Source organism: Mytilus edulis, chromosome 8 (genome assembly GCF_963676685.1).
Source record: "Mytilus edulis chromosome 8, xbMytEdul2.2, whole genome shotgun sequence".
Lineage (NCBI taxonomy): Eukaryota > Metazoa > Mollusca > Bivalvia > Mytilida > Mytilidae > Mytilus > Mytilus edulis.
Genome location: NC_092351.1, coordinates 21,748,057 through 21,820,145, shown reverse-complemented (window position 1 = coordinate 21,820,145; position 72,089 = coordinate 21,748,057). Strand labels below are relative to the sequence as shown.

At 32.3% G+C, this 72,089-nt stretch overlaps 3 protein-coding genes across 3 annotated transcripts; all 3 read right to left on the bottom strand.

The window, feature by feature from the left end:
• Nucleotides 1–9,918: 9,918 nt before the first annotated feature.
• On the bottom strand, nt 9,919–22,164 carry LOC139485068 (uncharacterized). The gene is made up of 5 exons (XM_071269185.1): nt 22,102–22,164; nt 16,051–16,248; nt 12,912–13,594; nt 11,657–12,012; nt 9,919–10,324 (listed from the first exon to the last, which is right to left on the bottom strand). Exons 1-5 carry the CDS (start codon nt 22,111–22,113, stop codon nt 9,999–10,001), a joined length of 1,575 nt encoding a protein of 524 aa, XP_071125286.1. The 5' UTR covers nt 22,114–22,164; the 3' UTR covers nt 9,919–9,998.
• Nucleotides 22,165–25,477: 3,313 nt separating this feature from the next.
• Nucleotides 25,478–34,803, bottom strand: LOC139485067 (uncharacterized). Its single transcript, XM_071269184.1, has 9 exons — nt 33,882–34,803; nt 32,989–33,039; nt 32,272–32,424; nt 31,568–31,747; nt 28,584–28,664; nt 28,086–28,296; nt 27,350–27,436; nt 26,456–26,533; nt 25,478–25,856 (listed from the first exon to the last, which is right to left on the bottom strand). Exons 1-9 carry the CDS (start codon nt 34,667–34,669, stop codon nt 25,551–25,553), a joined length of 1,935 nt encoding a protein of 644 aa, XP_071125285.1. The 5' UTR covers nt 34,670–34,803; the 3' UTR covers nt 25,478–25,550.
• A 5,903-nt stretch (nt 34,804–40,706) lies between these two features.
• Nucleotides 40,707–69,144, bottom strand: LOC139485066 (early endosome antigen 1-like). The gene is made up of 14 exons (XM_071269183.1): nt 68,342–69,144; nt 67,431–67,538; nt 65,546–65,674; nt 64,915–65,022; nt 63,260–63,472; nt 58,247–58,312; nt 54,347–54,430; nt 52,773–52,841; nt 49,569–49,652; nt 48,636–48,719; nt 46,797–46,992; nt 46,384–46,470; nt 41,374–41,469; nt 40,707–41,139 (listed from the first exon to the last, which is right to left on the bottom strand). The coding sequence occupies exons 1-14, from the start codon at nt 69,115–69,117 to the stop codon at nt 40,831–40,833; spliced, it is 2,409 nt and encodes an 802-aa protein (XP_071125284.1). The 5' UTR covers nt 69,118–69,144; the 3' UTR covers nt 40,707–40,830.
• Between the last annotated feature and the right edge of the window lie 2,945 nt (nt 69,145–72,089).

Below are 72,089 nucleotides of genomic sequence, written 5' to 3'. Positions count from 1 at the left end.
CCTATCGAATCATGTGATTCACAAAGTGAGTCATCTTGTAAATGAATGTTTTGTTAATATTTCGATTTAGATGTTGATTGCTTTCAATTGAAGATAACCGTTATTTTCCCGAAAAACGCATTCTATTGCAAAAAATTTCAAATTCCGTATACCTTCTGTTTAAACGACGGCTTTCTATGTAAGTAATTACTTTCAAAGTTTAGTTATTTTTAGACTATCGGTCTTACTTCTATCCATGCTGAATGCTTTAAACATTTTAAAATAAAAATGTGCCATATAAAAGAACACGCATTACAACATAGCATTTATTTTTCTTCCGCACAACACAAAGTATAAAAAAAGCAGATGTGTTATGATTCCCAAAGAGATAACTCTCCACAAGAGACCAAATGACACAGAAATTAACCTATATAGTTCACCGTACGGCCTTCAATAATGAGCAAAGCCCATACATATGTGTTTTCTTATGTAGGACTTTAAAGTGCGATGGTCTACGCTAAAGTACGATGGAATATCACGCTAAAGTGCGATGGACCATGCAGAAGGGTAATATTAAATGGCTTAATTAAAACGTTCAAGAACACGGAATTTAATAAATAGTCTTTTTTGCAAAAGCTTGTATGCTTAGGTTTTAAAACATATGTGATGGGCTTTATAATTACCGATAGGCAGAAGTGATTGTTTCTAAATTTAAAAGTAAGACCCCGTTATAATTGCTAAAAAGGTAATTTATGAGTGACAAAAATCTATATATCCTGTATATGATTTTTTATTTAAATTCGGGCGTATCAAATAAGTATTTGGATAATTCGCGTAACTTGCCGTTCACACAGTATATCACTAATGTCAACATCTTCTTTACAGCCGTCATTGTAAATTACAAATACAAAATTCGTTCATCGTGTAACATTTATTGTTTTAGTTCTTAATTTAAATGAGAAAGAAATGCAATGTTCTCCGACCTTTCTCCTTTTTCGCAGCAAGTAGAAATACAGGTTTCCTACAAATGTATAATGTACAAACTAATAAATAAATTTGGTGTATTTACTGTCTTCTGATTGGTTAAAATTATTAGTTTTATTTTCAATGTTGTCGATTTTTATGGCGACACGCCCACTCTGACGTTGTATATTCATACGCCAACTTGTGTGTACGTTGTTATTGTTTTAATATAATTAATATAAAAAGTTCTTTGAGCCTTATTTTTGATAGAAATTTATTTATAATGAATGGCAATAATTTATTTTGAATTTATTGAACCATAAAACTAATTTTTGACTCTTCATATTTTACATAATCCGCTTCGCGGATTATTCAATGTGAAGAGTCAAAAATTAGTTTTATGGTTCAATAAATTCAAAATAAATAATAGCCATTCATTAAATGTTTTAGCGGACAATTTATCTTATACGCATAAAAACACCGACTTTTAAAATCGGCAATATTTTAACGGGGACCGTAAACTGCAACATAAACAATGATTTCAATGTATTCGTTAGCTTCTAATAGAAACAAGATAAAGGATACGTATATGTATGCTTTTGTATCTGTATAGTAAAATGATCGACTGCAGGATACAAGTCCTTATTCCAGCACTCGAGAAAAGAAAAGCGTATTTGCCTCAGCCAAAAAAGCACGATTAGGTTTAAATTAAAGTCATAAGAAACGAGTGACCGGTGAAAAATAATGTTCTTCCAAGTCCTGAACCAATGCATACAAATATCAAAAACTTGGTCTTCTGTTCAAAAAAATTTCATTTTTTTCGCATAAATTTCGTATAATCGTCAATTTTTTTTACAATCGGTCAGTGTTGTGAAAATATGGTAGGTAATTAAATTTCGTGTTTTGAAGCCGAAGACCTGTTTGTCAACAATCAACAAAAAATCAACAAAAAAGCATGGAAATTGAGCACGTGTTAAACATGTAAATTCAGATAATAGTTTATATTAAGGACATCCATGCGTATTTCGATCACCGGATTTTTACGAGATGGGTCACACTGAGGTCACTTTGCATACGGAAAATATGTCGGGGAAATTGCTTCCTGGAAGGAAGCAATTAAAATAAAGTAAACTTCTTCTAAATATGAATAAATTTAAGAATTTTCTTCAGAAAAAGTATATGTACATAAGTTTTATAATGTAAACTATCCATTGAGTTATAAAAAAACATATGCATTATTTTTTTTAATTTGAGGTTTCTTATGACTTTAAGTAAGTCATTACCATTCGGTTTAAAATTGTTAATCAATTTTCTACATTTATCTTTCGGCATGTTCATTTCTTTGTTTGTATAAAATTAATGACTGTTCACCTCATAATTCATAGTACGTTTATTACGTCTATACTTTCGCGGACCATCGTACTTTAGCGAAGACCATCGCACTTTAGCGTGACCATCGTACTTTAGCGTCCCCATCGCACTTTAGAGTCCTACACATATTATGCACATAAAGTACAATGAGTTTAAGACTATTATATACAATCTTATTCGAGCGATTGCTGATCTTGACGTAGCCTGTTATACTCCTATTTTGTCAGACAGGGAATACGCCCATAAAATCACTTGCACGTACAAATAAATAACAGTTCAAAGGCAATTAATAACGTTCATTATTTTAATTTACCCTTATAATATAAAAATAAGGAAATGTATGGTTTGACTATTAGAAATTGTAAACGCAACAAAAACTAATGCATTGAAAAAAATTCAGACCCAGAACTTTTAGTAGATTGAAATTGATGGATTGGTGTATAATGTCCAATTAAAGATATCGCATGCATGTCGGGACTAGAACATATTTGAATCTGTGTTGTACAAGACATAAATTCGGAGTCGTATTTTAATGACACTAGTTCACAAGGTAATGGATATCAATAAGACATGTTACCCTACCCGTTTTCTGACTCTTAGTCGACCAGTGTTTCTTCATACACCTGGATGCGGTTAGCTTAGCGGGGATGCAGCAAATCCGTCTCATTTTATTTTACACGTCCCAAGATCGAATCAATGACTTAAAACACTCAAGGCGAGCACACTACCAAGAGACCACCGAGGCACATTTTAACAAAATAAGACGAAAATGCACATTACATAACAATATGTTTTTTGTCTACATTTGTTATATAGATACATACTAAACGTAGAATACATAAAACAAAATGTGTTGCTTTATTTTTTTCTTGTCCTTTCGTTTCATTCAACCGTTTGAGTCATTTAGTTATTTATTCAGTTTTGTAATTGTGTTGTTGCAACCACAAACAACTACAGGTAGCACATTATTTCGGATTATATGAAGTAGATACCACACTAGCAGTGGTTGTTGGATATTGGTGTGCCTATTTGAGTTCCTTGCGTCCAATTAGGAACATACATTTCTTTAATTACTAAATTATAACTTTCCTTCATTACAAATTGATAACCTTTTTTTCATTACCAATCATTAATGACCAAAACATTTTCTTTTATCTATCTGTTATCTTGAACAGTGATATGTTTCTCCTTTTAGAGCGTAGATACTACTGTCAGATTTGACCTGAATTGAACATTGTGATTTATTATAGCAGCTATAGTTTATTAAATGTCTTGTGTAAATCTGGTTTTATCATAACAAAGTATAAAAAAGAAGATGTGGTATGATTGCCAATGAGACAACTGTCCACACATGAGACCAACATGACACATACATTAACAACTATGGGTCACCGTACGGCCTTCAACAATGAGCAAAGCCCATACTGCATAGTCAGCTATAAAAGGCCCCGATAAGACAATGTAAAACAATTCAAACGAGAAAACTAACGGACTTATTTATATAAAAGAAAATGAAAAAACAAATATGTAACACATAAAACAAACGACAACCACTGAATTATAGGCTACTGACTTGGGACAGGCACATACTTAAATAAAGTGGCGGGGTTAAACATGTTAGCGGGATCACCTGGGACAGTGGTATAACAGTACAACATTAAGAACGAACTATAAAAATCAGTTGAAAAAGGCTTATAACTCATCAGATGGACAAAAATAAAAGTTTGTTTGCTCTCATCAATATACTAAACTTTTATCAATGTAACTAAAATCTTAACAATCAATTATGGACTTTTATTGACCCTTTATATTTGCACCACAAAAATATTAATCTTTTTTTTCATATTTGTAACACAATCTCCATGAAAGGAAGAACTTCATTGTTCTTCACTTCTACTTTGATAAATTCGAAACAACCGTTGTAAAGCAACAACCTGTATATACTTCTACAGTGCAGATATTTGGTAAGTTTAGTTGTATGGTCATAATTATAATGCGATGTGGTGTGACTGTCAGTCAAATAGATATACGTTTTACCATAATGTAATCCAAATCAATATACATATAAGGTCGTTGGATGTTTTAGCATCATTGGGGTCATCGTCCAGTAGCAAATTTAAGCACCTGAAAACATTCTCTATACAGCCCTTGCACGGTCGGCGATTGAAATAGAACACACTTGCCAGAAATATCAATTTTGACAAAATGTATTGCTTTGGCTTTGATTGTTTAAAAGTAATGATTGATAATGCTTTCCGCTATTTATGTCAACGAACGTAAGCTATATGTATACAATAAACTCAAACTTAGAAGTCAGGGAATAATAACCTAATATCAATTACTTTACTACATTATTCCATAGATACAACGATTTGAGGTGAACTTTCGAAATCTGACATCATGACGATATCTCGTTTATATACTAGATTTGATAAGTGTTTGGTATAACTATGATTTTTTACTTCTTTGTACCATGCATATATTTATTTTGTAAATCATACTACCATTCTCCATTTCAACTGTTTACCTTACAACAAAATTATTCTCATTACCTGTGCATATTATTGTAAATTCGGGCTTTTTTTCAAGGTTATTGTTAGATTCTTTTTTTTGTTTTACATCTCGCAGCGATATATTTTTCATTCACACCTTTTTTTAATGGAATTTGTATTTCTTTGTGTCATAAATCACATTTATTCGTTCAGTGTATGTTCAATTGTGTTAATATGTCTTTTGATTGGGTTAAAACATTTCAATTGATAATTTGTATTTCTATGTTGTGATGTAACACTACTGTTTCAGATAAAGATGGAGGTGAAAGTTGGTGTCTATTTAATCGTTTAACCAGTTGCATTTGTTTGCACCTGTCCTAAAACAGAAATCAGATGTCAAGTAGTTGTCATTTGTTGATTTGTTTCTCGTGTCTCATTTTTTATATATATAACCCACAAGGGTGACTGTGGAATACTCTTTGCACGTTAATAACCCTTGCAACAACTCTTTGAGGGGTCCGTAGGTGGCCTGTTGCAAGGCAACATTTCTGTCCCTATCCAATAAACCCTCATTTTCCAATGGCAGTCCGAATTTCCCCGACAATCATCCAAGATGGCCTCTATTTTGACAAGACCTACCTTTTGTATTTATTGTGAACTTGTTTTCGTCCTGAATATGCATGAAATATTTGCCACTGGACGTTAAGCAACCAAAAATCAATCAATCATTTTTTTATATAGATTAGGACGTTGGTGTTACCGTTTAAGCATTTTTACACAACACATGTTGTCAATTTTTGGGCCCTTTATAGTTTGCTGTTCGGTGTGATCAAAGTTCTGTGTTGAAAGCCGTACTTTGACCTATAATGGTTTAATTTTACAAATTGTGACTTGGATGGAGAATTTTCTCATTGGCACTTATAATACAGCTTCTTATATTTTTTTTCAATACAATCGGAATTTCACATCCTCATTTTTAAGATGACACTCATAAAACGATAAACCATCTACATGTATGTTCAATTTTAATCCTGGTATCTACAATGAGTTTATTTAGTCTTAAAGGTAGTCCATTTTGAAATGATCTTTGAATTTAGTTACATGTTATTTTACTAAGATTGAACCCAAAGTAAACATATATTGCTATCCAGTTATTAACATGTAGAAATCCACATGCAGTAATTCCCAAATTCAGCTATCAGCAGACTGCGTATGAAGCCTTGATATTAAATCCGCCAGAGGTGTTTTGATTGATATTAAAGTATGTGTAAACTAAAAATTTAAGTTTTCTAGTAACTGCTTTTACTCGTAAGTCACTGTTTTATGTTATCTTTTTGTTTTTTCGTTTCTGTGCTTAGTACCAAGAGGATAGGATGGGCCATTTCTGATTGATTCTAAAAAAGTAATCATCTTAGTTTGTACTGATACACAACTGTCCCGTGTTAGAGGTGGTTTGCGCAATCAAATTATCAATCAGATATGTTGGATACACGTCAATGAGACATTAGATAAACGACAAAAATAATTAAAAGACGATGCAATCTTCAACAATGGACAGATGTCTATACACATATGACATATTGGCAAATCGGTCCAAGTCTTATCAAAAATGTGCATATTTCTTAAAGCAATTATCAATGATCTGACATTAAAACCCAATTTTCCAAATATCTAAAAATATAAAAAAAATATAAAAAAAATACCCAATTGCAATATTGATGAAGTCTTTCTCCAGAAGCCTGTGATTAAGTGGGTGTCAGTGGTAGCAGCTGTCAATTACAATTGGTTATCTGTTTTTTTTTTTTTTAGCATTAATTGATTTATATATTGTAATGTAGGGTTCTTTTATAGACTTCTATAAGGTATTGGTCGTGCTTACTGTTGAATGTCGTACGGCGACCTTTAGTTGGTTACATCCTTATTTCTCAAGTCCTATTTCGATAGTTTTCTCATTGGCAATTGGCAATAACATCGCATCTCCTTATTTGTTAATCTATAAATGTGTAAAAAAAAAAGTGTGCATGATTATACCTTTGTAATTGCACGAACATTATGTGGGTTATATTTACTAGCAATTGCATTTCTATTATGTCATTAAATAAATTTAAGGAAATTCAGGTGTGGACAAATGGGACTATTTCTAGGAGCCAGTATACTGACCGTCACGGAACTGGGAGAATTACTCATATTTGTAATAATGTCTATGTTTAATAAGAAGAAGAAAAACAAAGACAGGAACAGTTAAAACCAATGAGAATAAAGGACCGTCACAATTCATAAAATCCTAAAATAATCTTTCCCTAGGTTTTGAAGTTGTTAGACACATGAACATCCAAAAAGTACAAAAATTATGAAAGAAAAGTAAAGAATTAGGTGATTTAAATCATTTCTTTTTTTTAATTGTAATATAACTATAGCAAACGTTCAAATGGTTTTGCTAATCTAAGAGACAAAGTGCCATCATCTCAAGATCTTTTTCCTTATATTAAATTTGTAATTATATTAATAGCCTCAACCTTGGATGTGTTCGTCACATTTGCGTCTTTATTTAACAGTCTGTAGATCTGATAAAGACAGATCAATGTTAGACAGGTTCATGATTTCTATTTCACTGTATAATAGTGAATTTAATATTACATTTAATATGTGTGTTAATTTAATTGTGTATGTATTGTATTCAGGTATGTATGTATTTTATACGACTGAAATACACGTGAGAGGTTAAGGTAGATATAAAACCAGGAATACTTCACCATTTTCTACATAAAAAAAATACATGTACCAAGTCAGCAAAATGACAGTTGTTGTTTATTTGTTTCTTGTGTTCGAGCTTTTGATTTTGCCAAATGATAAGTGACTTTCCGTTTTGAATTTTCCTCGGAGTTCAGTATAATACTGTAATAATACTTTTTTTTAATTTTTCTTATTGTCCGACCTTTAAGCTAATTGGTGGGATTTTGCAATACAATCTATGAAAATAAATATTAATTGGGTCATTTTCAAAAAATGTCGAATTTTGAAATTGAAAAAATTATTAAAAGTTACTTATTCAAACAACCCTCTACATAAGCAAATCATAACAAACAGTACTTTAAGAACAACATATTAAAAGATGCAATCTTAATGATGTCATACAAGAATATGTTATAACATTTTTTGATCGGTGGTACATTATTTTGTCTATCCTGTTACCATTTTCAAAAGAAATTTTGGGTTATTAAGAAAAGGTTAAGATAAAATGTTAAGCTTGTTTTACGTAGACAATTAGATGGTTTTCAAGAGAATAAACTTCTATATATATTCATTCTGTAATATAATAGATAATTTGCCAATTTTCCAGGTTGTACTGAAAAATGCCTCTAAAAATTGGTTTTCAAAGGTTGTAAAAATTAGCACCAGTAATGCAAGTCTAAGATAGCAATTTATATTGTTCGGCATTTTTTCACCCTTTCAAATAAACCCAACATCAAGTAAATCCCTCATAAGTTAGTTTACTTTTCCATATATTTCATTGGTAACAGGAACGTACGTTTCTGATATATTACTATATAAAAGTCTATCCTGTTACCTTTTTGTCTTTCCTGTTACCGATATCAGTATTGCACCTGTGAATGCTTAATTGGGAAGATTAAGACGTTATAACCTGAAGATGACTTCAAACAACGAAATATTTCATTCGTTTTGCACCTATATGTTAAGATAAAAAAATTAACGACGTTTTTGTCTACAATTGTCTATGCTGTTACTGTAACCATAGCAACCATAGTAACAGGATAGACATAACAGGATAGACAAATTTCTTCGTTTTTGATTGCTGTTGTGAAATAACTACTCCCTTTGGAGAAGTGATTATGTTTTTCTATTGTGAATTTGGTTTCCAACACGTTATTGCACTTTTTACAAATATACTGTTGGTGTATTTAATCAAAATTGGTGGTAACAGCATAGACATAAAAAAAAGTACGCTATATTTTTTTCACTAAATGTCTTGAAATTTCGTTTCTCTACACTGTCGTTCAAGAAACGAGGCGTTTTAAATGTAAAGATTACTTTGCACTTTTGAAATCAACACTGACTGATTCAATATTCATAGGGAGATTAATTTCACGGCTGATTTAAGAAGCGGTAACAGGAAAGACATGAACCTCCTGTACGCAGATTCAATTTAGTTTGTAGATAATATGTTACATACAGTGATATAGAAGCTACGAATTTTCGTTAGAATAATATTTAACGTTCTTAAAAAGTCCCTTTTGTAGATATCAAGGCGATCAGAAAATCGCAAAAAAATCATTTGAAATGTGTTTTTCTGACACTGTACGCAGACAAATACCCCCAAAATGGGTCTTAAATGCAGTTTAATCTTATCAAAATAGATGTAAGGTGTGTTTATTATTAATGTTCTGAATCACAAATCCGACAAGCTTTCATTTAAACCATTACAACTGAAATTTCCATTAGAAATAAAAAAGTTAGCATGGGTGTACTGAAAATTCGACATTTTTTGAAAACGACCCAATTATTAAATAAAATTACTATAATTCTATCAAATGTTATTTGTTGTATTACATAATGTACATGTGTCCTATAATGTTTAAATCAGATTTTATAAGCTGTCAATTGAAGATATCTAGAAGATAAATGTTTTTATTTACAAACAAGAATGTGTCCATAGTACACGGATGCCCCACTCCCACTCTCATTTTCTATGTTCAGTGGACCGTGAAATGGGGGTCAAAACTTTAATTTGGAATTAAAATTAGAAAGATCATATCATAGGGAACATGTGTACTAAGTTTCAAGTTGATGTAACTTTAACTTCATCAAAAACTACCTTGACCAAAAACTTTAACCTGAACTTTGCACTATCATTTTATATGTTCAGTGGACCATGAAATTGGGGTCAAAACTATAATTTGGCATTAAAATTAGAAAGATCATATCATGGGGAACATGTGAATTAAGTTTCATGTTGATTGGACTTCAGCTTCATCTAAAACTACCTCGACCAAAAACTTTAACCTGAAGCGAACGGACGGACGGACGCACAGACGGATGCTATCGTAGGTGGGGCATAAATAAAACTATTAGATTAGAAGAAAATTGATTCATGTGTGTTAAGATTTCTATATTCAAATTATTACACTTGTATCTGACCGGGATTTACGAAACTACCTTTTCTTGACAACTTTACTAAACTCCTTTGTAAAATAAAAACCTTGCACACTGAACACAAATTAATAATGTAAAATTAATGTTCAAACTTGAAGCAATATTAGCAACACACCAACTGGGTTCTGTGTGAATTCGAGGCATTTGTGGAGCTCCCTCAGATGGTAACAATGTCTGACATACTATCCAGAAGTGACTGAACCATTCCAAAACAGTATGAGTTTCTCCTGGGTATACGTTAACCCAAACATTATGATTCATGGTAAAACCAGGGGTATTTGATATCATTTTTGCAGTTTCAACAGTTGACTGTGTAAGTTTGTATGGGCTAACAGTTTCTAAACTCCCTAAAATAGATAACAAAATTTTTTTTTAGGCAGAATATTTTGATAAAATGTATCTTTTTTCACATGTCTGTACTGATTATAATAACATTTCTTAAATAAATTGCATTCATCTTTTAATAATAAACGTATTTTGATAACTTTGTTATTGATGTTTTAATTATGAACTTTGTTTGTAAACATATTTTGTCTACCTGCAGTTAAATTGTATCAGGAAAAAAATATATACAAAATAAGGATATTGGTCACCTTTCTCTTTTTCGTTTTTTTTTTTTTTTTTTTTTTTTTTTGCTAACACCAATATGACAGCAATAGCATGGATTCTGGTGGTATACAAATCCTTTTGAAAGTCACAAAAGCGCTTTGAAAACTGTTTTGAAACTTCAGTCTCATTTAATTAATAAGCGATTGGCATTCGTCAATTGTTTATATGGGGACCATTTGAATATATTTTTCTAAATCAAAAATGCACTATGGGAGTGTTGGTGCCCTTAAACTAGTTTAACTCCTCCATATTCTGTATATGCCTTAAATTCAGTGGATGTCGTTTGTTTGGTGTGATTTATACTTGTTTTACGTTTGTTGTTTTATACATAAATCAGGCCGTTATTTTCTTATTTAAACTGTTTTACATCGTGTCTTACCGGAGTCATGTCTAGTTTACAAGTTGTACGGTTGTAGTTTGTTCTCACATCTACACCTCTTTGGAAAAGTTTCTATTTGGCAGTTATATCAAATCTCTTTGTTGTATGTATTTGTATAGCCATTAATTTATTTTGAATCCAGCTAATATGTTTGGATTCATCATTCTTTTGATATATCTTTTCGTGTATAAAAATATACATGGTTCTCCGAACGATTGTGTTGAGCCTCTAAATGAAAGTAGATTGAAATGTATACTTTTTTAAGAATTGAATGCTTCTTTTTGTAACTTCATTGGGGTACCGTACGCACATTTTTAGTATGAAGCGCTTCTGCGCTTCATACAAAATGTACTTCGGTCAACGCTTTTACAACCCTATGAAGTTACAAAAAGAAGCATTCAATACTTATAATTACAGTTGTTTAGTTTTGATCATGAAAACACGAATTTTATTATTGTTTTATTTAATTCACCTGTGCACTTTATTGTGGAACCACTTGTTATCATGAAGGAAAAGTTTTATTGAGCAATGCAATTGCTTACGGAATAACACGTGATGTGCAGTTAGCCAATCAGAATAAAGTATCAGAATGAAACATACATCTAACGTTATTATATGTAAATAAATGCATCAAACGTGGAGTTAACTTTAAATTGTATAGCAAAGTAATGTTTCTATTAGCTTAGGTTACCTGCATCTAATACTATCTTCTGTTGGAATCTTCTTTGTTGAAAAGATTTGTCTCTGAGAGTGTTATTTAAAAAATGAAAGTCGGACGTATTTGAAGTTATGTTATTCAAAGGCCACCATAACGATGGGCTTTGGCAAGCAGCTAATCCGAAAATTGTTGATCGTGTCCATGCAGCATAACATGACATTAAGCCTCCAAGAGAATACCCCATCACTCCTGTATTAGGTTGGTCTATCAGGATACGGTTATTCGCAAGTTCTTGTGCTTTCGGGCGAACTTTATGTAAGACGAAGTCAAGTAAACGATCACCAAATCCTGGGATGTTATCACGTTTTCCACATTTATCTATCATCAGCCTGTACATTACAAATAACAAAATAAAGAAAGCTTTTACCAAACAATATTTTAAAAATAAAGTTAACCAGCGTGCATTTTTCATTAGATTGATAATATTGCAATGTCTCTCGGGGTACTCCAACATGACGATTATTTTATTTGTTTGAAGGATTTTCAACACAACATAACTTAGTATCCTACGTTGACAGATAGGTTTTTTTTTCGAAGTCCATAAATCATTAGTTATATAGTTTATTCAGTCGAATCCTCTTTTACAACCCTTTGCAGATTACGTTGAAACTTTGCAATATCTAATTTATTATACATGCTTACATAACTAAGCTCATCTTTAAGTCCGTTTATTAATGTCCAAACTATGTGTCCTTACTTGATTTTTAGTATTAATCAGTGTTTGTCCGCTTCGTCGTTCTGAATTGTCGAATGTATTGTTTAACGTTTTGACGTTTCTTTAGGAGATAACTGTATTGTATTTTATGCTCTGACGGCATCAATTGGGGATTTGATGGTCGCAAATAAAGTTTACTGGCTACGCGTTAGCGGAGACAGTAAACGGGTATTTGCGACCATCAAATCCCCAATTGATGCCGTCGGAGCTTAAAATACAATATTGTTATCTCCATTCTAATGAAACCCACGTTAAAACATGTAATAAAAATCTGTCAAATGCCGTCTGCGCTTGTGCGTACGTCCCATAGCATCAATTGTCAATTGATGCCATGTAAAAAAGTAACGTTATCAAATCAAAATGAACGTTACAAACGTTGTTGCATTTGAATTATCATTATCTGTGTTGAAGTTAATGTTGCAGAAAACATGGTTGAATCTCTATAGATTTTGTGCATATCTAATGACTTCCTTTTTTTCTTTTTTCTTTGAACAAGACAGTATGAATATTTACCTTAGATATTCTTCATCAACTGTGTAATTTTTTGGCAGGCAATTGTCGCATAAATTAAAAAAGGTCCCGTTAGCGCATGTCAAATATGTACCTGGAACAGGTGTTAGTAGAACAAAACGTTCATGATTTGGTTGATAATCCCCATATCCAATGATGATAAACTCTTTTGTGGTGCCAGTCTCAGCTAGAAGTTTATCGACAATAGGTGTAAGTATCTTAGAGTCACCACCAGGATATAAATCAAAGACAACCACATTCGGGTATTTCTTATACGTGTTTTCGTTAAAACTTGGTGGAAAATACAGATAAATCTTGCGTTCCTTTCCGATTTCTGGAGAATGAATTGTGACATTAGAGGCATGTCCTGCTTTTGAGTAAAACCACGGATATACTTTAAACAAAGGCTTTTCGTGGAAATAGGAAGAAGACATCGATACGGGTAAATCTACAACGAAATTACCACCAATCATATTAGTTTTGTCTGCAATTAAAATTCTATATTCAAGTTTCTTAGTAATTGTTATATCATTTGAACAGTCTTGGCACCGGAATCCATTATCAGAAGATGTAAATGTAAAGAGTATTTCCCATGTATCAGTCGCAGTCTTCATCATTTTCTTTCCCGCTGTCCAGTTTAAACCAAGTCCACTTCCTCTGATGTATAAGAATTTGTCTTTAATTTCCTGCAATACATATATACATTTCAAATATGAGTTTTGACAAGTATATCAGAGTTTATTCAAGTTAAAATCTTGTTAATTGCATTGCAGGCATTGATCTGTTTCATTTTCAATCAGTTTAATTGAGTTCTGGACCTGGCATGTCAGTAACTGCTAGTAGTCGGTTGTTATTTATGTATTATTGTCATTTTGTTTTTTTTTCTTTTGTTTCATATTCTGACATCGGACTCGGACTTCTCTTGAACTGGGTATTACTGTGCGTATTTGTTTTTCTACATGAGCTAGAGGTATTGGGGAAGGTTGAGATCTCCAAAAACTTGTTTAACCCCGCCGCAATGTTGCGCCTGTCCCAAGTTAGGAGCCGCTGGCCTTTGTTAGTCTTGTATTTTTTTATTTTAGTTTCTTGTGTATAATTCTGAGTCCATTATAACTGAACTGGTATACATATTTGTTAAGGGACCAGCTGAAGAACGCCTCCGGGTGTGGGAGTTTCTAGCTGCATTGAAGACCCATTGGTGGCCTTCGGCTGTTTTCTGCTTTGTGGTCGGTTCGTTGTCTCTTTGACACATTCTCAATTTCCATTCTCAATTTTATTATTAAGGTAGAAAATTGTATAAATAGATATAGGAAGATGTGGTATGAGTGGCAATGAGACAAATCTCCATCCAAATAACAATTTATAAAAGTAAACCATTATAGGTCAAGATACGGACTTCAACAAGGAGCCTTGGCTCACACCGAACAGCAAGCTATAAAGGGCCCCAACAATTACTAGTGTAAAACCATTCAAACAGAAAAACCAACGGTCTAATCTATATAAAAACGAGAAACACGTATGAACTACATAAACAGACGATAACAACTGTACATTAGATTCCTGACTTAGGACAGGTGCAAAAAGTTGCTGCAGGATTAAACGTCTGTGTTTGTTAGAATTTTGTTTTCCTATGCAGTTCACGAATATGAGCACGATTTAGGATAAATTCAGTTTCATATTCTCACAGTCTAATGAACTTTGTAAACCTTTAAGGCGGGTTGAGGCGACAATATTTTACAAATGTGATTTTCATTTGTCATTGTTAGCTGTTTCAGTTGATATTCGTCCGACAAAGTGGCATAACTCGGATTTCTTATGATACATATACAGCCCAACAGATGCCGAGTATATATTTTGAATAGTCAATTCATGTATGTGTTTTCATGCAGAATGCTAGTTATCAATACTATTTATGATCATCCTTTTTAACCTTTAAAAATTTTATTAACATGCCTACACATTGTAAAGAATCACAAGAATACAACAAAAGCATTTATCCTCTTTTAGAAAAAGCCGCTATTGGATTAACAGTAATCAATTAGAAGATATAAGTTTTAAATAAATGGAGAATGAATCCATGGATAACAGATGATGGCTCCGCGTGCATACACCATTATTCTAGCTTAATTGTAGAACGGTAAAAGTGAAGCTATTTAATTTCGTATTTGCTATGTTTTGTAGAAATAAGCATTGTGTTACGTTTCATAACATTTTGGTGGAGACAAACTTGAGTACGAGAACTGAAACGAAAAATTCAGCAATGTTTCCATTTGATAAAGGTCAGAACTCTAGAAAAGAAAGAGTGACACCATCCAAATTCAAACTTGACCTGTGTTTTGTGATAATTAGCATTGTGTTTTAGTTTTCTATCATTTGGTTAAGGCAAACTTAAGTTAGAGAACGAAAACAAATTTAAGATCAAACCTACGGATAAAATGAAGGACACACGTACAGACGGACAAAAATATAACTTTATGCTCCTCCCAGTCAGCCTGAAATCGTAAAATACCTTTTCGGCAAGCAAACGAATTTTAATTGTTAATGTTAAGGTTTCCTGGCGAAGGTTAGCCAAGAAAAGCGCTTTGTACACAATAACTTCATGATGTGTTATTTTCATTTATCAATGTTGGTACTAGTACTTCCCTTGCTTGCTACATATTTGTCAACAGTAAGTGGCCATGGTTGAGTCATATATATGGGATATTATGTCTTTAGCTTAGTCGCCTAGATGCTGTTTTCAAATACATGGATCCAGGCTAGAGTTCTAAGAAGACAAATTGATTTTCAAATACGAATCATTCTCTCCGAAAACGAAACATTACAAAAAAATATTTGATGATATATCAGCCGAATAGCAGCGAAAGCATTCAAGCGCTAATTTTTTTTAACACAACTTATTTAAACACCGCTTTCAGGCATTTTAAATTCAGTGTAACAAATCAAGAACTTTTCTCCCGCCATTAAACATGACTCATATTCATAGTAATCACTATAAATTGTTCTATAAAACTATTTCGGGGAACTGAAATAAATGAGTGTATTTCTTTACAAAAAATGGCCTATGATTGGTTCACTTATTAGTCCCAACTCCATTTAGCTGGGAAAATATAAATAAATTAATTACAGTGACAAAATGATTTACCTTGATATTCATTTCCGGGTATTTAGCTATTATCCGAAACTCTAGGTTTGTTCTTGACTTAGACTGGACTTCTGCTAAGCACTGTCCACCCATGCAAAACCCATGCTTGCCGTTTTGTGTTACACATGACAGAGTTTCATTGCAACGACAGTCAACATCCAAAATCAAAATGGAAACAAAACAGCATATCAGTAAAATCTGAAAGTCATAATTAATAGGTTACACTAGAAGTAAAAACTATATATATACAGTAAAAATATATTTAACCGCACCAAATACAAAGTTCTTTAATATGGTGTTTTTGTAGTTATTTATATTATGATTTGTAGGATTTAATTTTTGATGTACAAATTTTAAGCTTTAATGGAAATCATTCTCAGGACCATGTCTTAACAAATAAACTAAATGTCATTTCGGGGCCTTTTAAAACTAACTATGCGGTGTGGGCTTTGCTCATTATTGAAGGCCGTACGGTGACATGTAGTTGTCATTTTGGTCTCTTGTGGAGAGTTGTCTCATTGGCAATCATACTACATCTTCTTGTTTTATAAATATTACGAAATGTTCCATATTATTTTAGCTTTAAAGCTGAAAAAAAGGTCGAAGAAATTCATTCACAATTAATCGAATCATGGTGAAGTCTCGTAAAACTACGAAAAATGGCTAAAAACATTAACAAATTTTTAATAGCTTACTTTTAAGGAGCAACCCTATATCGTAATCGTACGGTACAATAGACCACTTTCGAGTTCATCCGTCACCGGAAAAAACTCGTCAATTATACGCGCCTTTATGACGTCATTTACCAGATAGAGGGGGTCGCCTGTATCCCTGCACTATTTAAGTTCATCAAGCGTCTTGGTGATCGTCATTGTGCAGGATACACTAGAAATAATGGTTGTTCTGTAGGTACTTAATGATAATTCCCTAATGACATCAATGCTGATTGTCAATTTTGAGAATTCAATTTGTCGTATAATTCGTACAATATAGAATTATAGTTTTCCAACCACTCGCTCAACATTGGAATGGAAGTGACGACGCCCCTAAACGCACCAATGACGTTCACTAAAACCAGAGTTTTTGACGGAAATGCATCGAACTCGAAAGTTGTCTATTTCTGTTAAATCGAAGTTTTGTGTTAAGAATTAATACTCCAAATAGAATTTAAACAAGCTAGAATTTGATAAAATATAAAGAAGAATATGTGGTATTATTGACAATGAGACAACGTACTCTTCATGTCAACATCAATGATGAAACGGAACCAGGAGGTTTAAATAATGTTGTTGAAATAGTTTGTTTCTCTAATTTTCGTCCCGTTTATCTGAAGGTATATTAAATGTTCACCATTAAAGGTGAAATTGTTGCATTTCACGGCCAGAGTAAGCAGCTGGACTAAACATTCGGTAGGTGGTTCTAAAGTGTTGCGAGAGTCCCATATTTCCTTACATGATTGTATTCCGGCATCATGAGGTTTGTTGGAATACAAGGTGATGACGTCTAAAGTGACAATGAGGGTTTCCGAAAGAAGAGGGATCATGGATTCCATTTTACGAAGATAATATGTAGTGTCTTGAATGTGAGAAGGAAGATTTTCTACATGAGCCTCATAGATGAAAGTCTATGCGTCAGCTCTCTAATAGATTCAATTATTTAACCTAAGTCGAAATTTATTATTATTTTTCTAATCATTATCAATTAATCTGCTATTTATTTGGGATGTTTTAATACACCTCCTCTGTTTTTATTACTCTACTGTTGTCAAATTTGACATATTATACCAGTTTAGATCGGTCAGTGCTGGAATTTATTTCCACGCAATTGTTGTAACATCTTATTTTGTCATTCATTTTGGAGTTTTAGAGTTGTGCAAGTTCATATAGCAAATTTCTGTTTTTATTTTAGGCACATTTTTTAGTCTTTGAATCGTGTTTTGGAAATTTTAAAATGTATTAGCGTCTCTACAATGAATATATGATGTTCGGAGTAAAACTGTCTAACTGTTTTATTGTATAGAATTCAAGATTTTTATAGTTTTATAATCAGAATAGATTGACATGATTCATTCAAAATCCTGATCATACAGATGAATGATAATCTGTTATCCGAAATATTTAACATTTGTTCACTTTATCATGTTTATGGTGATATTTTTGGTGATTTTGTACACTGGTTACATATTATGTTTTGTGATGTACTGTATCATAATTATATGATCCATCGCCCGCAAGATTTATTGTTGACTATTATTCAGTCATTCTATATATATTATATCTTTCAGACTCATATAATTTTTCCTGTTTGTGTAGTATTGTCAATTTTGATGATCCAATACCTATTAAGTTTATTGGTTGGTAGATTCTGATAGACTCTATATATATATATATATAAGTGCCTATAAATAGCAGCACATGACATACAAATCTATGGGAGTGTGGATTAATCAGTACAGAGATTAATTCAATTACACAAATAAAATTATAGATTGCCTAACAATGTTATTTTAACACACTATTTAGTATGTAAATATAAGAATGTTTAAAATATTTACAAAATGATGAAAATAAACGCAATATTTCGCTAGACCAACTAGCTTTATCAAGCGTGCATCTATCCAGGTGAAATCGGATGTAGATGATAAGAAACTTTTGCAGCTCAACGTCTATGTTGCACTGAACTGCCTTTAAAATAAGAAAATTTTGCAGCTCAATGTCTATGAGCTCTTGCATTTAGCTGCTTTGAAAATAAGAAAATTTTGCAGCTCAATGTACATGTTGCACTTGGATTTAGCTACCTTAAAAATACATAATTGGTAGTTGAAGTTAGCAACGTCCATTGGCCAATATTACGGGATAAAAACGACGATGCTTTGTTTTAAATTATTCTTGATCTTTCCTGTATCTTTTTTCGTCTTTTTCGGTAAGTTCATCAGGTTCTAAAGTGTGGAGTTGGTGGATCCAAAAGTTTTCTCTTCTCCTTCTCGCCGTGGTGTCCCATTCGGTGTTGACTTCTATAATTTGGAAAGTGATATTATCAAAAGGATGTTTCGTTGAACGAAGATGTCTTGTGAGAGGACAGTTTTTGTTGGTTTTGTACGATGAACGATGGTTATTGAGCCGAATATTAAATTTGTCCATTGTTTCTCCCACATACTGAATGCCACAAGTGTCACATGTTAATATATAAATTGAGTTCTCCGTTTTACAGTTGGAATTAGAGTAGATGGTATAATTTTGTTTAGTAACGGAGCTGATGAAAGAACTGCTTGTATTGGCAGCTTTACAACACAAACAATTCCTTCGACCACATTGTTTGTAGCAACCGGGCGATGGATTAGGCTGCTTTGCTAATACAGATGTCACTAATTTGTCACGGATGTTTTTAGGTCTTCTGAAGGCCATGACTGGTGGTGAAGAAAATACCTTTTTTTAGATTTAAATCATTTTCTATAATTTTCCAATGCTTCTGAACAATGGATGACACATTTTTAAAATCCGGATGGTAAGTGAGTACAAGGGGTGTTCTGTTAGCTGCTTTATTCTTATCTTTGTACTCAAGAAGTTCTTGGCGACTAGTTTTGTTTGCTCTTTCGAAAGCGCTATCAATGATGTTGTTATTGTATCCTCGAACAACTAGATGTTTACGAAGTTGTCCAAGTCTAGCATTTTTCGTATTTTCAGTAGAGCATATTCTCTTGATTCGCAATGCCTGGCTGAATCGGATACCACGGGAGCAGTGTTTAGGATGGCAACTTTTAGGAGAAATGAATTGATGTTTGTCCGTTTGTTTGGTATGGAGGTCCGTTATAATGGTTCTGTTCTTGATGTAACTCGTAGTATCGAGGAAGTTTATTTTCTCCATAGATGATTCATATGTAAATTTTATTGAATGGTGGAAAGAGTTGCAGTGTTCTAGAAATTCATTAAGATGTTCTTGTGAATCTGTCCATTTGAAATCAATATCGTCAATGAATCGGAACCATGATAAGGGCTGATATGGAGCACTAGCCAAGAGGCGTTTTTCAAGTTGGCCCATAAATATGTTGGCATATTACGGGGCCATTTTTGTGCCCATACTAGTACCGTCTATCTGGAGATATTGTTTTTCATTGAAAGAGAAGTTGTTATTCTCCAGTACTAGTTTCAGAAGTGTAACAAGGCACTCAGTAGGAGGATTTTTTTCACTACGAGTGTTCCATGCCTCTTCACAGGCTGCTATTCCTTCGTCTTGTGGAATGTTGGTATATAAAGAAGACACGTCCATGGATGCAAGTATAGTATTGCTTGGTAGTGACATCTGTATTAGCAAAGCAGCCTAATCCATCGCCCGGTTGCTACAAACAATGTGGTCGAAGGAATTGTTTGTGTTGTAAAGCTGCCAATACAAGCAGTTCTTTCATCAGCTCCGTTACTAAACAAAATTATACCATCTACTCTAATTCCAACTGTAAAACGGAGAACTCAATTTATATATTAACATGTGACACTTGTGGCATTCAGTATGTGGGAGAAACAATGGACAAATTTAATATTCGGCTCAATAACCATCGTTCATCGTACAAAACCAACAAAAACTGTCCTCTCACAAGACATCTTCGTTCAACGAAACATCCTTTTGATAATGTCACTTTCCAAATTATAGAAGTCAACACCGAATGGGACACCACGGCGAGAAGGAGAAGAGAAAACTTTTGGATCCACCAACTCCACACTTTAGAACCTGATGGTCTTAACGAAAAAGACGAAAAAAGATACAGGAAAGATAAAGAATAATTTAAAACAAAGCATCGTCCTTTTTATCCCGTAATATTGGCCAATGGACGTTGCTAACTTCAACTACCAATTATGTATTTTAAGGTAGCTAACTCCAAGTGCAACATGTACATTGAGCTGCAAAATTTTCTTATTTTCAAAGCAGCTAAATGCAAGAGCTCATAGACATTGAGCTGCAAAATTTTCTTATTTTAAAGGCAGTTCAGTGCAACATAGACGTTGAGCTGCAAAAGTTTCTTATCATCTACATCCGATTTCACCTGGTTATATGCACGCTTGATAAAGCTAGTTGGTCTAGCGAAATATTGCGTTTATTTTCATCATTTTGTAAATATTTTAAACATTCTTATATTTACATACTAAATAGTGTGTTAAAATAACATTGTTAGGCAATCTATATATATATATATATATATATATATATATATATATATATATATATATATATATAACTCGTCTAAACATCAACCCAACAATGTTAGATCTGTAAATTTGCTTTCGCAAATTTTTGGTTCTTCCCTCGCCGGGATTCGAACCCATGCTACTGTGATATCGTGACACCAAATCGCCTGCACTGCAGCCGTCCCGCTAGACCACACGACCACCTGGGCTCTTAAAAAAAAGAGCTTTCGCTGGCCGTGTGTTACCTTTCCACGTCAGTTTTAATCTAGCGGCGTACTGCAGTACATGATATATAAGGCATGAAGATGTTATTGTTATAGATCAGCTAAATTATCTATAGTAAAGGATCCTACAAATTAATGTAAGATACAGTCACAGAAAATAATTATATTTATAAGTAAGTCTGAGTCATTGACAACCCTACAACAGATGTATCCATCGGATCGCCATCAATGATGGTGATACATGGCTGTGTACATAATGTATATACAACTCGTCTAAACATCAACCCAACAATGTTAGATCTGTAAATTTGCTTTCGCAAATTTTTGGTTCTTCCCTCGCCGGGATTCGAACCCATGCTACTGTGATATCGTAAAACCAAATCGCCTGCACTGCAGCCGTCGCCGTCATTGATGGCGATCCGATGGATACATCTGTTGTACGGTTGTCACTGACTCAGACGTACATGAATATGTTGAACAGCTCACACTACGATAAAATTTCATTATTTAGAATTTTCTTTCGTGAATACCGCGTGCATGTGTCATGTAATTATTTCAACAAGATTCTGATGGTCACTAAATAAAATAGATATAGTAACAGTTACTATTCGAATTAATAAAAAATATGAATTTACAAAGGTCATAATTACCTTTGAAAGCATTATATCTCACGTTATCTTATGTAGACTCCTTACAGTGTATTATCATATTGGTGTAACTAGTATTTTGTTTGTTTTGTATTTATACAAAATGTAGATTATTGCACTAGACATATCATGTGTTGAACATCATTTCAGATAATGCTTACATGTAGATGAATCTATGTCCCAAATTTTGCAACCACTTCAGTTTGTTGAATTAAACTTCGAAAAACAACATCAGTATTATGTGTTTTTGACTACAACTTTAATTTTAAACTGAAAGTCGAACACAAATATTATCTCATGTTAGACGCGGGCGGGCTATTTTGCAACCCAAAAAATAATTTATATAAACAGATACCCCAAAAACTAAGGAAAAAGACTGTTTACAAAAACCTTTATAGAAAACTGAAGATGAAAAATATCCCACCCCAACGAAAACCGGGTCACCAACAGTGACACCCGCGCAGTGTTACTCTTGATAAAATACATTGTCTGTTCTTATTAAGATAAAAGTATAGAATGAAAATGTGTTTGTTCTAATCAATAGACATCATCATATTCAAACACAGTCGGTTCATTTCCTAAAGGGAAACATAGTTTTATATATGTATATGATAAACAAGATTTAAACGATACAGAAAACAAAATACATAGAAAAAAAATCAGTTTATGTTTCACTATTTGGACAAACTAGATAACTAACACTTAACGTTTGCTGATATTACCGTCGGGGAAAAGATAACAGTGTAATTGTGGCTAAATGGGCAACATATCTGGGTAGATACAAACATCTAAGAACAATCTACACCATATCGCATTCCTTGACCTTACCTTAACTAACCATTACTATTAAGTGTTATTGCATCACGGGAAAGATATTGTAAAAGTGGTAAATATTATATTCTTTCCTGTACTTTAACATGCTGTATCGTCAAATAATTGGCAGTGGCCGCGCCGCTTATTGCATGAGCAACCTCATGTATACATCGAAATGATGAACTTTAATATGTTAGCTTTTGTAAATAAATTTGTGAACCTCATATGTATTTCATATTCCAAGTAATTGACGACCATTCCATAAATATACTATCAGGCGTATTGCAAAATTTAACTGATTCTTCACTAAGTTGAATTTACGTATATGTCGAGCATGCCGATGAGAGCGGACTGATATTTTTGCAAAGCGAATCAGGTGAGTGGTTGTGTAAAAATATTTACTAAAGGCGGAAGATACAGAACATACATACATACATTGACCACGATTTCATTATACGGTTTGATATCTTGTACGCACTCAGCACATCTTCTAGTAGTGATCATGGGGATGAATAGTCTTGCAAAGTTTCATACCTAACACCATGGTGTTTTAAAGATGAAGAGGGATAACAACTTGTATACAGGGGTGACTAAGTTTCGTTACGTTTTTCACCATGACGTTCGCGGTATGCTGTTTTAAACTACACACCTTCTGGATATTCATGTAAAATTTCATTACACAACTTTTAAAGCCGGAATAAATTTTGGATCATCAATCGAACTCACGCACAGACAGAGGTATGGACAGACATACCGATTATAATAGGTTGTCCGCTCGATTATCAGCGGAGCTTTAATGATAAATCAAAAGAATACTAAGATTTCATAGCCTGACAGAATAGATTTAAAATTCTGAATTTGAGTTCAAAAGGTCTCGATGACGTCAACTTGGGCAATATTCTTTTTCAAAAGTTAGATAAATCGAAAATGCCTCCTTATTTTAAAGATCAGTCTGTACCAATCATTTCTTATACCTATACCAAACCAATTGCATCTAGAATTTCAATTACAAACACGTATTGCAGGATCTCAATATTGACGACTTCGAGTCTTAACCTCATGATTGTACTTGTGCTAGTTCCTAATTCACATATAATCCGGCTGGCCAAGTTATAATTACTGGTGACCTCAACATTTTCAATACCACTTCTCTGGGAAACGTGTTATCCAAAGGACGGAAATACCACATGAGCCTAAATATATCATTCAATTTGAAATTGAACTGCAAAATACTGATGGATTCAGTCGAGGATTATCCCTTTGTAAATTTTAAGGACGCCATCATGAGTTGGTTGACCGTTATAGAATGACCGTTTAACAGATGATATCGGATATGTAACAACAATTCCCTTCCCTATTCACGAATGTGACCTACCGAATTAGACTATTTACAGGGTTTGTAATAGCATGAGCAACACGGCGGGCGCAACATGTGGAGCAGGATCTGCTCACCCCTCCAGTAAAGAAAGGCTGAGGCAGATATATTGTTGACTTATAACAGATTTTCTAAGATCTGTAACTTTTAATTTGAAATATCAGTATGTTCATGCCAGTACTTTTTATAATGACAAGAGACAGTTTATGTCTTAAATAAGTATTAAGCGTCACTCTCGCATACTCATGGATTAACTTAAAGTCATGTCGTAAATTGAGTTTTTTTCATATAATTGTTTACCATAGTAAAAAATTAGCACGAGCACCCAACAACAAACTATAATGTAGGCCTACCATTTTTAGTAACGAAACCACAGAAAAGACTCATAAATTATACATCTACTTATAGCGATGATTGTGAAGCTGCACCTACATTAATTAATTATCAACATGAGTAGACAAATTTGAGTATGTCTACAGTTTTAAGTTTAATCTGCTTTAAATATTCTAAAATCTTTAGATTTTTATAGTTCGTTCTTATGCTGTAATGTTACACAACTGTCCTAGGTTAGAGTAGGGTTGGGATCCCACTGACATGTTAACCATCACCACATTATATATGTATGTGCCTGTCTCAAGTCAGGAGCCTGTAATTCAGTGGTTGTCGTTTGTTGATGTGTTACATATTTGTTTTTCGTTCATTTTTGTACATAAATTAGGCCGATTGTTTTCTCGTTTGAATTGTTTTACATTTATCATTTCGGGACCTTTTATAGCTGAATATGCGGAATGGGTTTCGCTCATTGTTGACGGTCGTACGGTGCCATATAGTAGTTAATTTCTGTGTCATTTGGGCTCTTGTTGAGAGTTGTCTAATTGGAAATTATACATGTACAATATCTTCTTCTTATATTTGCTAACATTTTCCTAAATCTATTATTCATCTTAATGGTTACTTTTACAGTTTGGAAACACCTATCAATATAATTTTTGTTTAGAAATTCTTAAAAAAAATATTATTGCACTTCGAAAAAAAGTTACTACTATTGTAAATATTCGTTGATTTTCCAAAATAAAGAAAATTAATAAGTGACTACACCAAAAATGTACAAAATATCATTTGTCTAAAAGTTTAGCCTTATCGTATGCATCTACAAAAGTACCATTAATTGTTATTAAATACTTAAACATCTTGCAAACAGTGACCATTTATTATAGAGATTACACAACATAGATTTGTTATTTTAGTTGTATTAGTGTTCTGTTCAGTAAACTTGAACAATTCCTTTCGTGCCTAGTGGTCCACCTTTCTCCACGTATAAGGCAGGCCATACGCAGTAATCAATGATGGAACCCTTCTTTGTGAATTCGTGATAGACATCACGATTAATGTATGATCTCCTCACTGGTCCTTCGTCTATATACATTGGTGGGTTCTGGACTACCATTAACCATGACAAATAAACACATCGGTTAAAATATGGAGTGTTCAAAATCTCAGAAAGAAGATCATAGTCCTTCTGGTCCCATTTTAAAAGATTAGCTTGAAATTCTGGTTTCTCAACTATCATCTAAAGTAAAAATTAGATTAAAGCATGTACATTATACTTATCAAAAAGAATATACCACATATTTGAGAAAGATAGTATTGGTGAGAAATAGTCACGTTCAATCTTTTGTATTAACAACATGAATTTGAAAAAGCATTGGACCTATCTTACTTTTAAGTTGGATCAGTTGAATGGATACATTAAAAGTGTTTTTTCTATATAGACATCCGAATGTATACAGCTAAAACATATACCATGATGCTCTATTGACAAGTGGGTAAAGGAAACTTCATATTGAGTCAAACGGTTAATATATTTTACAATCTATAGACTGAAAACGTCATACTCTACATATCTTATCATTTGATTGTGGTGTGTTCTGTTTCCAAACTAATGTATCTTATGGTGACAACGTAAGGTCCATACATCATATAATTATTAATTACTGCGAACAAATTAAGCTTGAAATCTTCCAGTCACTTGTTTGGCTAAAAGTATAAAATGACAACGACATCATATAATTATCGATGTTTTATTACTGTTCGGTATACGGACTGCACATGGAAAATCTTATATACTAGTATTTATTGGAAATGTTTTTGTTTGAACTACTGGCATACCTTTTGCAAATTGACAGCGCACATAGTTGACGTGGACTTCCTAAATTCCCTGACTTGTTTCATTTCTAATGTATGTCGCTGAAAATACAATAAAATCAACAACATCATCAGATATAATGTAACAAGAAGAAGTTACATTTATTCTCAAGTGGACTAACATTTAAAACATGCATTTGGATTCATTTTAATCGTTATGGATAATTTTTGTTTGATCAGAATTAATTTGCACAAATGGAAGGCTCTACCATTTATATATGTATCTCCCCGATAAGCTATTTTATATGTATCTCCTTGATAGTATAGTGTATCAAATATAAGTAATGGTTGTCTGAGTACAACTTTAATCGATGTTATGCGATTATCATCCCGAATTTTTCGACGGCAATTTTCAAAGCGCTTAGACAATTATAGTGCACCGTTATGATTCAAATATGATGGTAATGGTATAGAAAAACCTTGCAGCTGAGTAACTCTTGACAACAACAGGCTACAATTGACAAAAATGACTGAAAAGATTTAACCAATTTCTGCCATCGCCATATTGGGATGGAATGTTGGAATGATTGACTGCTAAACATTACATTTCGAGTATTCTAAAATGCTTTCAATATATTATCAGAACAGTTTTAAACCAGTTCTAGGCATTTTATGTCAGAAAACATGCAAATAGTGTAACCTGGCAATAATTAAAGTCTTGTTTTCAAATTCTCTAACAAGTTAAAAGAGAGGGGGGCTATACAATGTACAGTAAAAGAAAACTCAGAGTATATGCAGTGATTTCCTTAAGGCTATAATTATGATAGGTGAATATTTATGTGAGAAAAAGTGTTTAAGGGGTTTTTCTATTTGAATAAAATGTTTGTGTAAGAGTTGTCATAGCACAAGTATTGTTACCTTTGAGTCTTCTGCATCAACAAACAAAGCAGACATCAAATCTTTTGTTTGATTATCTGATATTCTTTGACAGGTCTTATAACAGTTCTAAAAAAAAAAGCACATACATAGTATTCATATGGGCATAAACATTCACCATGTTCACGATAACGAGAGTACTATAATTATTATAGCAATGTAGACAAGAAAGTGAAACAAAACAAATAAATAGATCAATCAAGCAATCGACCAATCTATGACACGAACGAGTAGTAAAATTAGCTCTTATACAAGATTTTCAATGACAATAGAAGTCCTAATTAAGTAAGAAATGAACATTACGTAGCTTTTAACCGTGTTTTGATATAAGCCCCGCCGAATAACCCCATATGAAATATACACATTCTCCACGCTGTTGAATTTAACAAATATATAATTCCTAGAAATGTTTAGGAGCTAAGATAAGATATTTCATATAGTATGTGAGATATTTATAAAGTTTATTTATAAACTAAGATATCTTTTTGAAGTTGGAATAAATGGTAAAGCGGCTTGCCATATGCACTTGTCCAGTATTGTTTAAGATGGTTTTTTTTAAAGTAGCTTATATAAAATACTTAGTTAAATACAATATACTTGAGGAAGCTCGAAGATGTAAATATTCGTGCAAAGATAACATTATTATTGTATATTTTTCCAACTTTATCTAAACATTACACTTTCAGTAGTAACTTAAGACTAGATCGTCATAAAGTACCTGGTTCACTAGGAATAAGTGTTTGATAACAATATGTGCCTGCCACCTCCCAGTTATTGACAACTTGTCCAAAGTTTGTCTCCATTCTTCTTCGTATAGTTTACCAAACATTTCTATTATCTGTTTTGGCATAACTTGTTCATCATATTCCGCATCGCGCGAACGAGCACTACCAATCGAACTTAACGTTCGCCCAGCCATCTCAATGAATCTAGTAAATATTTATTTTGGATATTTAAAATACTATACTGCGTGATACATAGTTTATTCTATTGCATGCGAAGATTGAAATGTATACGAAATGTATAAACAATTATTTTTTTTATATTTTAAATATGCTAGATCCGGGCTACTTTAGTGTACACAAAAAACGAGCACTTGTATTTTTTTTAGCAGATTATTGCAGAGGTTTAACCTAGTCCGTTTTTGAAATGATTCAATCGATTTTATTAAATTATCATTCAGTCATTGTACGTCAAATACTAGTATATGGATTACCTTTGTCGAATGCTTTCTTTTTCTTCCATCGTTTGTTCAAACTGGAACATCAGACTTTTCTGTTCTACTATAGCATTAATGCTGAAATTACAAATAAGATATATACTTAATTGAGTAAATAACCACATTTTACTATTGTTGTGCAAGCACCTTCAGTTTACTAAAACGAAGGTAATTTGTGTCTTTAAAATTCAAGGTCATACATGTACTTGGCAAGTATTTTGTCAGAATTCTTTCATTGATATATTATAGTTCCATAAATTTCATGAGGATGATAACACTCGACGTCAGAAACATGCTGCATCAAGAATGGCGTATTTTGTGAAAAAAAACCGGACATGGTAAATAAGAGTGCGTTGTTTAATAATTTACATTTCCGTAAAACGACATGTGACGTCTATAAATTTTACTGCAAAACTGATTATGTTACTCCGATTTGAAAGAATTTTATTTGGTCAAGAAACAGGATATAGAAAACATTGATAGGTGGTCCAATGTTATGCCAACTTTCAAAGTGTACATCAAAACCGAAATATGTATCTAGGAACAACATACTTTATACACTTTTTTTGTTGGGAAAATCCAAATAATTGGTTTAGGAGAACATAGTTTTTTCCTGTAAGAGACAATAAAAAAAAATGTGCACAATTCGTTCAGAAAAGTTCTAGAAAATGAAAAAGATAAATCTATTATTTGTTCGTTTTTTAATTGAAGTTGATCATGCATAAAATGTACACCAAATCGTATTCAAAATCTGTGACGTCATCCATAATCTTGATATTTGAATTATTAATAATAAAGTATATTGATAACGGTGCATAACATTTTCCCGCATTACCATTACATATGCGTTTCAATAAATTGCATCTATGCCTTAACCTAGGCCTGTTACTGGACTTGTCATGATCACTTTATATTTCTATTTAGAATTCAGTATGAATAATGTATAATATAAATTCACCGTGTAGAACGCCACATGCGGGGTGTCGGCTATGTTTGACATGGGGTGGCAATTTTGAAGCGACGAAAAAGTAAGAAGGTAAGTTCAAGCATCAAAATTTCTTATTTCTAGAACTCTCAGTACCATATAATGTATTGCACGGAAGGAACCGCAACATAATCTATTTCCTGAAAGCAGAAGCAGTCGGTTTCAGTGCTCAGTTTTCTCAAACACCTCGCCCTAGTTTTCCGTATTGCAGATTTTGAGGCTTTATATGCAAATTTCGGTATAAAAAACTACTTTACACAGCAATCCCCCGTATCATTTATATAGAATTGTATTCCTCTCATAGACTTATACCAAATACCAGTTTCTTAGTTAAAATCAATCGGTTTTAAAACTGTTATTCATCAAAATATAAAGTGTCGCTCGGGGTGTCAGATTTTGCGTCGCAAGGGGTAGAGGCTTGTCATAAAAAAATACATATTTGCTTGTAAATTAGCCTTCATATGATACATTTTATTTCAAACACATCTACTTTACCATGACGAAACAAGGATTTTTCATTTTGCCTATTTTTGGTCTTATAAAATATATGCTTTTGATTTCATTCACATCTACTTTACCATGACAAAATAAGGGTTTTTCATTTTGCCTGTTTTTGGTCTTATAAAACATGTGCTTTTGATTTCATTCATAGTAAAAACAAATGGCTTAAAATATTTAGTTTTCAAGCTGGTAAACGATTTCTTTTCCTTTTCAGTCACTATCATGGTAAAAAAAAGTCAAGGCTATGGCTCAATAAACCAAAACATCACAAAATAGTCCTCAATATAAGATATGCCCGAAGCCTCCACCAGCCAAAATGCATCATAGTTCATCAGCAGGTTCATCTAAAAAGCACTCGTGCACGCCGCAAAAATCCATAATGATTACTCCTAAAAGAATTAGAACACACTCTCCAATGAAACACTCACCGGCATCTTTTTCAGAGAATGACAACACAACTTCAAGTAATCCTGAAGACGATGATACTACAATTGTCAATGAGAAAACAACGACTTGTACACAATATACAACGGAACAGGTTTACAAGAAAAAATGATTCAAGACAGTTATTTCGTTCGTAATCGCCCAGCTAGAACTATCCGTTTTCTGTTACACATCTATCAGATCACATCTACTTTGAAGGTCTACTCTGACTATATACATATCTCTAAACGAACTGGAATTGAATAAAATTTGAAGAATTTGATGTAACCTGTGTTTTTCTGGGTTGAATTTCTGTTACATTTATGTTCCTATTTGTGTAGGTGTGTTTGAATTAAAAAGTATCAGATAGAGATCGATTTACAAGAAAATGTATTCTTTTTTTTTATGACAAGCCTCTACCCCTTGCGACGCAAAATCTGACACCCCGGGCGACACTTTATATTTTGATAAATAACAGTTTTAAAACCAATTAATTTTAACTAAGAAACTGGTATTTGGTATAAGTCAATGAGAGGAATACAATTCTATATAAATGATACGGAGGGTAGCTGTGTAAAGTAGTTTTTTATACCGAAATTTGCATATAAAGCCTCAAAATCTGCAACATGGAAAACTAGGGCGAACTGTTTGAGAAAACTGAGCACTGAAAACGACTGCTTCTGCTTTCAGGAAATAGATTATGTTGCGGTTCCTTCCGTGCAATACATTATATGGTACTGAGAGTTCTAGAAATAAGAAATTTTGATGATTGAACTTACCTTCTTAGTTTATCGTCGCTTCAAAATTGCCACCCCATGTCAAACATAGCCGACACCCCGCAAGTGGCGTTCTACACGGTGAAATTAGCACATGTTTTCAAATCAAACAATTTATACATGCAGTCATATCTATTACAAAAATTAACAATTCGGTCATATATATAAATTATCTTTATTCTTTACCTTGTTTACCTGTAAAACCAATCCACGCAAATGAAATCGAAAGCTGCGTATTTAAAATCCCTAAATGTGCGCAAATATAATGCGCCCAATGATTATATTTTATAACATACTTTTCCTGCTTGAGGGATTTGATGACATTAGCAATATCCCCAATAGTTTGATGAAACTTGTCCGTCTTGGCAAATATCTTCTGTTCAGCAATCATACTGCTAGATGCTTTTGTTTGTTTGGTATAGTCATGCAAAACGTCCATTGTTTCTAGCATCTCAGTCAAATTGTACTGGAGTCGTCTGTTAATGACAAATATAACAACCATTACAAATTAAATAAAACGGCAAGAACGACACACGAAATACAAGATTTGTCTTCAGAACAAAATTAGACTACATGTATAAGTGAGACTTTTAAAAACGACTGCCGATTTAAAGTATACTTTTTGTGATCTGTCTTGTAATGTTGATGGCATACATGTAGTAGTTTTACTGTATAAATAATATGATGTGAAAGAAGTGTCATTGGCGCCATAGTGACTTTTCCAAATCGAATAAGATATTTTGTTGTTTTCAACGTTATTTATTTGTGGTATATATGTCTACTAAACATTGTATTGTTTGATTATTTATTTATTGCTATATTTTGTGTGTATTTATTTAAGATTAACTTAAATGGTATGTCGACAGATCATCAACAATTAAACTAAGCATCATAATTGATGGTGAAATTTCGTTCAGATTGACTATTTGATTGTTGTCTGCATAACGTCTATATTTCGTAAAGACACTTGTCAGTTGTATAGTTTATTTATAATACTTGCTGTATTTCTCGTTCCTTTTCTTCAATCTCGTCTTGTAATCTTCTGACATACTTCTTACTGGTACGGGGTTCCTCTCTTTGAGGGTGTTTGGTAAACAGCTTATGGATTCCAGTGGTTCCAGATGTTGACACATTGACGGAGGCACTTATTGTTCTTATGGTGTATAATGGAGAAAAAACAGTTTTGCATTATAACGCATATATGTGTAAAAGAAGGGGTCATTATTCACCATATAACAAACTATAAATCAAACAGTATATTGACTGTTTCAAAATTATACAAGAGCTTTTTCTGCTTATTTGATTAGAATCAAATACCGGTAAAAAAAATATTCATGACGAACACTGATGATATCAATACCCCAAAAACGGATTATTTAATAAAGATAGTCCATAATGTTTATGCAGAATATATTTAAATTTGATAAAATGTAGATGTCTTCTTTTGATGGAGTGTCATTTATTTCCAAATGGGTCAGGGAAACCCTGTTGTATTAACATTCTCTTTATTTTATGAAAGGGATATACATGTATCATGCATAGTACCCAGCCACATACTGTATGTATGTGCCTGTCCAAACTTCCATCCAAGTCACAATTTATAGATGTTTATAAAATTTTGATGAAGAAGAAAAAACAGGGCTTACGTATATTGCGGATTTTGAAAAAGGTATTAAAGACTTATAAACGAACGAACAACTTAATTTTGATTGCTTACCCCGGTGATGGTTCACGACTAGCAACACCTGACACGGCATATACTCCAGTACTGAAAGAAAAAATGATTTGAGTATGACTACCTGTAACCTTTAGATTTCCGCACAAACTCAGCTACTCATACTTATTTGTTTTATAAAGAAATATGGTTAGTCTTTAAAGCTAAAAAGAAGAGTGAAAAAGAAGAGAGAGAGAGAGAGAGAGACTACGTAAAACAGATTTTTTTTCAACACAACAATACAGAGTTGTTCATGTTATATGTCTATAAACTGTAAGATTGGAAAAAACTCTTTAAAGCAGAAGATATATTCTTCCATTCCAGATGTACATTCAAATGCATTTATATAATTCATATTATTGTAATACAGCAAACTGTTTTTCAATCCGTTACAAAATTATTTTTGGTGTAAACGACAATCATATAAATCACCGAATATTTGATTTATTCAATAAAATAATGTATATAAATTTTATATCATAAAGTGTAGGCATATTTTAAATACTTTTAGTCCAATTTTTAACTGCTAGTCATTTTGAAGTCTGTCGTTTTATATGAGATCATATGCCAAATAAACATTTCAAATCGATGAAATTGATAATATTATGTGCATTTGTTTAAATTTTAAAACAATGCATTCAAATTGTTGATCCTTTCTTTTCTGGTTTTTAAATAAACTAGTCAATGTAGTTGCCATCGAACCATAACATCGTAATTCCAACAGAAGTGATATTTTGTTTACATATGTAGCACACGGAACATTAGGCTTTTTATACTTCAGTTCTAAAATTACTTTATTTAAAGTTCGGCCTTTAAGCGTGGTTAAGTTGTTATTTAACATGGTTTACTATCCTTTTATGAATCAACGGCATATTTTTAACCCTTAAGATACTTACACAGAGCTTATGAATTCTAGTATGGAAGCTACATCCTTTTCCAAAAACTCTTCATAATGTAATATCCTATCATGAGGGAGAAAGTTTGTCTCAATTGCTTCAGGAAAATTCATGTTTTCATGATCATGAACATAATCACTGAACCCCAGTAAAAATGGAACCGAACTCATCTCATTAGCTACTGGACCTAACTTGTCCCGATTTTTGTCCCATGCCTTTATGCAGTTTTCCAAATCTGAGATATATTCCGTGACAACTTTCTTTTCTTCCCTCTGTTTTTCTTGGACAACATCAATAAGTGTTGTTTCAAGTTTTTTGATCAAATCTTTTACATCTTGTATTTGTTTCTTATTTTCTGTTTCAGATATTATATCATGTAAATCGGTAACAAGTTTTACGGCGGTTTCAATGTCATGGTTAAGGTTAGTCAATAAACTCCTAACTATGGCGGCACATTTAGTCCAAGCTGTTGGAATGGATTCTATGTCATGATCAGCATGTTTATTAGAACAGCAGTCTTGACAGATGACATCACCGCATGTTCCACAGAATCTATTATACTCGCAGTTATGCTCGTCGCAAACATATTTGATGACACATGGATTTTTTCTGCTGTTTACTTTATAAGAGTCTTTTTGCTTTGCAGCGTCTGCAATTAACCCGGCCTCGTCTTTACATGCATGTCCATGATTACAAGCGTTACACAGATGGCGTGAACACTTACTGCAATATGTTTCATATCTCAACGTAAAACACAGATCACACTGCTCTGGGTGAATGGAATCCATGTTATATTAAATAGGTTCGTCATTTAAATGTTAATATAAATTTGAACACAGAAAAAACGTACCATGCAAATCGCTGAACTGAATGCGTCCCATGTCATTAATTTGATTGTATTTAAATGAAGAATTTTCTTTTTCTTTTCAGTTTTCTTTTTTGTATTGTTCTGTCTCATAACCATTCTAAATATACAAGTTGTTGCTAGCTATTTTAGAATACATATGCATCTACTTAATGTTTCGTATACCTCCTATGTTAAGTACGATGCAACAGTATTGAATTCTTAGGATTCCACAACAGACTCTTTCAAGAAAAATCGAAAAAAGATGGCACAAAAATTGATGACTATAGTCAGCTATATTTTAAGTGATGATTATGTTATTAGATCTTTAACTATAAAGCAAAACAATGGAAAATCCCAAGACCATCAACACTTAACACTCGTCTCAACGGGGACAAAATATGACTATAAAACTAACATATACAGTATTATTACACCCCCCTTGATTCCAACAACAGACTTGGAAGACAAAACTTAGCAATACATTATTATTATTAAAGCTTGGACTATTACTGGTACACTATTTTGAGAATGATGTATTATTTTCTTTTTAATATACCAGAAAATAACCATACAAAGGACTAGAAATACTTTAAATAGAGCTCAAACATTCATATCCACACTTTAATTTCTATGCTATCTGAAATCCAACAATTGTACTTATTCATTTGAAAAATAATGGTAGATATTTGACAACCGCGATGTAAAGTTTAGTTTTTTTTTCTGAATCCAGTGGATAAATAAATTAAGCACAATCCAATAATTTAATTTTTGCAATGAACCAAAATTGCTTGCAATCATCGAAACCGAGGCCATTGTATATTATACTTAGTTTGCTTATTTTGATTATACGAAGACAATTCATAAAGAATAATTCAAAGCCCTAATTCGAGATAGAAAAAAACAACAGAAACACCTATTTTAAAAAAAAGACAAAAAGACAACTAACAATTCACAAAACAATACACAGAAAACATCAGATTGAGAAACACAAACCTCGTCAGGGTGCTCCGGATAGGAAAGCACATTCTGCACCACAATTGACACCTGTCGTGTTGCATATATATATATAATAAGGTAAAAACAAATATAGTAGAGAGTATTAACAAACCACCATAATTTAAGGGTGTAGTTATGTGAAATAAAAAACATGTAGAATTAAAAATCGACATATAAGTCAAAAGAGCATCTCGTAACTAAAAAAATATTGATAGGTTTATATGGAACTCTTTTAACTGTAATTGACTTTTAATTAATGGCGGGAGAAGGCATACCCGGGGTTTTACCTTACATTTATATGTAACCATTTCATTTTTAGGGGGAAAATTTAGAATCTGCTTAAATTTTGAATATGACCTTTAAATGAGTTATTGAAGTCTTCTATGAAAAGAAATGTGGGTGATATGAGGCAAAACAAATTACCCTGCGTCATAGGAAAAACAACCAAGAAGTCCGAACATCTGACAAAAGTTCATAAACCTGAAATAAATACTCAGGCATCCTTTACAAGAGTTTGGTGTCGCTAATTCTGAAATAAACATGTAGTAATAAAACATGTATTGGAGTCAATCTATATATCAATAAATTATTAAATGAAAGACGCAACACATTGAGAATATGTCTTTATTTAAACCAAGCGTAATAAATATATTAAAAAAGCAAACAAAACAAACTAAACAACCAAAACAATACAAAGCAAACATACGAAACAAACAAAAGAAATTAGTGAAGGTATTACAGAATGCAATATAAGATTTGTTTCACAAAGATGTACACGTGTCTCGCCTGATTCATAAATATTTTAAATTTAAAGCAATCTTATTGACTTTGTCAATGATAAAATACGTAACTGTGCAACTTGAAAATTTCACGACATATAAAAGACATACCAATAAATAATTAAGTCTTTTGATTACTAAAAATCTGCGGTTTTAAAGATGTATTCTTCAGTCTCATTCAGTCTCATCGAAATCTCGTTCTGGAATTATTTCAAAAACATGTGATACAAGTGGAAAAAAGCAATGAATTTGATAATTATCATAATCAAACTTAACTCTGTGAAAGAATTGTGTATTTCCAATAAGTAGTTTTAGAGTAATGAAATTTTCAAATTTTAATACTAATCAAGTCAGATTGAGTCTGTTTTAGCAGAAAGGAGTAGGTCCAGTAAGACCCCTTTTTGGCCCCAAAATATAGCAGTTTTAAAAATTTGTTAAAATGTAAACTTTTAGTTCTTTATTGAACAGTAGAATGCTTCCGCTACATAAATATGGGCTGTTTTTGACAATAAAATGCATATATATCGGGCACTAGCACCATTATGTCATGCTGAATTACGGAAATCTTCACAATTCTAGCATTTTAGTTAAATTTAAGACGGTTTTCGTGTAAAACGAAAGTGGCCGCATTCGTGTTCATCCTTAATATTGAAATGTAAGTTGTATTTTATGATAATACATAACATATATAAAGGTTAAGGATGAACACGGATGCGGCCACTTTCATTTTTGACAAAAACCATCTGAAAAGTGACATTTTTTGGCATATTTGGTAGATTTCTCATATTTGAGCTTGAATCGGATCGTTTTTAATGACTAAATCAGTTAAAGTCTTTCACATAAACTAATTGATTCAAATGAAATAGACACTTAAGTGTTTAAAAAGTGGTCAAAATCTTTCGTCAGATGAACCTGAAATTTGAGGCCAAACTCGATCCTTACCGGACGGACCTACTCCTTTTGAGAAAAACGGGTGAGGGGTACAAAAAATGATTTTACCAGAAACATAAACATCCAATAGAACTTTTTCATTTCAAATTTCTTAAATATGTAATTTTTTCAATCAATTATAACAAAGAAGTTGAAATAATATGCATTTTGTTCTTTAAACAGAGAAAAATCACAAATTTATAAAATGGACAACATGGTAAATTTGACACGAAAAAGCATCAAAATATGAAAAAAAACTTTCTTATATTAACTCCTACCGATAGTTTTTTTTCGAGTTCAAGGTGGTATGGGTGTCTTCCTCCATCTTGGATTGTAAAAAACAGAGAATCAAAGGTCCAGATTTTCCATCAAGTTAGCAAAATTTGATGCAGGAATGCCGATGTTTAATGTACATTTTCATTTAAAAGTACCAATTTATAAGAATATAACTTCTAAATATTGATATTTTTGCAAATGTTAATTATTTTTTGTTGTTTTTATGTTTTTTAAGGGGAGGTAACTCTAAAAAAAGTGCATTTTCTGAAGGATTCTGTATGGAATTTTCCTATTTTGTATTTTAGCCGGAAAAAACGTACGGTGACCCTATCTTTTCTTTTGATATTCTCAAAGCAGTGTCTGAAAGCTATCTTTTCCTGATGTATTTAACAATTCTATCATTTTGTTAAGTTTCTAATCACAAAATGGTGTTTTTTCTGTATAATCCATACAAAATGTGTCATTTTGTCCCGTCCTGTAGCTTGAGAAAATGCGCGGTGACCTATCACTTTTATTATATTTTTCAACATGTATCAATAGATATAACGTTTTGGCAAAGTTTAAACAAATTCTATCATTTTTATTTTAGACTCCCATACCACCTTAATTTATTCCGATTGGTCCACTTCATCTTTATTGAGAGTATGAAAAAAGTATAATTGTGGAACTGTGATTTTGTTCACGATAATAGCCCAAACATGGGTAAAAATTAATGAAAAATGGGAAAATCATCAAAGTTGGGGACTTTCAATGACTCGTAGCAAAAAAAGAAGTGCACCACCATATGAATTTTCTTCATCAATTATTTTTTTACAGTCTTATAAACCCAAAAATCATGTTTAGAAAAAAATTTAATTCTAGATTTTTTTTACTTAAAATTCTCAGAGGTGTACATCCTTACTTGACTTTTGAAAAAATGATATTAACGAAGGCCGAAGTGTTTCTCAGTTTTTCAAAAGTCAATTAAGCCACATATTCACATAATCAAAAGACAGTTATCGTTTATTTATTCATTTTTCCACAAATATTTATAAAACTAATTATATATCAAACATTTTGCACTAACTTTACATGTAAAAAGCACATGACTTTGAGCGCGTTGCTCATCATTTTTCTCAAGGTGAATATGCTTTGATATTCAAATTCAATTCATAAACTAGAGAAAACGTACTAAAATAGTACCAATATGGAATAACAAATGTTATTCAAGTATGTCTGAATAACTCATCTTATCTCAGAACTATGATAATTCGACGTTGTATCAGCCCGGAAAGTCAAACTTTATTCAGCTTTGTGTGACTTCTTTCGTTGACAAGATGGCTTAAATAGATGCCCTTAAACGTGTGTACCGCCCACATAGTTTAAAGTCAATTTTTTAAATGACCACAGTGGCACTTTACCTCTTTTTAAAACCAATCACATCTCCATACGTTTCAGTCTTATACTATATAACTTTATGCATACATGTAATACATCTTTAAAATTATACTCTCTATAGTAGTTCAGTCTTTGTTTGATCTTCTATTTACCCCCGATGTATTGTTGTAAAAGATCAAACTGAGGACGGACGTTAGTGTCAGGTGATAACAAAAGTACCGACTAACCAGTTTAGCTTAAACAAATAGATCATATATCTTACATACAATATAATATCATAACAAAAATATATATTTTCAACTACATAATAACAACTTTAGGATTATGTACATATATCACAGAATAGTTTTACCAGCACCAAAAATAAAAATAAACAAGTGAAACTACCAGCTACTGCTCACTGATGATACCCCGCCGCAAGTGGTATATGTAAAAAGCAGTATAAAAAAATAATTTAAGGTACAACCCAAGTAATAAGTGGATAATGTGTCCATGTAACACTGATGATGCCCCGCTTGCATATAACGTAATGAAGGGACATGACTTAAATTTAAACTAGATCTAAGTTTTGTTGTAATACGCATTGTGTTTAAGTTTCATAACATTTGGTTTAGGCAAACTTAAGTGAGAAAATGGAAACGGAATATTCAGCATTTCTTTTAATTGTGAAAGGGCATAGCTCTAGAACAGAAGACATAACGCAACCTAAATTCAAACTTGATCTGTGTTAAGTGTTAATAAGAATAATGCATGTCAAGTTTTAAATCATTTGGTTGAGTAAGATTAATTTTAGAAAACGTAAACCTTAAAACCTTAAAAATGGTTAAATTTCTAAGTCATAACGTGTACGAAAATATGCATACTCCACAAAGCCAAAATAAAGAGAGTATATACCCGCACATGATGCGAGCCTTTGATATAGACGATGATAGATTCAAACCAAAAATTATTATAAATTTCTAACTAGGATGATTGATTGTATCAGTTATAATTACAAGTTGTACTCTTAAATTCCATTTTTTTTTGCGATTCTAAACACAGATGGTTCCGAGACGTTCCCTACTTCAATAACAACACAAACTTATATTATAATATTATGTTACTGATTGAAAATTATCTCATCAGCCACTAGACGTAACTTGAAACCGAGACATACTTAGTATACTTTGTAATTTCCGGACACGAGTATAACCTCTAAACTAGCTACTTTTGCTGCAAGTATAGTTTGCATTTGTTCCAAACAAAGCGTATAAGATTAATCTAAGGACGTTTGCTACTCTGTTTCAAAATAACAAGCTTTTTATAAGATCATTACACATTAGATAGTTTATAAATAAAGAACATAATAAAGCAGAACAAACATGTTGGGTCCGTGTGCTTGTTTTCGAGATAAAAGCAATGAAAAATTTGGCGGGATATAATTCTCTCTAGATTTTTCTGTGACTTTATATGGGCACCTTTTTTCTTTCAAAACGATGAAAAAATAACTAGGATTTTATAAGATTTTCAAATATGACTGTTTAACCATATGTAACCAAATTATGAAAGAAAATTAGGTGTTAGTGATCGTTAGTAGGCAAACCTTTTAATGATCCTAAATGGATAATACCAGAGGATTCCGAATTTCAGGCAAACATTAAAAAAAAAAAAAAAAAAGATGAGCAAACATCCTTCAATCACAAGGCTTAACAAACAAGTTCCACTGCAACTTAACTGTGAATGTCTATATCAGATTTAATAAATGTCAGTCACAAGCTTGTGCTACCCCTTTTATCATCAACGGCCCATTCTTGTGAAGATACAATGCAGGCCAAATACTACAAAGAAACAGGGGTCCACTTTTTGTGTATTCTCTGTATCGATCCTTATCAAACTTAGTTCTGTGCTCAACATCGACGTCCATGTACATTTCAGGATCTTGAACCGCCATCAACCACGACAGTGTAATACACTTTTCAAAAAACTTCTGCTTGGTAATTTGATAGACAATCCCTTCGTCTAACCATCCGTGGGAATGTAAGTATTCAACAAATGTATGTTTTTTCTCGAAATCCTTCAATAAAAAGAGATGTTGTGTTTACTTAACAACTGTTTCTAATTTTTATTTCCTCACTATAGATTAATACACAGATACCAAAATAAAAAATAATAATACATTATAGAAAGAATCAAATCATGGACTTTTTACTTTTTTAAAATTAATAAAACGCAAAATGTTTTACCACTTATTATGTAAGATCAATTATCTAATGTTTTATAATTATTATTGCTTTACAAATTAACATACCTTAGTTATAACATGTGCTACATTGATAGCTATTGCCTTTCTTGCATCCATCAATTGTTTTATCTCTGTAGTATGTTGTTTAAGGAATTGTGTAACCTAAAATATACAACAAATGAATAAAAACGACTAAGCAACGCATATTTGGAATTTTGGTAATAGTTAAAACTTTTATCTCGATTGACAAGCATGTCCGACAGTTTGACATTGGAAAGCTTAAAAGTCGTGTTAGCTTTTTGTGAAAGGTATAAGGTCATGGTAATATTTTCCAGGTTTGTTGATTTAATTTCCATCGGTTCATTTGAATGTTATTTATACAGATAGAAGACAAAGGGAAGGGTTGAAAGCTACAAGTAGTTGGTGTAGGAGTAAATAATTCAAAGGTCAAGGTAACTGCTTATGAAATATTTATTTTTTTAAATATGAAAATATGGAGATGTGGTATGATAGCCAATAAAACACTCAAGCACCAGAGTTCAAATGACGTGGTTATTCGCAATTATTATTCGCGTTTATACATGTATGTCATTGTAAGGCTCTTTTTAATGAGAAAAAAAAATAAAGTCGTTTTCGGAATAGTATCCCTTAATGGATTGTGAGGCATTTATACAGTTGAAAAATTAGCATTACATAGTATTAAAAACAAGAAACATTGACAATTTCAAATAATTTGCAATTATGAAGCAGTTGTATGGCAGATGTAAAAATTACACCGTGTTATTTTGTATTTAATTTGCACTAAAACAAGCTTTATACCCTCTCCTTTTTTTGAAATGGCTTGATTACGAATATCATTTACCATATAATATCGAATATCCAGCAATATGAAAGTTATTAACAGACAACGAATGAAAATAACGGAATAGAATACACTTTTGAATTTCTTATGGAAACACATTCAGCTACAAAGAGACAATTGGAAAACAGGAAAGATCAAATATGGTCAATTTTGGTTGATGCGGACAAATTATTTTGTTATACGAGTCAGCCTGAGGTATCAAAACTACTGAATTTACCGCAATAAATGAGGGGAGTGATGCCCTTAATTTCCCGTCAGGCGTCAAATAACCATATGAGGCTACCGTTAGCGTCAACATTGGCTAAAATTTAACGTGATTCGTCAAAATATCCTTATCGTGATTATGAAGAGGTCTCAAGACAATAACAATCAAAACCACAATACGCAAAACACAACACAGGAAACTGTACAACACGAACCTAAAAAAAACCAGGGCTTATGTCATGTGCTCCGAAAGGGTAAGTAGACACGTCGTGCTGCTCGTGTAATTGCATACCCGGCAATACGCCTAATTCAATTGGTCACATTTGGGTAAAAGGGACATGATTGTGGTTACGACAATTAAAACATATCTGTCATCTTCTGTGAAATAGATATTCTATTTTGGTCAATCAACTCGTGATGACGTCCGTAAAATTTACGACGGAGTTATTTCAACTTTACCAATTGGAACTATTGGTTAAATAGCTTTCTCGTGAGCAACAACCCTTCTATTAGAAAAAGAAATCTTGATTGGAAATGCAAGCCCTGGAATTGTATCAAATTGGAGATATATATACTCCATATGCAGGCGCTGTTGAAATGTTGCTACATGCATATTGAAATGAATATTTCATAATTAGGAAGTTGAAATCATCTCATTGTTGAAAGACTTTGATTTTGACCGAAACTTATTGTCCATTTCTAGATGTAAGTCAAGATATTAGGCAGACTTATCATTATCTGTTATATCATTGTTTACTTTTGAATTTAAAATTTATAGTCCATCAGCTGGTAGGGTGAAATTTCAGTTCTGTGTTACACCCCAGGGTACCGCATTTTTTTGGTATAAATCAAAAGAGTAATGTCTGAAGAATATTTTAAGAGGTGTTATACTTTTGATAAAGTGTCCAAAAGGGGATAAAATGGGACTTATTTAAGAGTTTACCAAAAATTTGGTTTTACACATATATACAGAAATATGAAAAAATAACCGAGTATTTGGTACTATTTTTTTTATTAAGTTGAACAAATCACATCTTATTAAAACGGAGGGTAAATTTTTAAATCGTAGAGGACCAAAAAAAAAGGGGGAGGGTAATTTCCAAAATTCGTGAAATTTTGAATGAAAAAAGCATAAGTACTAGTTTTCTTGATAAAAAGTTATATTTTTTACATTGAAACATAGAGCGGGCACCAAGTAACTAAAGGCTGTTGAAAAACATTTAAAGGTAAGAAGAAAATAAAAGCCATAGAATCAACGGCAAACACAAACATAAGCAACTAGATATGCACGATTCTGTCACGTATTTATATATCACATTCATGGAATATCTCACATATTACTAAAAAAAATAAAGGAACTGTCAGGGTTTCTATATCTATATTAAAGGTTTTTTTTAACAACAGAATCGCCAGAAAGGTCACGACGAAGGTCAATCCATAGAATCATCATCAGTTTCGTCACCTTCATCTATCGAATTATCATCATCGTCATCATCTCTATCATCATCGTCGTCATCGTTAGCAATATCAACGATTTGATAATCCTTATTGGTACTAGCATTCGAACAATTACAGCCATCTGTACATGATAAACCTTGTAGAACACATGAACATCTTTTGTTGGCACAACCAGCTTAACATGAACAGCTTATCAGAATAAATAGAGCATCTAACACTGGCGGTTGGTCTAGCCTATTGATACTGATGAAGTCGTTCTGAAATATCCAACAATGGTTGTTTGGCGACGGAACAGGATTGTGTTCAAGAGCAGATTTCCAAATATTTGCCTAAAAGTTGGCTCGTTTCATGTGCTTTAACATTGCATCTTTTGTTTGGGGCAGTATGAATGCTTTATTGCATTGCAAAAGATTCGGAATCTTAATTCATCGATGTTATTAACTTCGTAGCCAAATATAGCACACAAAAACCTCTCAAGTGTTTTTGACAACTCTTCGCCTACCTCTCCAAAGGATTCACCAAGACGAGATAGACCTTCTGAAAACTCCACAGAACGTGTCAAAACGCTGAATGCTTTGCCTTTTCCTTTACCAGACAAAACACTTACTGAATCACAACCAGTAATGGCGTGAAATTCACATTGATTGCACATTTAATAATCTGCATTTGGAAGGCGTACCTGTCAGAATAATAATATTAGAACTGATGCAATTCTGAAAATAGCATACCAATACTTCCACATCAGTGTCAGAAGATTTTATTGCAATGGAATCGTAACCTTTATCAGCTGCTTGTCATGCATGAATAAAAAATTTTGTGTCGGCTTCTTCATGTTTGCTTAGAAGCTCAGTGCATTCTACATTTGTCGCTTTTTCATTTTCAACATATATTTTGTGGCACATACTTCCATGTGATACAAATAAATCAATACCTTCAAGTGTAAATTTATAGGATAGTTTACTCCATTCCGACACAAAAAATTCAACAAGAGCAATTTTGTTTCTACCAACTGACAAAATTTCTTTCCATTGCCGAGGACAGGATTGTGATGGCCTAGAAATAATCGTAATGATTTTCCCTCCCAAGCACCTGAATTGAATGACTGCCATACCATCAAATATACACATGCTTTCCTCATGAGTGGGCCCTTTTCTAAAAGACCACCCAGGACAGATATATTTGTCTTTACAGGTGTACCATCAATGTTTGCACTTATTCAAACTGAAACACCTCTGGCATATCCAGCTGTCTTGTATGGGCTATAACAAGCAGGTGATAAAAAGATTTATATTTGCTTTCAATGTGTTGTTGTTCTAATCAGTCATTAATTGCTTATCTTTTATTTACTTTGTTGAAAATGTAAGCAATGATTTTTTTTTCGATTGTTTTGAAGATATCGGTTGAATTTGAATAAGCCGTTCAGTTATGAAATATTCTGATGCCAACTTTCCCTATTGATACACGTTTAGAAGGTCGCACATTAATTCCGAAGAAGAAACAGTGCCCGAGGACAAGCCAGATAACTATTCAGAAGTTTCAAATGGATTCGTCCAGCCTTGCAGTGTCTAAACCTATTTTAGGACGTCAGTGTCATCTCGCTTCATTCGAGTTCATTTTGTGCGGATGTTTCAGTGTTAACCATTTCTGCCAAATCTCGACATTTTGACGATATTGAAGCTCTTTCATGTGCATTTAACAAACTAACGTTTAACAGAACCTTTATTTAAATTGAAACCAACAATGCCACCTCTTGTTGTGGTATCTCTGTTTAACGTTTGCTCGATTGTTTGGTCAACTGGAGATCTAGAAAATCCACGAGAACTTCTCTGAACACAAAAACCACCAGATGAAATACATTTATATGGGCATCAGGATGGGTATTTCGCAGATTTTGCATATGAAGCAAATGGACTGACATGTATCGGGAAGGGGTTTGACGGTCATATGCAAAAAACGTGGTAACATTTTTTCAGCACATGCCAAATGAAGATCCCAATTACCTTCCCTTGTTGCCAACAATACAATTTCCACCATTTCTATGTAAGGATTCAAGAATTTGCCAGATTTTGCATATGAAGCAAATACACTGACATCTACACCGTGTCAACAAATGCACAGATAGAGATCAACAAACTAAATGCAAACAAAGACACAAAACTAGTTGACAGTATGTACAAAATTTATGAAACAAGAGTAAATTCATTGAACACTGAAGCAATATATGCAAGTAAGAAGGAAAGAAAAATAAGGAAAAATTACTATCAAACTATAGTTGCCTTTTCATATTTCACACTCGTTCTTTATTCATATATTTTCAATACAATAAAAACTGTAGCTTGCTCATTTTCGTTTTTCTCATGCACTTTTTGAGATAAAAGAACTTCAATGGTCTGACATTTTGATATCTTGAGTTTTCTTTAGTTTATCATAAATACTTATGCGTTGTAAACATTGGTGTCGAGCTGGCGTAGCTCTATACATGAGTCCTTGCCCGTCTTTAATTCCGAATACTCTTTGTTAGTGTGATTATAACTTTTACTAGATATACTTACATCTGCAGATGATCTATCCAAAAACAACTTTCGAACCAAATCTTGCAATTGTTGACTTGCTAGCTGACAGCATGCTTTATAACAACCCTGAGAAGTTTGAAAGTAAAGAAAATACATATCGGCAATTTTTATTATTAAATGGTCATTGGAAATTGCGATTAAATTGAAAATGACTAAAATTGATTGATTGGTTGATTGGTGATTGATTGATTGGTTTTAACACCACTTTCAGCACTGTTGTGCTATTTCGTGGCTGTTGATTTCTATTGATGGACGAAATATGGATGCATGGAGAGATAAGTAGTAAATGTATCACAGCGTTTAAATTTAAAAAAAACAATGTCTGTGTAGTCAACTTTTTGAACGAGGAAAACTTATACAATATATTGTTGTTGTTGTTTTTTAAACACTACCTGCAGTATTATAAATAAATGGCGAACTATCTTGTCTTCAGACCATTTTGTGCTGAGGTCGTCTACTGCTTCTGTCCATTCATTGTCATAAAGCTCAGAATATAATTCTGCTATTCTTGTCGGTCTGTATTTATCGCCCAAGTCTGCGATGCTGGTATTACCTGCCATAAGTTTTGCTCCAGCTACTTGACTCAATCTGAATGCAAAATACACATCAAAGTAATTCAAACCAATTCAAAGACAACAAATTATGTAACTAACGACATACAATTATATCTTAAATCTCCCGCTTCCCTTTCTATTTAAAACTACCACTACATTATTTTATGAAGTTCTCTAATAATTACAATACAATTTTAAAATATTAACTAATTAGAATAAAACAAAACATTTAAATGGATAAGTCGTCTAAAGTGTCAAAATATCATTATGCACGAAAAAAATGTTAATAATGAAATTTAAATTGATATTGGTAATGTTATATATTCTTTTTCGATGATATGTAAACACTTGTTCTTCATGTGTTGCTTTTATTAATGATTTCAATTAAAATTATCTTCGATGAACTTAACATGCTGAACAAATAAGTCAAAATAAGATATAAAAAAATAGCGTGCGTTCGCATAGCATTCAACATTCTTGTATCATAAGGGGCGAACTGTAAGAACAGCTCAATAAATGAAAAGCTTAATGAAACAAATTAGATGGTACGAAAATGTAGTTCGTAAACTCTTTCAACTGTTTATGAAATCATTCAAATTGATGGATTATTTTTTTGAATTTGTAAGCTAGGCTGCAATCATATACATAAATAAGAATATGTAATGTGAGAGCCAATGTCACAACTCTCCATCCAAGTCACAATGTATATATATAAAACAAATGACAATGACAGGTCTAAGTACGGCCTTCAACATGGAGCCTACGCTCATCGAACAGCAAACCATAAAGGGTATAAACTTGTCTTGTGTAAAACAATTCAAATAGGAAAATCAACGTTCCGGTTTATATATAATAAAAAAAAAACACGAGAAAACTACACTGCCAACAGACAACCCTTGAACAACAATGACATACCTGACATAGTTAGCTATAAATGGGATTGTGCTATACATTGGATTATCATTACCACAAGATCAGTAATACGTTGACATATTCCAATATTAAACCTGAGAAAAAGTTTCAAAGTATTTCACCCTGTGGTTTTCGACATTGGAAAATTTGTCTCCTAATGCTGTTTGCCGATCATTTCAATTTTAAAATGTAATGCTTAATTTTGACTAAGTACTTTCAATAATATGTCTTGAAATGTGTAGGTATCCTTGAAGCTCAATTCGCGCTTAAAGCTACCTGTAGTATAGTTTGGCTTGAATGACGGTCTTATGGATTGTCATTTGGTTAAGGAACAACATTTTACAGAAGAACACAGATAGCTGCACATTTGTACCACCAGCATAGCCAAACAGTCTCTTCCTTAGTAAGGGTCATTCGGTAGCTAAAAGTAACCGACAGTAAACCATATCTATATAATGTATAACAAACCTTTTCGGTTTCCAACATTTAAAAGATAATAACTTGCTAATTTTACTGATGAGTTTTTTTAGACGAAACGCGCGTCTGGCGTAGCTACAAAATTTAATCCTGGTATCTTTGATCAGTTTATTTCTATTGTGTTAATAAAACAAGTGCCTGATATTGATAGAGAAGTTTGTCAACACGAGGGAGAGACGTTTTTTTATTAGAACTCTATTAACATTGCCACACCGTTAACAGGTCCAAAATGTTAATGTTGATCAATATTTTACGAGAAAAAATTTTGCTTTCAACATGTATATTTACCTTGTTTTTAAATCTTCGTTTTCTCTAGACTTCTTTTCTAAATTGTTCGATATACTCGCGTTTTCCTCTTCAGCATGCTGAACTCTGTAAATGAAGTAATCCAACATTTATGTTGTTCAATGTAAGTTATTGTACGGTGTCGATTAGATAAAATAACAATATAGACACAGCACACCCTCTAAGTATAATGAATTGAAAAAACTGTATATATGGCTTTAAAATTCAATTTAATTTTTAAACCTGGGTTTTGAACAGAAACACCAATGAAACTTTTTTGGGGAGTTTTTGCGTAAAAACGTTGTAAACAAATGCGAAGTACCCAATTAGTTTCAACTACTTGTAAAAGCATTTGATAAAGCAACATTTAAACCCTTTATTAATATAAAATAGAAGTGTCATGGAGCAGAGCATGAAGTTCATACATGTAGGTACAATACAAATACAAACCATCGAAATGCTAGGTTTATCTGATATTAGTAATGTTTTAATACATGTACTAATTAATGGCTATTCAATTGTTTACTAGTATTTGTAAAACAAATTTGTATTCGAAAGATCATAATTATTTGAGTTAGCTATAAAAGAGGTCACACAAAATGTGAAACCATTCGATAGAATCGAATTACATAGCACATGTTTTTGACGACTTTGCACCAAACAATAGAATAAACTATCAAAACCTGCAGGAAGGGCTCGGCTCTTTTCATTTTTTAAAGTATGATATCTCAAAATGTATACATGTTGGATACAAAGTTATATAAATCTTCTCATCATATTAGTTCAACCAGCTTAAATGCACACAACACTTCATTAAAGTCAAAATAATGGCCGGGGAGCTGCTTATACTTCTGAATAAAATTCCTCAAATATAACTAGTATTTTCCTCAATAATGTGATAAGGTCTACTATGAATCCTAAATGTGTATGCCTTACCTAAGAATCAACTCATTCTTTTCTTGCACATTTCCCTGAAGTGCTGTCTTTAGTGAAACATTTTCGTTTTCTAATTGACCACAACTAAAACATGTAACATTACTTTATTATAAATAATCATGTTAATATCTGAATTTTATTAGATATATAAACAGAGATCCCCAAATGATTGTCGAATCATAAAAAAATGTAACGTCTAATTTCTTCAGAAAAAATAATACTGTCACTGTAGTATTAAGCCATAATATCGTTATTGGCAAAACATTTTATATTGATTCGACGATTTCCATTTTATCAAACAACGTACATGTGTTTAAACAAAGGTTTCCACTTCTTTGGGTATTGTAGACCAGAGACTTGATAAACCTTTTGGTTTCTTTGGCCTTAATTGTTTTATATGTAGGACGTTTGGTCAAAGTCATACCCAATTACTATTATTCAAGAACGCCGTGGCCTTGGCCTTTGACCTAGGAAGTTGTTAATAAATTATAAAATTGAGAATGGAAATGGGGAATGTGTCAAAGAGACAACAACCCGACCATTGAAAAGACAACAGCAGAAGGTCACCAACAGGTCTTCTATGCAGCGAGAAATTCCCGCACCCGGAGGCGTCCTTCAGCTGGCCCCTAAACAAATATATACTAGTTCAGTGATAATGAACGCCATACTAAACTCCAAGTTGTACACAAGAAACTAAAATTAAAAATAATACAAGACTAACAAAGGTCAGAGGCTCCTGACTTGGGACAGGCGCAAAAAAGCGGCGGGGTTAAACATGTTTATGAGATCTCAACCCTCCCCCTATATCTTTAGAAAATGTAGAAAAATAAACGCATAACAATATGTCGTATTCAAGTTGCTTTTTTGAACATGTTATAACACGCATAAAATTATTGTACATGTTATAACTTGAATAATAATGCAAGAATACAAGTTATAAAATGTACATAAGGACCTTGTACATGTTAAAATATGTACAAAATATTGCTTTAAAATAGTTTTAACTTTACAAATTTTGAAAATAAAGATGTTTCTATAATTACAACAGATGTAATCTACCTCAATAACATTTTCATCATTTTTTATATTATATTTTTTTTCGTCTCATGCAATGGTCTTATAATAGCAGTAAAAAATTTAATAATTTGGAGATATTTACATTACTTATGGAAGCTGGCTTGTCATGTTTTTTTGTCAGATTTTCGGAATCCTCTGGTTTTATCCATTTGAATGCTTTGAAAAAAATTTGCCCGGTGACCCTCATTTTTTTGTGTAAATCTTTTACATGTATGATAAGAAGCCATCTGTAAAAGTCTTAATTTTAATTACTTTTTTTAACAGTTTTTGTGAACTTCGAGTTGTCAATGATGAAGCTATGAAAAGCCAAGAGGGAATATTTTCCCGCCAAAATTTCAATGGCTAATATCTCGAAAACAAGCACGGTGACCTATTATATTATTTTTGCTCTTTGGCTTCCTTTATTAATCCCCTATCTATATAAACTAGGGTTTTGAAAAGTTAATTACTTTGAAACTGAGAAGCGAACTTCCTTATGCTGAAGGCCAATGCTAAATGAGCAGATTCAATAACTTCTTAAGATATTTATAACCTAATGTCGTCCAATGAAAACAATTTCCTCTGAGTCTCTCTGGCTTTTATAGAACAAACTATGTAAACTGTTGTAGGATGAATGTTTATAAAATATTTTATGACTGCAGAATTTCAGGAAAGATATCAAAAGTCATAGGTACTGGGAGACAGGACAATTTGTTAGCACTCCCCTCCCTTTTTTAAATCCGTTTTTTTTTGTTTTTCTACAAATTTAAATAACGTTTACGTTTTAAACAATATATTCGACCGCCTTTACTTTTATTTTTCCTTCCAAAAAAAAAACCAAAACGGAATAATCATGAACGAGGATGATAAATGCAACTATGCATGGTACCTTGAGGACACAAAGACATGATGATTAATTTATTATGGAAGGAAGAGAAGTGACACACATAATGCGGTCTTTTCATATAATAAGATAGATGCCGAGGATATTTAATTTGTGCTAGCTAAATAGAGGGGAGGGGTATTATCCAAAATTTTAAGGCTTCGTTCTTCAAAATATCCATTGAACCAGTTATCTACTCAATTGTCATTTGGGAAATCTATGCTATTACTATGTACTGCATATAATACATACAATTACATCAAAACGCATTATACCAACATAAGTCATGCAAGTCACTAACCAATAAAAGGTGAAACTTTGTGATCACTGTCCTTTAAAGAAAAAAAGTTCTGGGATTTTGATTATTGTTCTTTATTTCTAGTATTCAAAAAATTCAAAATGTATATTTTGCTTTATTTAATAAATTTTGTACAAGTTAAACCCATGTTTAAGCAATATTGTGTACATGTCATAACATGTACGAGGTATTTTTGTAAATGTTATAACATGTACGAGGTATTTTTGCACAGGTTATAACTTGTATTTTTGCAATATACAACTTATAACATGTACTATATTTTTGTACATGTTATAACATGTACACAATCGCAACATGTATACGACATATACACCATGACACATCCTCTGATGTTGGTTAATGTCAAGTATGAACTTTGAAATCATAACGGTTCTCTATATAAAGAGCGAACACGATTTGTTAATGACAAACAGACTGGTAACTATAGGTCGTCCCGCTACTAGGCGGGGCTCCTTATAAACTTTCTAGTTTTATGTTTTTAAATAATATACTAGACTATTCAGTGCATAAAAAAATGAAATTTTTATTAACACTAGGGGGAAACGTTGTTTACAAGGAACCTTGTTGTCATTTATAGCACCGTGGATAAATCCAGTGGAACTTATAATCGTCAGTAATCTACATTTTATAATTACAAACAGGCAAGACAACCACGAATATTGAATATTTCGAAATGAAAAGGAGTGTTGTAGTTTATAGATATATATTCAAACAATATTATCATTAATTTCCGAGTCTTATGTTTGAGGCCCACATAATCGAGCCAGTATTTCCTGTATGTGTTTCAAGTGAATTGTCATGCTTATGCTTGTAAAGGTATATATACCTATACACTTGTTTCATGTATTACAATAAGTACGCTGTAATCATGTAATGTGAAGAAAAACATTGAGTAACATTGTTTGGAGGTGCTACTATTTTTAATTTCTTCTTTATTAGTGTTTACCTATTCTGAAAATATGCGAGTTTATTCTTGATACCCTCGAGTTCTCGATCTTTCTCTTGTACTAATGGTCTGAAATTTTAAAATCATTAAAAAGATATGGAATGAAGTTGTCTCTTCTTGCAAATACTATACATCAATAAATGAATGAATGCTACATTGCAATTAAACGCAACAGGTTAACTTTAATTTCAAGAGTAAGATACGCAGTGCCTTAATGTGAAACAATTATTTGTAATTATAAACATAAAACACATGTTTTTACTCAAATTGTGCGTTACATTACAAAAGTATTACATCTTATGCAATTATCATTAAATATGAAGTGTTTTTAAACATGTGTAATCTAAATTTGCACAAAAATACCAACAAAGAGTTATATTTAAATATATATGTATGGCAAATATGGTAAATATTATCTAAAATTGAGAATGGAAATGGGGAATGTGTCAAAGAGACAACAACCCGACCAAATAAAAAACAACAGCAGAGGGTCACCAACAGGTCTTCAATGTAGCGAGAAATTCCCGCACCCGGAGGCGTCCTTCAGCTGGCCCCTAAACAAATATATACTAGTTCAGTGATAATGAACGCCATACTAATTTCCAAACTGTACACAAGAAACTAAAATTAAAATAATACAAGACTAACAAAGGCCAGAGGCTCCTGACTTGGGATAGGCGCAAAAATGCGGCGGGGTTAAACATGTTTGTGAGATCTCAACCCTCCTCCTATACCTCTAACCAATGTAGTAAAGTAAACGCATAACAATACGGACATTAAAATTCAGTTCAAGAGAAGTCCGAGTCTGATGTCAGAAGATGTAACCAAAGAAAATAAACAAAATGACAATAATACATAAATAACAACAGACTACTAGCAGTTAACTGACATGCCAGCTCCAGACTTTAATTAAACTGACTGAAAGATTATGATTTCATCATATGAATATCAGGCACAATCCTTCCCGTTAGGGGTTTAGTATCATACCATCATAACATATATGAGAAGAACATAACCCGTGTCATGCCAACAACTGTTTTTAGAATAAATGTGTTTAGTTCCGATGCAAAGACCTTATCAGTGACTCAATATTAACGCCAAAATATGCAATCTTTAATGACTTGACAACAGTATCGGAATTATATCCCTTCTTAATAAGTCTATTCAAAGGTTTTGTAAGTTTCTGAGGTGAATACTGACACCTTTGTGCTTTATAAAGAATATTACCATAAAAAATTGGATGTGAAATACCTGAACGTATTAGAAGTCTGCATGTTGAGCTATATTTACGAGTGATGTCTTTATACCGATGATAAAATTTAGTAAATGTTTTGACTAGTTTGTGATATCGAAAACCCTGGTGTAATAATTTTTCAGTAATACATAAATTTCTCTCGTTAAAATCTAAAACATTGTCTGCATGGTAACAAAATTTAAATATTACTGCATTTTACTAAATGGAGTTTAGCATGTTTAGTTTTTTTTTGAATTTTGAGTAATACATGGTATAACTTAAGCTGGCAATATGCAGCTAATAATGTAAATTTGATTCTTTGTGATTATACATCTCATACCTTAAATGCATTTCGTCTTTTTCTTGCTTAGTAGCATGAAGTGCTATCTTGAGTGAAGCATTTTCTTTTTCTAATTGACCAAGGCTGCAAAATATAGGTATTGTAAGCTTTATGACATCACTAATTTTTCATGCTGGGATAAACAAAAATGCAAGTTTAACCTCAATCAAATTCCGGAATGGAAATATATATTGAAATTATAAATCTAAACACGTCAAATGTTTTGTTGTTGATTGGAGTGTATAATTTTCCAATCCCATTTACAAAATTGCTTGCGACGAAAAACTCTCTTGCATCATATTTGACTTTATTATTTTATACAATCATGTATTGATGTGACTAAACAAATCTAAATCATTATTCATTCAATATTACACGTTAAATATATGTAAAGGCATGCACATTTATAAAATAAAGGCAACATTAGTATACCGCCGTTCGAAATTCATAAAAAGATTGAGAAAAAAAGAAAAAAAATCCGGGTTACAAACTTGAACTGAGGGAAACATATCAAATATAATAGAACTACGAAACAACAGAAACACAACATTAAAATTTAACACAAAGAAACTAACTATAATATACACATGGAAAAAAAGTATTGCAACACCTTGATTTTTTAAAATTTGAAAAATCAGCTTCTTTTTTTTGATGGAATATAATAAAATATGTGTATAATATCATTGAAACATAGTTCACGATAACATTGGCATTGCAACGAAAAAAAAATGTTTAAAAAAAATGATTTATATAACCACAATTTCAACTAGATTTGCCATTGCAAGCAATAGCGGAGGATGTCACCCCGTTCTTGACATTGTCACAGTAGCAGCAACCAGTTTGAGTGTATCAAAGTCACATGGCACGTCTAGTATACATGCCTTTGCCCCCTCCCCCCCCCTTTTTTTCTCTTCTCGTAGACTAAGAGTGATGTCTATTTATAGTTGGGGAACTCTTTAAAATCTTAAATTAGACACACGCTTGAGGAAGAAAGGTGCTGTCACGTGATACTGAAGTATATTATCGTGGAGTTAGTACATTACTATTCTTTTTAGAGGGGACCTTGGACAGACAACATGTGTATATATTGACGGAGCGGCATACTAACTGTTCATTTTATTCTTCAATATCTCGCGTATCACACGATACAAGTATTTTATCTTGTACAATTTAATTACACGCTTATCGATTGATTTCAGCTAATGTGTATATTTTTGCAGGTGTTCGATTAACGGATGTGTACTTTAATGCAAGTGCAGAAATGTCAATTATGTGTACTCTTCATGTTTCTCTCTCTCTCTCTCTCTCAGTGGCGATTTTCTCTTCAGAGCACGATTTTTGTATAGAATAGAAAGAAGCACGTTAAATTACATATTCGTTTTCTTCTAGCATATTCTAGAAGATGTTTTGCACATAGTCTTCATCACAGAATTTTGTCTCAAATTTTCGAGTTTTTTTTTTTTTTTTTTTTTTTTTTTTTTTTAAAGGCTGTTTCCATGGCAACGGCGGCCATTTTGAAAATTTCGAAGACAGATGACAATACAATAGCATTTAAACGGGAATGAGCTTAAAATTTGTACGAAAATGTTACTTTGACGTTTTTTACCATATGGGTCCAATGTGCACTTTTAGCGTTATCTCCATGGTAACAGCAGCTATCTTAAAAATTCCAACGGCAATGAATTCTACAGTTTATACTGCTGTTTTCTACTTACGGTTTTTTTTGCCGTATCTGTAGCGGTTTATTTTCTATGAATTAATTAAGGATTTATTTTCGTTTTTTTCACGTTTGGACCGTTTCCATGACAACGGTAGCCATTTTAAAAGTTCTTAAGATGGATGTCACGCCTTCTAACGATGAGTTATTAGTTCTGAAAGTTTCATTAAATTTGGACCATTTTTCGGTTTTTTACATTTTTGCCGTTTCCATGGAAACGGCGGCCATCTTGAACCATTCCATGCTTACTGCAACTTTGCACATGGGGATTGTCATTATGGGGCAGTTTTATAAATATATGTCAAGGCATCTCCGAGAAATCGGCTGGACAAAAAGTGTGGAAGAAAAAATTCGTAGAATAACAATATATCCCCCCTTTTTCAAAGGGGTGTCATAATAACAAAATGAAGTGTTTTTTGTACAAAAAAACGCATTTGACAAGTTTCACTGTAGTCGAACTTAACAATGTCAGACATTTCAAAATGAATCTTCAGATGACTGTTCACATCATGGTTGATCGTTATACGCCAAAGAATTAGTACTTTGTGCGCAGCCTCCATTCAAACGGATAACCGCATCTTAACGTCTTCTGATTCCTGCCATAAATCGACAACTGTGGATTCATTTATTTTCGTGGATACCAATTTTCGTGGATTATTGAAATCTTACATGTTCGAGGATATTTAATTTCGTGGTTTTGCTGAAGTCTGTATACAATCCTATAGAAAGTTTGTTATTCGTTGAACATTTAATTTCGTGGTTCACCTTTACCCACAAATTCCACGAAAATTGGTATCCAACGAATAATTATGAATCCACAGTAATTTGTTGCTAAGGTAGCAGCAACCATTTCTGATGAAGGGAATTGTTTATTTCATGTTGTGTTTGAACTGGGGTGTCCTTTCGCTCACTTTCCGCCCAATAGTGTCCCATATAAGCTCAATATGGTTCAAAGCCGGGCTACGATCGGGCCAAGCAAGATGAACCAAATTCCATTTGAACATTGGATCTTCCTCCACGATGCTAATTTCCAACTTTAGCGAGCTCTGCACTACATTGGATACGGAAAACTGTAAGTCTGCTCGTTAGCAAAGGTCTCCGAAATGGTATTATCGCACGGTAACCAGTAGCGATGAGTTGATCTCGAACAGTTCTTGTTAAAAGGCTCTTGTATGGCCACCACTCTTATTTTAGGATTGTCTTGTATGCAATGGGTTTCCTTCTGACCAACCTTCATTATGCTTGATTTTCTCTAGCAAATGGTATAGGAGGTCTTCATTATCTCGGAAGGTCTTTTACAGCGTTTATTGCCTGATTTTTATTCTCAAAACGACTTCAGTGGAATGGTGATGACCAACAATGCGTGCAGTTGTTACAGCGACATCCCTGCTTCTCTTATGCTGATAATCTGCCATCTTGCTGCAGTTAAGAGTTGTCAAGGACCCATTATAAGGTGTCAATCACATAATTTTAAAAACTTGGTTATTTAAAATGCTGAAAACAATGAGGATCAAAACATCTTTTTTGCTGTTTACGGGTACAGTAGCTGCATGTGCAGATAAAAACTTATCGAGTCGATATTTATTGATTAAACTCAGGTGATACTTAAATAATGTTAAACTAGTTCTATTTTACCAAATTATATCACAAAAAAATAATGAGTGTGTTTTTTAATTCAATTTCAATTTGGTGTTGCAATACTTTTTTCCAGGTGTATATAACAATGGCCATTTTCCTTACTTAGTACCACAGGACGTTTCAAGATAAAAATGGTGGGTTAAACCTGGTTTTGTGGCATGCCAAACCACCCGCTTTTATGGCAATGTAAAATATCACATTAAAATGACAACATTACATGACAGGACTACAATACAAATATAAATGGAAGAACATATAGGACAGAGAAAAAAACGAACAATAGCTAACAAAAGGTACCAGGTTTCAAATATAATTCGCCAGACGCGCGTGTCGTCCACACATATAGGTTAACACATATTGATGGTAAAGTTTTAATTCCATTAACACTGCCAAGTATGGGTTGCAACGATGCAATGCAAATACAATTAACAGATATCAAAACCTATCATGACAGCATGGCTACCGTCTTGTTTATTAAAAATGCAAAATGGAGTGCCAATTCAGATATATAAACCAGACAGAACACATTTCTATCTCATACTAACCTTTCGTTGAGATGTGCTAGTTTGTCATTGGCTATCTTGAGTTCTCGATCTTTGTAATGAATCTCACTAAAATTGTATATAAATAAAACATGAAATTGTGTTCTCTTTCATACGTATAAATAAATAAAAAAAATGACTACGACAGTGTTTTAACGGTATGTGTATATTGTATCTTCCTTTGTTGTACGTGTAAAATGTGTAAATAAAAACTAGAACGATTTAAAATGGTCACTAACAGCAAGAAAAAAGAAACAGTAAACAACCCTGGAGAGACACACACATAAATAAAAATCGTATGCAACTCACAAAACCAAATTAAAACCTTTTTGACCAAAATAGTACAACTTCAATTGGGGTGAAGCAAAATACTCCTAAAGGCTACAAAATTGTGTTGAGTACGGAAGCCTTTTAGGGCCATGCCACTTCAATTTTTACAATTTGTTATAAGAGATTATTAATTTGATATCACAGATTGTTAATTTGATAGTTGAGCATTGAGTGATTGCAATTAAGCATGATCTGAATTATTTGATGTACATTCTCAAAATATATTACCTCAAAATTATGATGTGGATCAATTTTTGAAAAAAAATAACCAAGATAAAATACTTAATGCTCAAGGAAAGAATCTTTTAGAATTATATATGCTTGTCATCAAGACTACGTGTACTTAACGGCAGAAACATTGGTGATTCTTCGGGATATTTTACATGTTTCACGCCCAATGGTCTGAGTACAGTGGATTATGCTTTTGTAAGTAAGAGTCTCCTGACCTCAGTAATATACTTTAAAACTAATGAAATCAACTACCTTTCAGATCCTGCACAAATTGAAATATTTCTTAAATGTAATATAAGTGAAATACAGTATCCTTTTCCAGAAGACAAATGGAAACCAATAATATTTCATAAATGGAACGATAACTCCAAAAATATATTAATCCAAAACATATCATCTGAATTTTTTTATAAATGAAAAGTAATATAGTGAAAATCATAATGGGATAGATCAAGCAGCTAGTATAAAGCTTGATTTAATTTTATGCAAACAGAAAAATCTTGTACACTAAGACACGTAAGAGGTAAACCAAACTTTAAAAGAAACAAAACAAAGAAACAAAAATGGTCAGATAATGAAGTATATGAATATAAAAAGTCAATAAATGCAGTCGGAAAAGAATTAAGACAAAATCCCTTTAACTGTTCACTGAAACATAAATACTTTTGTTTACTCAAATCTTTTAGAAAGTTAACGAAACAAAACAATAGAATATAAAAAGAAAACCTTTGATCAACTTTCAGATTCGATGAATAAAAAACCTCAACACTGGAAAATACTAAAATCACTAGAAAACAAAAATATAGATTGAGATGAAGATTTAAAAGAAATGTTAAAGGGCAGTGAAAGCACAAAAAAACATTTCCAAAAAAAGGAATGTTTTCAAAAATTAATGATATTTTCAAACCAAAATTGAGCAAAAGCTAAACAATATTGAAGATAATATTTCTTTTAACCTGGAGACAGACAGTCCTATTACTTGCTCTGAAATTAAATGTATTATAAACAAGAATGTGTCCACAGTACACGGATGCCCCACTCGCACTATCATTTTCTATGTTTAGTGGACCGTGAAATTAGAATAAATTCTCCAATTTGGCATTAAAATTAGAATGATCTTATCAAAGGGAACATGTATACTAAGTTTCAAGTTGATTGGACTTCTACTTTATCAAAAACTACCTTGACCAAAAACTTTAACCTGAAATTTGCACTATCATTTTCTATGTTCAGTGAACCGTAAAATTGGGGTCAAAACTCTAATTTGGCATTAAAATTAGAAAGATCATATCATAGGGCACATGTATACTAAGTTTCAAGTTGATTGGACTTCAACTTCTTCAAAAACTACCTTGACCAAAAACTTTAACCTGAAGCGGGACAGACGGACGAACGAACGGACGGACGAACAGACGGACGAACGGACGGACGAACGGACGGACGAACAGACGGACGGACGAACGGACGGACGAACGGACGCACAGACCAGAAAACATAATGCCCCTCTACTATCGTAGGTGGGGCATAAAAACTTAAAAAATGGAAAAGCAAGCGGTCCAGATACATGTAGGTGTTGAATGAGGTAATTAAATTTAGTTGTTCAGTAACTAACAAAGCATATGCTAGACAACTTTATCTAATGTTAAAAACAGGATACTATCCAACTTCATGAAATTCTGCATACATAACTTTAAATCTGGTGACAAATGTAATCCAAGCAATTACAGAAGAATTTCTTTAATCAACTGTATATCCAAATTATTTAGCAGTATCTTAAATCAAAGAATGATTAAAACTATGGGAGAAAAAATACCTAATGCCCAGTTTGGGTTTAGCGTTAATCATAGAACTGCAGACAGTGTCTTTATCCTTAAAACTTTAATTAATAAATATATTCATAAAAATAAAAGAAAAGTTTATGTCTGTATTGTAGATCTTAAAAAGTCTTTTGATTCCCTTTGGAGAATTGGAATGCTTTATACATTAGCTAAAATGGGGGTAGGGAAACATATGTCTGAAATAATAAAACAACAGGTTATTCATACTGAAGCATCTTTAAAATATAATGATAAACATTCTAGATTCTTTTCCATTGACCGAGGAGTAAAACAAGGGGACAGCATTAGTCCTACATCCTTCAATTTATTTATTAATGACATAGTTGAAAATTTTGAGCATAGAGTCCATAAAGGTTTGAAAACCCTAGCGAGAGAGTATTAAATTCTGCTATAGGAAGTCTTTTGTTTGCTGATGACCTTATCATTTTATCCGAAAGTAAAGAAGGTCTTCAAAATAGCTTACATAACTTATTAAATAACTGTGAAAAATGGCAGTTATGTCTAAACACTAAAAAAAACCACAAAAACAATGATCATTGAACAAAGATCTTCAAAGCTGGAACCATACATTGTAAGGTTCAACAATGAAAAAAATTGATAACGTTACTGAATAGAATAAAAATAAAATAATGGAAATCTAAATACAAGTTTAACAGATTTAGCCAAGAAAGCTAGGAAAGCTCTGTTTTCAATAAAATCACATGCAGCCTTTTGGGGAAATTTCCCTATTATTGTATCATGTACTCTTTTTGTTTATTTTATTACACCAATTTTAACATATAATGCATAAATATCATACATGGATACATATCATTCTTATCACTGATGAGTCTTTTGTAGACGAAACGCGCGTCTGGCGTATATACATGTACAAAGTTTAGTCCTGGTATCTATGATGAGTTTATTATAGAGCAAAAGGCAGATTAAAATCCCAAAACAAAGATATAGATAATTCGAAAAAGTTCATGTTAATTTCTGTAAATATATTATAGGTACTAAAAAACATGTGCTAATTTAGACGTTAAAGTTGAACTTGGTAGATAGCCAATAGATAATATATACAAACACAAGCTATTCTGTATTGGGCTAGATTAAATATCGAAAACATAAACCCATAACTAAAAGAAAGTTACACATTTAAAACACCTTGATTCACAAAAATGCACAAGGAATTTATACTTTGTCCACTTTTATCAAAGATTCTACAAAAAAAAAGGCACATTGATATACAAAAGATAGTTTCCTGTCAAAATATAGAACAAGTAAAATAATTAGTGACCATTATTTACTCAAAGAGAAGGGTAGATATCTAAAAATACTTCGAGACAATATAACATGTCCAACTTGTAAAATTTTAGAAGATTAAAATCACTTTCTCCTCTACTGTCAAATTAATAATGACTTTTTTTTAATGATATTGCAATGCATAATCCTATGTTCCCAAATCTATATGATACTGAAAAGCTAGTAGTCCTACTAAATCTTTCAAATATAAACCAAGTGAAAAAACAGGTTCCTTTAGAGCTGAGGACAGGGGACCCTTAGTTATTTTTACTTGTATAAATATATATAAACAAGTCTAAATTGAAAACTACGTTCAAACCTAATGAGTATGATTGCGTTGGATAAAAAATGCAATTTTTATACGTGTGCATGTAAAACAAATTTCGTTGTAGAAGGGTCTAAATACAGCACAAACAACATTTTCCAAAAGACAAAAAAAGTATATATATAAAGAACATCAGTTGTTCGACCTGTTAGTCAAATGCGTTTTGTTTAAATATACTTTTTCACATTTTTGGTCTTTTGGAATATGTTGTTTGTGCTGTTTTTAGACCCTTCTACAACGAAATTTGTTTTACATTAAATTTCAATTTAGACTCATTTATATATATAGATTCTACCACTGCATCGAGTGTAATACGATATTAATCCACTCGAGACAGTTAAATTTTCAAAAACGCAGGCTTGCCCGAGCGTTTTAAATATTTAAAATTTAACTGTCGAGAGTGGATAAATATCGTATTACACGAGATTTGGTGGTGGAATCTGTTTCTCTAATGATTATCTAACATCATGCAGGCAAACTTATTCCTTTTCGAATGATCTGCAAAAAGATGTGTTCTTTCTATGTGACGTCATCAGGCATGGTCGCATTTTTCATGCCATCACAATGGGAAATTCAGAGGAAAGCAAGAAAATTCGACGTCATAATCTGATTCTAACCAATGAAGTACTGAGATCAAACGAACCACACGTTGATTAAATTTTGTTTATACAATGGGTGCAGAAAGGGATAAATTGACGAAGAATTAGAGAAATATATATATATATATATGTGTGTGTTGTGTGTGTTCAACTTAGTTATTTTATTGTTGTTGTTACTTTTGTTTATGTCACAAGTACAATTGTACTTAATATATGACAATAAATAAAGAAATATAATTATTATGTTTTATCAATTATAAATTCGGTAATCAAAGCTTCATTAAACGATTAGAGGGCCTCCATTTATATGTCAATTTTTCACTGTTTGAGTCTGTAAATTCTAACTGACTCCTGTATTGTATTAAAAAAAATGATAAAAAAAATAGTTATGGTATCATGTTGTACTTACGACCCGCTAGCGCTGCTTTTCTCATTGAACGTTTTCAACAAAGCTACTAAACACTGTTCGTTATTAGAAACCATGTGTTCAACTTCCTTCAAATTATTTAACGATGCTGGTCTTTGACATATAAGAGATACAGATTCCATATGTTTTCCCTCGCACTTGTCTTTTAAATTTTGTATGTTTCTAGAAGTAAGTTCTAATGTTTCTCTCAACAATCTGAAATACATTTCATATGATTATACAATTTTTTAAGATACTGGAGTCGGTTTCACAAAAAAAGACTTCCGACTAAGATTGATCGTAAGTCATGAAAAATTCAGTATACTTACAACCAATCTTAGTCATAAGTTTGTTTTCCCTATTTACTCTGTATCGTTACAGCACATAAATGTGTCATAACGAATGCTCTAAGAAAGTTAGAAACATCATAGAAGATCGGCAATATGAATTATATTTTATTGATTTACAAATAAATTTCTTGGTATTCCTAAACGGAAGATTATACACACAGAAGAAGAAGTATACTTTACAACAAAATTATTTTTATTTACCTATCATATAATTTTACGTAATTTTTTTTTCAAAGTTGATGTTCTTAAAATTGTTTAACAAAATGTTACATTTCACAGGGTTTTTATACTTTTACCTTAGTTTAAACCAATTAATTTACCTTTTACCTTATTTTTCATCCATTTTTTTTTTTATTAACTATGTATTTGTATTGTATCACAGATCAAATGTATTCGTTAATTGTGTGTAAATTTGTGTTACTTCATTTTTTGATTTAGTTAAGCCTTTCAATTGATATTTTATAGTATGTCTTTCTATTTTGTGATGTTACACTATTGTTTCGGATAAGAATAAAGGTGCTGTACCATTAAAACGTTTAATCCCGCTGTAATTGTTTGCACCTGTCTCAAGTCAGGAATCTGATGTTCAGTGGTTGTCATCTGTTTTTGTGGTTCATATGTGTTTTTCGTTTTTATATAAATTAGAACATTTTTTTTCCCGTTTGAATGGTTTTATACTAGTAATTTTTGTGGCCCTTTATAGCTTGGTTTTCGGTGTGAGCCAAGGCTCCATGTTGAAGGTTGTACCTTGACCTATTATGGTTTACTTTTATTAATTGTTACTTGGATGGAGAGTTGTCTCATTGGTACTCATACCACATCTTCCTATATCTATTAATGGAACACAAACTTATAACTAAATATTATAACAACGATTTTTGCTAAGTATGGTAATGTTTGGTTTAATAGTTTCAAGGGAGTATATTTTTGTAAACGTTTTAACAACGATGGACGTTAAGTGATGAGAAAAAAAATCACTTACTTAGGGCAAGGTATCCAAATTTGTAAGGTCTCAACGAATATTATAAAGAAAGAAATGCAATATTTAAATCAGTTTCGAATAAACTATGTAATTTATGCTTTCTTGTTACGTCTAGTTTAGTCTATACGATGTCATAATGGAAGTAGCACTAAGTAAAGTGCATGCGTTCATTACAATCGCGTTTTATCTACATACAAGTATTTCATTCAAAAGTTTTATTCCACAAAATCTGTTTAACATCTTTTGGAAATATACTTGTTGACTCAGGGTATAATAGTCCAATATAACTGTATTCATAAAAAGAAGGTATTACATTTTGTACTTACTGTGCTTCGACTGTTTTTGAATTTAGTTTTGATTTCAACTGTGTCAGTTCTTCTCTTTGTTTTTGTACAGCTCTGTCAGTAAGCCCTGAAGCTAGTTCTTGTTTCTTTCTACAATTTTTCAAAATCAAACTTAACACAAAGAAAATTTTAACAAGTCGAGACTACTAGAATTCAGACGTCATAATGCATTTGCAAACTTATTTTCCCAAATATACAATATGAAAAATCATTTCTCCTGAGAAATATGCCAATCGACATAAGGAACTACAATGCATTGCGCCCCGGATACGGGATACTACAAATTTACTAACATGTGGAATTGATAATTGTATCTCGAAATTTAAGAAGTCAGGAGGCTGTTGTTAGGTTGTTGTCGTTGGTTCATGGCTGTCATTTTTGTTTTTTGTTTATCGTAAATTGTTTTCTTATAAACTACATATGTAGGCTGTTAGTTTTCTCAATTGAATTGTCTCATATTTTTCATGCTGGGGCCTTTTATTGCTGGTTATAATGTAAAGGTTTTTTCATTGTTGAAGGCCGTACAGTTGGTTGTATATAGTTGCTTACGTCACCTTGTAAGTTTTCAATTGTCATTTTATATCGTTTTACTGACAGACTGAGTACAACTTACCGTGATTCGTCTGATTTTAACCTAAACTCTAGATCTGTCTTAAGTTGTTCCCCTCCGTCTTGTTGTACTGGTATGTTCTCTGTTTTACCTATTCTGGATGTTACACCAGTACCAAATTCGTCTCTTTTTCTTAAATGTTTATTCAAATTGGTTATTTTTTTTACAAAGTACTATTAAAAACCACATGAAATTGAACAGTATAGAAAATATTGTCTACGAAAACACACTCCATGTTTTAAGACGCACAAAAAGAAAAGACACTGCATACATGTATCTGTTACGTACAAAATGTAATGACGACAAAAGTGATAAGTCTCAAACCTTTTTTTCACTTTTGTTTTATTTTTTCACTTTTATTTCACTTGTTTGTTTTTGTTTTTTTTTTTGTTTGTTTGTTTGTTTGTTGTTGTTGTTTTGTTTTTTTGGAGGGGGGGGGGTCTCTTTCTATATAAATGGTAGACACAGACGTGCAGCTGGTGCGGGTCGCTTTTTGGGAATGTCAAACATATCAATGGGTTGCAATTTCACGGAGGTAATATAACAATGGGTAGGAACTTATATGTGAATGGGTCATTAATGTTTATCTTTTGGTAAGATGTCTGTTAAAACTGTGTTCATAGAGTGGTCTCATTGGCTATTGTTACATGTATACAATTCTGTTTTTGCGGATACATTTTACTGTAAAAGCTATCTTTTGGGGATAATTTTCACCATGCAAGATGTCCATCTTGAATGATTTAAAAAAAACGTTCAAGGTGTGAAGCCAAAATTATGAAAAGAGATCTACCTCGTTCCCAAACATCGAATGATTTTACGTGGTACTGATCGAAGACCAGTCACTGTCATTTACCATTTATCGTCAGCTGCAATTTGGGGACATAACGTACACGCTTTTTGATGTCCTAGATTAATTAGAAAAAAAATATACCGTTCTGAGACAATTTGATGCCTCGTTCACACGTTAATTTGATTCGAGAATTCGGATCGAATACGAATCGAATTCACTAATCGCGTGCACACACTTTTTTTAATTCGAATCAAATTCGAATTGGCTAATTCGCATTATCCAATTCGCATTGATTCGAATTAAACGGTGGTATGGACACTTTTTAAATTGTAATTCGAATTAAATTATAAATAATCAATTGATAATGCGAATTAATAGTTAACGTCGTTAGGACAGTAAAGCGAATTTGACACGCATTGTAATTCGAATTAGAATTGACGTTATTATAAGTGAAATTTCTTTCAAGTGAATTTCAAAAGATTTATACATTTCAGAATTAAATCTATAAGTCTCTTGAATACAGTGCAAGTGGTTCAATTTACATAAAGTTCCTATTCAAAGTGGAAAAGAAACCTTGAAAATGTATGGTCATACAGATTATGGAATGGGTTCAATTGACGTACACTCTTTTTTTTTAGTTATACAAAAGCAACAAAAAACAACAACACCACCGATGAAATATAAACTCTGTTTTTTAATAGCAAGATTAAAAAGTGACTGTAACTGGTCATCGGACATGTACCTATTACCGCCAGAGTGAGTGAGTAAATTATTACGTTCCCGCAAATATCAGCACACCTCTAACCCCGTTTTCGTGCGTATTTTTTTCTTGTGAAGCCCATTTTATGGTTGATAAACCATTTTGAAACCCCTCTTATTAATGTCCTACTAATATTTTCAATAAAAGTTCCTGTAACAAATTATTAGAAATATTAAACTAATAATTTCTGACGGTAACTTGTACTCTACTAGTAAGATATTTTTTTAGTTCACGTCTAACATGTCCTAGAGTATGCACACATTGTCAAATTCATATTAATTTATGTACATGAAATCGATCGTTTACTATATTTTATGTTAAGGAAGTAAGTAACTCACTGAAATTCCTGTCTTTTTAGATGTGATATTGTCGTCAAGCTTTCTTCTTTTTGTTGTACATGTGCTTTCACTGTTGGATTCGTCGTCATTGTAGGTTTTGTAACCTTTCTAAATTGTTAATTGGTTTCATGTATATGTACTACATTTTACAATGAACATTTGCATAAATAAAATCTAAAGACAAAGTCTATGGTATCTGTTACCCTATGAATATCGTTTTAATATTCATCTTAATTGCGGTCTGTAAAAGTAACTTTTTTAAAGTTTTAAAGTAGGCTCATTACAACCTCGTATCGCACTCATCAAAATATTGCTCATTTATTGTTTAAACTTCTAAGGTGAGACTTTCAAGTTGAATGATGCATAAGGTCAATTAAATGACAGATAACGAATGCTAATGGGTTATTTCGAACGGGCTTACCCTCTCGGATCACCCAAATTACTCAAATCTGTTGACTTCGTTTTCTTGTTTTCTTTCATTAATGATGGTTTGTTTCTTCTTTTTTTGTATTTTCGTATGTTGCCGCAATAAATAATTTGTATACATTTTGTACTTCGTATATACAGTGGCGGATCCAGAAATTTTCATAAGTGGGGGCCCACTGACTGACCTAAGAGGGGGCCGCTCCCGTCACGCTTCAGTGATTCCCTATATAAGCAACCAATTTTTTTCCCAAAAAGGGGGGGCCCGGACCCCTGCCCCCCCCCCCTAAATCCGCCTCTGATATATCGATTCATGTATATATGCTCGGGTTGTTGTCTCTTTTAACACATTCCCCATTTCCATATTCTCAATTTTAACATTTATTATAAAATTGGATAGCAAACATTGACTTCTCATTATCAAAGGTTTCTTAATTGTCTTCTCTCCGTCATGCATATATGTAAAACAAATAATCAAAAGCACTTACACTATGTGAATGGTGAAGTGTGGATTCTTTGTGTCCACATCCGATGTCTGCTCGGACCATATTTCCAAGTCTGGATCTTCTTCGCATTTTGCCGGAGTATTTGTATATATTTCAACGGCATTCTGGTACTGAATGAATAGTGATATAAATTGTTCATCTCCATAAATAGACATCAATTTGGTTTGTGCGTTTTGTATTTCTTCATAAACATATTGAGCTGCCCTCAACTGTTTTATTTGCTTAAACAATATACCAAGCTCTAGTGGTGGGTGAGTTTCTATAGCATGCCAATTCAATATCATTCGACCGATCATTTCTTGTTTCCCTAAACTATACCTGCTACCGTAAGGGAAACGGTCAACTATATCTGTTAATTGCTTTTTAAACTGTCTGAATTTGATCTCCCTTTTGTCGATTTCATAACGAGTAGCCTTTAGAATTGCACGAATGCCAAGTTGTTCTTTCGCGGCCACTTTCTTTTGCTCGTTCTTTACTTCACATAAATCGATAACGTTGTGAGTATTGTGACTTAAACTCAACTTTACACAATCTATACATAACATTACATTGCAATTACAACAGTAAGAGATGAATCGTTCGTGGTAATGAATTTCACATATTGTTTTGCTGAAGTCAAACGTTGGAAGTTCGAAAAAGTGATTACTATACCTCTGACTATGAACACGTTGACATCCGATACAATAAGGGTTATGACATTGTAAGCAGTAACTTGGAGTATAAATTTTGTTAGAACAGTCCTCGCACTTTATATTCATTTTGATATATTTTTTCTTTAAACTTCCTTGTTGGTATAACAATCCAAGAACAGTAACTCTGGAATCAATTTCACAAAACATCGTAAGTTTAAGTTTTAAGTGTTATACTTACGAATTTCCTAAGTGCAATCCTAAGACAATTTCACATAGCATATCGTAAGTTTTAATCCTACACTTCCCAGCTAACACATAATATTTTCTTGATATTATTGACTGGTTATATATGTTTTTCAAAAATATTTACCAAAAAATATTTTAAAGACATTTTTTTACATCATAAATTATGCATTAATGATATTTTAACAATAATATTTCGTCCCATTGTTTGATTGCTAATATAAACACATTTTTTGTAAATATTTTTTTTATAATGAATAATAAATATTCTTTGCTGATGTTTTTAAAACGTTAAATAGACAGTTTTATAAATGAGAACAATTGTATTTGTCGAGGAGATATTTCTTTGCAATATTCAATCAATATCTGATGGACATTTTTATATAACATTTAATATATATATTTTTTAGATGTGTAAAAGAAATATTTATAACACATTTTTGATTTACATCTATGTAAAGCATAGGTTTGATGTATAATAAAATATCTTTTTGATGTAACATCAATATACTTTTCTTGTCCTAATCAAAAATATAAAAATGGTAATATTTCAATAACATCATAACAATATATTTTTTCGATTTTGTTTAGAAAATATTAGTTAAAGACTGTTTCATAATAGTTTTAAGATAGTATGTTTAATAGATATTTGTAAGATGTATGCTAGAAATGTTCTCCAAATGTTTGTCGGTGATATTTGAGTGAAGCACATGTTTGATATGAAAAAAGAAATATTTTATAAACATTTTTACATAATATTTTTAATTGATATTTGTAAGATGTACGACAAATGTTTTTCTTATGTTTGTTAGTGATATTTGTGTGAAGTCCATGATGTTTGATATGAAAAAGAAAATATTTTTTATATAATTTTTTAATCAGATTAACATGAATGTCTCCTCATTTTTGATAGAAAAGTCTTAACAATTCTAATCTAACTTAAATGAAAATTCAAATCAAGTCAAAAGAAAAATTATCTAGCGAATAACGATTGTGTCCTAAGAGCATTGAGGACCCAGTAAAAAATCAAAATGATAAAGTCATACCAAATAGGACTACGATAATCTGTGCCTAGAACTAGAAAATTCTTTGTATTTTGTATAATTCAAAGTTTTTTAAACAGTGTTTATAAAAAAATATCATTGATATTTCATGCCAATAAAGAAATATAAGCCAACATTGTGCCAACAATATGCCAACGTATTAGGTACTTATCTCCCCTCTTTATACCACATACTTGAAAATTATATTATTCCAATGTTCTAACAAAAAATGTGCTCTTCCTTCTCTTTATCTAACATTTTCAAATCTGTCTAGTCATTTAAATGTATTTACCTAAATGATTGAATAATTTTATGCACAAACAAAAAAATATTTAAAACCAGCCCAAAACAACAAATACAATTTGAATATACTTTCATTTTTTTCATTTTCTTGTATATCAACCCATCATTGATACGAGTGAATTGTCATACTCTCCAAATGATAATTGTTAATCTATATATATATTACAATGTCAAACAGTAGAATTTATGAATTGACATATAGATGTAATTATACCATTCAATGCCTCAACTTCTTATTAAAAGGAGAAAAAGGATGACAGACTATTTAAAAATAAACATTAGGTAGACATCAATAAAACATATCCTAGACATTAGAATAAAATTGAGAATGGAAATGGGGAATGTGTCAAAGAGACAACAACCCGACCAAATAAAAAACAACAGCAGAGGGTCACCAACAGGTCTTCAATGTAGCGAGAAATTCCCGCACCCGAAGGCGTCCTTCTGCTGACCCCTAAACAAATATATACTAGTCCAGTGATAATGAACCCCATACTAATTTCCAAATTGTACACAAGAAACTAAAATTAAAATAATACAAGACTAACAAAGGCCAGAGGCTCCTGACTTGGGACAGGCGCAAAAATGCGGCGGGGTTAAACATGTTTGTGAGATCTCAACCCTCCCCCTATACCTCTAACCAATGTAGAAAAGTAAACGCATAACAATACGCACATTAAAATTCAGTTCAAGAGAAGTCCGAGTCTGATGTCAGAAGATGTAACCAAAGAAAATAAACAAAATGACAATAATACATAAATAACAACAGACTACTAGCAGTTAACTGACATGCCAGCTCCAGACTTTAATTAAACTGACTGAAAGATTATGATTTCATCATATGAACCTCAGGCACAATCCTTCCCGTTAGGGGTTTAGTATCATACCATCATAACATATATGAGAAGAACATAATCCGTGTCATGCCAACAACTGTTTTTAGAATAAATGTGTTTAGTTCCGATGCAAAGACCTTATCAGTGACTCAATATTAACGCCAAAATATGCAATCTTTAATGACTTGACAACAGTATCGTAATTATATCCCTTCTTAATAAGTCTATTCAAAGGTTTTGTAAGTTTCTGAGGTGAATACTGACACCTTTGTGCTTTATAAAGAATATTTCCATAAAAAATTGGATGTGAAATACCTGAACGTATTAGAAGTCTGCATGTAGAGCTATATTTACGAATGATGTCTTTATACCGATGATAAAATTTAGTAAATGTTTTGACTAGTTTGTGATATCGAAAACCCTGGTGTAATAATTTTTCAGTAATACATAAATTTCTCTCGTTAAAATCTAAAACATTGTTACATACACGAGCGAATCGTACAAGTTGAGATATATAAACACCGTAAGATGGTGACAAGGGAACGTCACCATCTAAAAACGGATAATTAACGATAGGAAATGAAAAATCATCCCTTTTATCATAAATTTTAGTATTCAGCTTTCCATTAGTGATATAGATATCAAGATCGAGAAAAGGGCAGTGGTCATTGTT

Excerpts from the sequence above, each read along its gene's own strand:
- LOC139485068 (XM_071269185.1), bottom strand. Across the intron at positions 13,595-16,050 it reads ACCCGGAAATGAATATCAAG|GAAATTAAAGACAAATTCTT; the intron begins GTAAATCATTTT and ends TATGTATTGCAG. Across the intron at positions 12,013-12,911 it reads GTTGATGAAGAATATCTAAG|GCTGATGATAGATAAATGTG; the intron begins GTAAATATTCAT and ends TGTAATGTACAG.
- LOC139485067 (XM_071269184.1), bottom strand. The coding sequence starts at position 34,669 with ATGGATTCCATTCACCCAGAGCAGTGTGATCTGTGTTTTACGTTGAGA. Across the intron at positions 31,748-32,271 it reads GAAAAGGAACGAGAAATACA|ACGACTCCAGTACAATTTGA; the intron begins GCAAGTATTATA and ends TGTCATTAACAG. Across the intron at positions 26,534-27,349 it reads TTGATGCAGAAGACTCAAAG|CGACATACATTAGAAATGAA; the intron begins GTAACAATACTT and ends TTGTATTTTCAG.
- LOC139485066 (XM_071269183.1), bottom strand. The coding sequence starts at position 69,117 with ATGAATATAAAGTGCGAGGACTGTTCTAACAAAATTTATACTCCAAGT. Across the intron at positions 67,539-68,341 it reads CACTTCACCATTCACATAGT|AAAGGTTACAAAACCTACAA; the intron begins GTAAGTGCTTTT and ends TTAACAATTTAG. Across the intron at positions 58,313-63,259 it reads AAAAGCAGCGCTAGCGGGTC|TGAGATTCATTACAAAGATC; the intron begins GTAAGTACAACA and ends ATACAATTTTAG.